At 33.0% G+C, this 59,860-nt stretch overlaps 2 protein-coding genes and 2 long non-coding RNA genes across 6 annotated transcripts; 2 read left to right on the forward strand and 2 right to left on the reverse strand.

The window, feature by feature from the left end:
* Positions 1–5,176: 5,176 nt before the first annotated feature.
* On the reverse strand, positions 5,177–6,602 carry LOC145324069 (uncharacterized). Its single transcript, XR_013881180.1, has 2 exons — positions 6,174–6,602; positions 5,177–5,980 (listed from the first exon to the last, which is right to left on the reverse strand). It is a non-coding gene; the product is annotated as an uncharacterized LOC145324069 (long non-coding RNA).
* Positions 6,603–17,491: 10,889 nt separating this feature from the next.
* LOC145324722 (uncharacterized) lies at positions 17,492–19,695 on the reverse strand. The gene is made up of 2 exons (XM_080167325.1): positions 19,322–19,695; positions 17,492–18,854 (listed from the first exon to the last, which is right to left on the reverse strand). The coding sequence occupies exons 1-2, from the start codon at positions 19,359–19,361 to the stop codon at positions 18,241–18,243; spliced, it is 654 nt and encodes a 217-aa protein (XP_080023451.1). The 5' UTR covers positions 19,362–19,695; the 3' UTR covers positions 17,492–18,240.
* Positions 19,696–23,350: 3,655 nt separating this feature from the next.
* On the forward strand, positions 23,351–26,134 carry LOC145324723 (uncharacterized). Of its 2 annotated transcripts, none has more exons than XR_013881316.1 (4): positions 23,351–23,986; positions 24,217–24,284; positions 24,713–24,829; positions 25,615–26,134. It is a non-coding gene; the product is annotated as an uncharacterized LOC145324723 (long non-coding RNA). The 2 variants fall into 2 exon arrangements; XR_013881314.1 differs by lacking the exon at positions 25,615–26,134 and having other exon boundaries at positions 23,351–23,515; positions 23,920–23,986; positions 24,713–25,107.
* Positions 26,135–30,302: 4,168 nt separating this feature from the next.
* LOC145324724 (uncharacterized) lies at positions 30,303–47,508 on the forward strand. 2 transcript variants are annotated; one of them, XM_080167326.1, is made up of 7 exons: positions 30,303–30,367; positions 33,797–33,893; positions 39,420–39,475; positions 41,095–41,148; positions 42,744–42,783; positions 44,414–44,484; positions 47,104–47,508. In XM_080167326.1, exons 1-7 carry the CDS (start codon positions 30,313–30,315, stop codon positions 47,118–47,120), a joined length of 390 nt encoding a protein of 129 aa, XP_080023452.1. In that variant the 5' UTR covers positions 30,303–30,312; the 3' UTR covers positions 47,121–47,508. The 2 variants fall into 2 exon arrangements, with proteins under 2 accessions (XP_080023452.1, XP_080023453.1); XM_080167327.1 differs by having other exon boundaries at positions 39,432–39,475.
* Positions 47,509–59,860: the final 12,352 nt, after the last annotated feature.

Below are 59,860 nucleotides of genomic sequence, written 5' to 3' on the forward strand. Positions count from 1 at the left end.
ATGTACAACTACCTGGCCCAAGTGGTGGAGACTCTTTCCGTCTGCTAGCAATTACTTTCTGTTCTTTTGTAGGGACACAGCTGTGTTTATATTTCTCACAATATTAACTAATTTCAAAGACCCAATACAAATCGGGAATGGGTTCCGCCCTGTGGGCAGAGTTACACAATGACTATCTATTCTTTTACTTCATATGTGCAGTATGATTAATAGTCCACTGTTCCATTCATACCTGCTTTAGTAAATACGTTCGTATATGATCAGAGATAGTTAGTTAATTACAGATATACAATAAACCCAAGCACGCCAAAGCTTTTTATTTTCAAAGTTAGAGGGGCAAACACCCCCCTTTACCCCCATACTTGAATGTCTATGTATAAACCTATTCTCACTTATTAGATAATTATATATATTAAGTAGATATCCATACCTAACATTTATCCAGCTAAATTTTAACCTTAAGTAAAACAGCAAAGCAGGCTAATTATAGCTTTGTTTGTTCTTTATGATTAAGAAAACAAACCAAAGAAAGACAACAACAGGATAAATGTACAATTTTCCCTAAAAAAACAATATCAAATCATATTTTTTTTTAAGCGCCAAGCTTTTCTATAATTAGGGTCGGTCCGTCCGTGCGTCCGTCCGTCCGTGCGTCTGTAACGGATATCATTTTTCGATAATTTAGGCATAATAGAATTGTCCTATCGATTTCAAACTTTGCATGGTGATTCCTGTAGTAGTTAGGTTTAGAAAGCGTAGCAACTCTATAATCGTTAACATAATGTCCGTACGTCCAGTTTAATCATTTGTTTTTAATTTTTTTAAACAAATTTGTTTGTGATAAAATTATCCGATTGATCTGATTTTTGGAATACTGGTTCCTAGGACAAAAAGAATAATGATATAAGTGAAGCATCTCTATAATTAAGTCCTAAAAACGTAAGTATGTCCTTAAACATCATCCTGTATTTAAGCATTTTTCAACAAATTTACTTACAATTTTGATTCGACATTTATACATTTAAGTTCTGATTTTTCAGCTCTGACACTCGACAAGTATTAATGTTCTTTGTCCTTCTGTTTCAGAGCTTCGCTTTTATGTATGTTGTCATCCTTGTTATAAGTAGAAAAAAATAATCAGAAATCACTCTAAAATCGCTAAGCAATTTTAACTTAATGGATTGCAAATTAAATTTGTCCCCAAACTTTTAAATACATGTTCTTTTATTATTTTTATATTAAAGTTTGATGTGTTTGACAATTTGAGTAAAACACTAGAGGGGGAAAGGGTTAAATAGCTGTATTTCCCTATTGCAATGATCTTGTGCCGACTTGTAATTGGGTCTTTGAAAATCAACCAATGCAGGTAACGGGAATATTAACAAAGCCAAGTAGCAGAAAACAATTTGATAGCAGACGAAATAGATCATTGAAAAAGGGGGTGAGGTAGTTATCTGCATATACATCTGTACTATAGATCTGTTGTTTGACTCACAGAAGGGTGCTTTTGTTTTTCGTATTTGGGTGTGTAATAAGTTTATTGTGTACTTTAATTTTAAAAAATTTGCCTACAAATTATTTTTTGAAAACAAACAGTCGCCACCTTTTATAGCCGCAGCCCTTTGTGGCTACAGGTGGAGGCAATGATCTTAAAAATGAGAAAGAGGCCTTTATTTTTTCTGTGCAACATAATATGTTTTTTTTTGTTGGTATAATTTGTATTCATTATGTAACATTAATATAATATAATATAATATAATATAGAAGGCAGATAATCAGCTGCATACATGGAGTTTGGGAACAGCAAATTTGAAAAAAACAATGAATTTTTTTTAGTAGCAAAGCTATTGAACAATTTGAAATGTAAATGTCCGTCTGTATGTTCGAGACTGTTGAGGAAGAAAGTCGTCTTGAATTTTTGTTGAAATTTTCCCATAGATTTAAAATCCTGTATACCCAGGACGGAATTAATACCATAAAAAAACCTAGTTTTTACCACTTTTATGGTAAAATTTTACCAGCCTATACGATTTAAAAGGTGGTAAAATTTTACCGTAACCGTGGTAAAAACACTTTTTGTGGTATAGCGAGACGCTTTTTACCATCGATTTTTACCACAATTATCGGTAAAATTTTACCAGATTTCCGGTAAAATATTACCATTTTAGGACGCAAATTTATACCAGATTTTGACCAATTTTTACCACTTTTTTGGTAAAATTTACCGCAAATTTCTGTAAGATTTTACCGAAAAAGTGGTAAAACTGTTCAACACCTGGTAATATTTTTGCCCTAAATTGGTAAAATTTTACCAGAAATAGGGTAAATATGGTAAAAATTTACCAAAAATTGTGGTAAAAACGGGTGGTAAAAATCACGAGAAAGTGGTAAAAAACGACCTTAATTATAGAAAAACATCGCTTGTACACAAATCGCAAAAATAAAAAAAAATTGTTTTCATTTTTATCTTTATTGATTGAAACACTTAAACATATTTTTTTACATAATGATTTACATAGGTACGATAGCGCGCTACTATATAGGTATATATTCACAGAAATTTTCTTAATTAGTCTAATTCTAGACGTGGTTTAAATGACCAAATATTACATAGTTTTATTCAGATACTATAACTGCATGTTTAATCGGTTTAAGCTGAGAAATTAACACAAATATACATAGGTTTTAAGCTGAGATCTGGATTCTAATTGTACTTTATACTAGAACATTTTTATACACAAGAAAAATATATTACGAAGTTACTTTCCATTATAAAATTTTCAAAAATTTGCTATATAGGAATAGCGGTTTCAAATATAATATTATATGAATATTCTCATCGTCAGAACAAAACTGTCAAAACTGTCATATAGATTAATGTAAGTACAAATTAAAGGTGGTTAAACATATTTTTGACTCAAGATATCTTGATATATATCACTTTTTTATCACAAATAGTTTATATATGATCTGACTGGAAGGACTATTATACATCAGCTTACTTTTGTCCTTCTTTTCTTTCCTTTTGCCTCTTGTGAAAGAAGACGCGGCAGTCTGCACACAAATAGGTGCATTCGATGAGTCTTGTGTTCGTTGACAGCTCGCTTCGGGGACTGCGTCCATGGGCGCAGGTCTTGATTTTCCCCGGTGTTGCAGTTCTTTTGCGCCTACTCAGTTTTGATGCTGGCGGGATTGTAGGAGGGGGTGGTTCAAACATCTCCTGCTCATCATCTGACACTCGATACACTGAAATTAAAATATTTTTTAAAATTATTTTTTTGTACAAAAAAATAGTTCAATTTTACAATAGTTTTTTTTTCTAGCCTAACCTAACCTAACCTAGTGTATTAATAGAAAGAGTAATATTTCTAGTTTTAGCCTAACCTAGCCTAGCCTAGCCTAGCCTAGCCTAACCTAACCTAACCTAACCTAACCTAACCTAACCTAACCTAACCTAACCTAACCTAACCTAACCTAACCTAACCTAACCTAGTGTAATAATACAATGTATTACGGCATTTTCTTAGTGCCTAGTACAGAAATGTTTCACTATATGCTTTGGGCACAGTCGCTAGTATAAATATTGTACTATACCTGGGCTTTTTGGTCCTGGATTCTTTATGTTCTCATAAATTATATCAAAATCCGGTTTGTTTTCCATCCTGAAATTAAACAATCTATACTACAAAGTAAAACGATTTTTGTTTGTATGTAGCGAAGGATCTTGCTAACCGCTGAACCGATCGGGTTCTTCTCATAGGTACCGGCAAGGGAAGGGAGTGGCAAAAGAAACTTTAAGGATATACTTCATATTAGAGGGTTTAGCGTACAGAAAAATCATTTACAACACAGTCGCCAGGATAAAGTAGTAAAAACAATTTTAAAAAAATCTTACTTTGCTGGTGTTTCCATAACAGTGACTTCCTTAACCTCGTTCTCATCCGAATTTTCTGGAGAGCCAGCTGTTTTGTTCCTGAATTAAACAATATATATATAATAATCTATTTAAATTAAGTAGTTAACTTTTTGGTTCCACATTTACCCCTTCCACCTTACCCAGCTAGAGGCGTACTTGCTAGTACTTGCTTTTAATAAATAAAGGAACACGTTGAATTTGTCTTTACAGAAAAATCATTTACAACACTGTCGCCAGGATAAAGTAGTAAAAACAATTTTAAAAAAATCTTACTTTGCTGGTGTTTCCATAACAGTGACTTCCTTAACCTCGTTCTCATCCGAATTTTCTGGAGAGCCAGCTGTTTTGTTCCTGAATTAAACAATATATATATAATAATCTATTTAAATTAAGTAGTTAACTTTTTGGTTCCACATTTACCCCTTCCACCTTACCCAGCTAGAGGCGTACTTGCTAGTACTTGCTTTTAATAAATAAAGGAACACGTTGAATTTGTCTTTACAGAAAAATCATTTACAACACTGTCGCCAGGATAAAGTAGTAAAAACAATTTTAAAAAAATCTTACTTTGCTGGTGTTTCCATAACAGTGACTTCCTTAACCTCGTTCTCATCCGAATTTTCTGGAGAGCCAGCTGTTTTGTTCCTGAATTAAACAATATATATATAATAATCTATTTAAATTAAGTAGTTAACTTTTTGGTTCCACATTTACCCCTTCCACCTTACCCAGCTAGAGGCGTACTTGCTAGTACTTGCTTTTAATAAATAAAGGAACACGTTGAATTTGTCTTTACAGAAAAATCATTTACAACACTGTCGCCAGGATAAAGTAGTAAAAACAATTTTAAAAAAATCTTACTTTGCTGGTGTTTCCATAACAGTGACTTCCTTAACCTCGTTCTCATCCGAATTTTCTGGAGAGCCAGCTGTTTTGTTCCTGAATTAAACAATATATATATAATAATCTATTTAAATTAAGTAGTTAACTTTTTGGTTCCACATTTACCCCTTCCACCTTACCCAGCTAGAGGCGTACTTGCTAGTACTTGCTTTTAATAAATAAAGGAACACGTTGAATTTGTCTTTACAGAAAAATCATTTACAACACTATCGCCAGGATAAAGTAGTAAAAACAATTTTAAAAAAATCTTACTTTGCTGGTGTTTCCATAACAGTGATTTCCTTAACCTCGTTGTCATCCGAATTTTCTGGAGAGCCAGCTGTTTTGTTCCTGAATTAAACAATATATATATAATAATCTATTTAAATTAAGTAGTTAACTTTTTGGTTCCACATTTACCCCTTCCACCTTACCCAGCTAGAGGCGTACTTGCTAGTACTCGCTTTTAATAAATAAAGGAACACGTTGAATTTGTCTTTACAGAAAAATCATTTACAACACTGTCGCCCGGATAAAGTATGAAAAAATAATATTAAAAGAAATATCTTACTTTGCTTCTCCTTCCATAACAGAGTCTTGTCCGACCTTCTGGTCATCCTTTTGTGCTGGACATCTCTCGGATTGCTCCCTGAATTAAGCAATCATATTATAATTAAATAGTAAACTTTTTATGGTCCACATTTACCACTCCCACCTTACCCCTAGAGGCATACTTGCTAGTTTTGTAATATATAAAGGTGAATTTGTCTGTACCGAAAAATCATTTACAACACAGTCGCCCGGATAAAGTATGAAAAAAGAATATTAAAAGAAACTAGTGGCTACGCCCCTAGAAACCTCTAGGGGCACTTAAGGTTGGAAGGGGAAAAATCAACATCTTCCCATTTTAAATTTGAGTTTCAGAAGAGTAAAAATATTTTTTGGGGGAGGGGGTGAAGACACCCTCCACAAAAATAGTTTAAAACCTTTCCAGGACCTATAAGAAGCTTCACTTTAAAGGAGAACAATATCGGTTTAGCGGTTAGCGAGATCCTTCGGGACAGACAAAAAACGCTTACTACTTTATATAATAGGATATCTTACTTTGCTTCTCCTTCCATAACAGAGGCTTGTCCGACCTTCTGGTCATCCTTTTGTGCCGGACATCTCTTGGATTGCTCCCTGAATTAAGCAATCATATTATAATTAAATAGTAAACTTTTTTTTGGTCCACATTTACCCCTCCCACCTTACCCCTAGAGGCATACTTGCTAGTTTTGTAATATATAAAGGTGAATTTGTCTGTACCGAAAAATCATTTACAACACAGTCGCCCGGATTAAATAGAAAAAAATAAGTGAAAAAAATTTCTTACTTTGTTTGTGTTTCCAAACAAGCGATCTCCTCTTCCAAAGAAGCAATTTTTTGCTTTGCTGCCCCAAGGTCTTGTTTTATTTTCTGCATTGTCTCCCATCCATCGTCGTCCCTGAAAAATAAAAAAAAATAATACTAAAGTAACAGGATGTCCGTGTTTATGTACCGAAGGATCTCGATAACCACTGAACAGATCGGGTTCTTCTCATAGGTACCGGCAAGGGAAGGGAGTGGCAAAAGAAACTTTAAGAGATATACTTCATATTAGAGGGTTTAGCGTAGCTGCTAATTTGAAATATCAGGGGTGTATATCCTATATGGGATCCCCTGTTCAGGTGGTGGGGGGAAAATAACTAAAATATGTGTGGTAGGACCAAAAATTTTAGTTCTTTCAATATTTCTCCATTTCCGTCCCTACTTGGTGAGATAAAAATAGGTGGGAAAAAAATACAAAATTTTGTACCACGGGAACAAAATAAATCTTGTGCGTAATGTACACCCCTGAATGAAACTATAATTATTCGCCATAACAATAATGTTTATCCTACTCTTTTCAATCCGGCTACTACCACCTTCCGAACAGAAATAGAATGGTAACAAAAATAAATAAACTTACGTAGTGCAATCCAAAGTTAGGTTCAAATCTTCTGTATCAGAAGATTTAGGAGGGCTATCAGGCAGGTCAGCCAGCTTAGCAGGCAGCTCAGGCTCAGACACACTCATTTCGTTCTTCTCTTTTTCGCTATCACTGAAATATATAAATATATATTATATATCCCAGGTAATCGGACCTTTGCCCAAAGAAGTAATTACCAAAAAATATGTAATATGTATTTATGTAATTATGTTGTGATGGATTGTCGAATCCGATTCGATGAATGGTTACCAAAATATAGCTAGGGACGGACGGACGGACAGACAGACAGACAGACATCATTCTACTTCGTTTTATACATATTAAAATATTACTCACCCACTTGTGGTTTCCGGCTTCTGTTCTTCGTGCTGTTCGTCTCTCTCTAAGTCGGCTGCTGCGGCTGACATGTCGGACATTCTATATTAAATTTGAAAAGAAACAAATTATCACTGGTAATTAAATTTTCATGAATAAATGTCCAAAAAACTGACGTAGGGAATTTTAATATAATAGGGTCCAGCAAGATCACATATTGGTATATCTTATATTGTAAACAAGTATATAGACAAATTTCATTTACAAAAAGTTAATACAAATTTGAAACGTTCTCTTTTTTAATTACAGCACATAAACCTTACGGATTTTACCATGGAAATCTACCACCCTATTAATTAAAACATTCCCTACGATAACTGTTATATATAATATTTATATACAAAATTAAACAAATATATAAAATTAACAAAAGCTAGTTGTGAATAGTTTTTTTCCTTAGTTTAGGGGGTAAACTACAACTGCTATATACTGAATTACAAAAAATGCGACAGATTATACAACAAAAAATTTTCAGTTTAAGCTCTTAACTTTAAGCTCATTAAACTTAATTGGTGGAAAGGGGTAGTTTCACAAAATGCATTTGAACTTAATTTTGTGAATTGCATATTTTTCTTTGTTAAGATGGTAAAAGTACGTGGTAGAAAATTTAACTTTCTTCAAATTTATGCCATATAAATAGAGTTTAAACACATTTAAACAGGTTCAAATATACGGTTCACTAAATTAACTTCAAATGCATTTTGGGAAACTACTCCTTTCTAGATATTATAAAAAAAAGTTGAAGATGAAACTTATGAAATATAAAAAAAATTACATATAAATATATATATACGTAAAGTCCTGGAATTATTGGGATTGACTGGGACCTATCAGGTCTTCGTCTTGTTCTTCGTCTTGTTCTTCGTCTTGTACTTCGTTTTCAGATGAAAGTTCCGACGAATAATACTTGTCTCCATTCTGCCAGGGATGTATGTTCTACATGGTTCGGATGTGTAATATTTTTTCCAATTCTGTGCAGGGATGTATATTATATTTCATTAAATATAAATAGATGGAGGAAAGAAAAAAAGGTAATAATTAAGAAAACTGAAAACATTTGTAAATTTTAAAAATTTTTAGCCGTGGACAAACAATATTTCTTGTGCAGAATATACACCCCTTTCCCGAATCAATGTAGCTGCCAAAGATACCGTAATTGCTTATGTTCTGAGCACATTGTTGAGAACTTGCTCTCTGTGGTGGTCTGGAGCTTGATCTTTTCTTCTTCTCTAACTCAGCATCTTCAGGCCTGATTCCCTGTTCCCACAATCTTTGCTTCTTCATGTTGGCCTTTACTCGTTTGTTGGCATCTCTTCTTGTCCGAGCCTCACCACGCTGGCCGAAATCGGGCAAATGTGTATTTGTTCTGTTCAACATTTGCTGCAACCTAATTTGGTTAGGTTGCTCACTGAGTTGACTATAACTACAACCTGGCTCTGGACTGAGTTGACTATAACTACAACCTGGTTCTGGGTTTACGTCTTCATCAGGATTTGATGTGCCTGCGCAACTTTCAGCATATTCCCGGCTTGAATTTTGTGCTCTGCTCGTGCTTGCTCTGCTCTGGTTTCTGTACAACACCGCTTCAATTTGATTCCCAGATGGAAATGTTGTTTGTTTTCTGGGACGTTTAGGAACTTCTTTGGTAGGCTTTGGCTTTTGGGCCACTTTTGCTTTTGGCCTGCGTTCAACTTCTTCTTCTTCACTACTACTACTACTGCCAGTTCCAGTGTCTGGGTCTGATTGATGACCTTGATCTGTATCATCACTTTCTGGTGCTTCTTCTTTGATGTCAGAAATTAATTCACCTTCTTCTCCATCTTTTTTCCACTTTGCTTTTTCTCCTACAAAGAAATAAAAAATGTTAAAGCAAATGTACATAATTGTAGCTTCAATATTATTTCCATACCTATATGAACATTAGTTACTATTAATCAGATTCAAATGAAAACAAGCAATATTTTTTACCCTATATTTATATGCCAATCAAAGATAAAAGGGGGAATTTTGCATTGGCAGTTGCTTTATAGGGGTACAATATGGAACTGTGAAGAAACGGCGTCGCCACCGCCGAGAACCGCCAATAAAAGCCCCAAAAAAATTCGGCTGGTTTTAGTTTTGGTTTCAAAAAGTGTCACTTTCGCCCACCCCCCCCCCCCCATTTATTACATTAAGACCTGTAACTTACCGTCAATGTTGATGAGTTCTAAAATTTCCCTTTGGTTGTGTATAGAAACATTTGAGCCTACTGCAACAACCTCATAATGACCCAGGTGGTTTTCAATTATAATGGCAAGTTTGGGTAATATTATTCCACATGGATGTATCCGAATTTCCTTACTTGCTTTGCCGTCATTCTTGCCCTCAATGTCCTCAACCTCCAAAATTTCGTCACTCTCGTTTCTGTCATCTTCGTTATCCACCTCGAATGATGGTTCATTTGAGTCCAGCTGTAAACTTCTCTTGGTTTTTGCTTCGGCTTCCAATGCGGTTTGCCTTCGCTCCTGGTTCTTCTTTGGAATGATCGGCACATCATCTAAATAATTATTATAGTCATTATTTCAAATAGTATAAATGTTACCCCCCCCCCCCCCCCCCCTCCAAGGAAATAGCTTAAAATCACCGCAGGACCAATACACAGAAGAGTAGAATCCGATCCCCAGGACACAATTAATACCATAAAAAACCTAGTTTTTACCACTTTTATGGTAAAATTTTACCAGCTTATACGATTTAAAAGGTGGTAAAATTTTACCGTAACCTCGATCGATTCAGTGGTTACTGAGATCTTAAGCTTCTGACGGCCGGACAGACATTAAGCTACTTAGTATTATAGATAGCGGCTGCGCCCATACAAATTTTAGCCTAAAACCCTGTCAGGGCCTGTACGAAGTTTCCCTTAAAACAAAATTAATGCACAGGGTTTTTATCTAAGACTACTTCTCAACTAAAATATTAATAAACTTAAATTTAGGTGATACAGTTCCTACGTTTTTCAAACTATAAATAACAATACCTTCGGCATCCTCATCATTCTCATCACTGCTGCTTTCCTCCACGACACTTGTTGCCTTTCCAGTCACCTGTCTCTCGTTACTGTTGCCTGTAAATAATTAATTTATACATTAATTTTATACGTTTCCAAACAAAAAGCAAGTACTGAAAACATTTTTTCCACCCCCCCACCCCCCCTACTTGGTGGAAAAAAATTTTTAAAAGGAAATGTGTTGTAGGAGGGATAGAATAAATAAATCATAGAGTTCTTTAAATATTTTTCCATTTTCCCCCTACTTGGTGAAAAAAAACTAGGGGGGGGGGAAGAAAAATTTAAAAAAAATTAGTAGCAGAGGAAAAAAATCTTGTGCAGTATATACACAATACGAGGAAAGATAAAACTTATAAATAATAATTAATGTTCAACAAATATGTACCTGTGATTGAATTATTTCGTCCATAAAATTCTTTCTGTCTTTGCAGTGGTGGAAAGTTTGGTGGTGGTTCATCATCTTGCATTGGCACTGTATCATCAAGATTTCCCACATTTTGGGCCTCATCGTCTGTTTCACAAATAATTATCTTCTTCGACTTTTTCGAGCCCTTTCCTTTTCCATGCTTCTTCCTTTTGGAGCTTGTGATGTTTTCAAATACATTTACTTTGGGTTTATTATTGGACTGGCTGTTGACAATTGGATCATCATATAACCTACGTGGCTTTACTGGTTGCTTTACTGGTTCTGGAGTTACTGCTGGATTCTCCGCGGGTGGTATGCGAAACTCATTCCCAATCTGATCATCATTTGAATTCATTTCAACGTCGTCGCCTCTGTCATCAATTACAAGCTCACCATTGTTGCTTTCTTCATCAGCAATGTTTTCCATACCATTTTCTTCAACAGCATTGCCTTCAGCATCATTGTCTTCAACAGCATTGCCTCCACCATGATTGCCTTCACCATCATTGTCTTCACCATCAGTGGATTCATCAGCAGTGGAATCATCAGCAGTGGAATCATCAGCAGTGGAATCATCAGCAGTGGATTCATCAGCAGTGGATTCATCAGCAGTGGTGTTCATTCTTCCGATCTTTCTATTTCTGGAAATTACTGTTGCTTTCTCACTGGCATTGTGAATCTTTGTCTGTTCTTCACTCATTTCTGGTTTCAAATTTATTGTGGCGTACGTATAATACATTACAGCTCTTGCTATAACCTTCTTATCACTATGGACTGTCTTGAAAAATTGCTTGGGGTTCTTTGCATTCCCAATGTCTGCATAATTTTTGATCTGAAATGCAGTACTCGACTTGTCATTGTTTCTTTTCAAGTAAATCTGGTTCTTTCCTTGAACTTCGTGGGGTAAGCAACCCATTGAGTGGCCACCTAACATGTAGTAAAATTTCTTGTCTTCGGCTGTAACACCTGGTGTTGAAGTTGTGATTGTCTTCGGTTTAATACGCCGCTTAATTCTTTGTATCTCTGCAGGGGCCAGATACAATCCACACATCTCTAAGGCTGATCGTTTCTGTGGCTTTTCCTTCTTGTCTTTCTTGTCTTTCTTGTCTTTCTTGCCTTTCTTATTGCTTGTCTCCTTGCTTGGCTTGAGTTCAAAAACCTGTTCGAAATTGTAGAGGGGGGTTGACAATGCACGTTCTTGTTTTCGCGTTGCCAGCGCTCGAAATAACCTCCAGATGACAGGATCATCATTATGAATCATATAATCTTCGGCTCTCTTCATATTTTCACAAAAACCATTCCCGTCCTTGGTAAAAGTGTGTTCGAAATTGCGCTTGAACCTAGATAAAAAAAGGGTTTATATCAAAACAGTCTCAATATATAACATATATCAAGAAAAGATGAACTAAAAGTCTTGCCACATAAAAAAATACATGGTACAAAATTGAAATTCTTTGAAACATATGCCATAGAAATGTAGTTTAACAATTTAACAAGAATACAATATGCAGTTAACATTTCGTGAAACTACTTTTTTAACTAAAGAACATTGAAATGCATTTTGTGAAACTACCACTTTCACATTTAATAGACGCGGAATAGATGCGATAAATAATTGAATTACCTACAAGCTTGTACGTGGTTCCTCACTAGAAAAAGGTCGCTTGAAGACACATAGGTTTGTGTTCTCCACAAATTTGGTGGGATAGCTTCATGTAGGTACGTCTGGTTAAGCACTAACTTACAATGATCCAAGAAACGTTCCACTGAAATAATAATGAAATTTTGAATTAACTATGCATAGGTACATGTTTATTATTGTACCAGGGGTGTATATTCTGCACAAGATTTATTTTCACAAATAAAATATATATATAAAAAGATTATTGTACATGGTCACCTGCTAGCAAGAATAGGAATGCCCCTTTTATTCGGTTTATTTCCCTTGCCCCCACCTCCCTTCTCCCTGTTTTAAACGTTTTCTCATCATGTCAAATTTACAAAATAATATTTACTTACCAGTTTCTTCATCAATAAGTTCCGGAGCAGTCCAAAAGGCAGCGGTGATGCGGGCGTCAAAGGTGAACTGCTCGAACACGACATATATGAAGGTGATGGTGTCTCTGCATAATTTCAGTAAGGTTTGCCAGTCTTTATCCACTTTCAGTGAGTCATCGAAATTTTGGATGAAAAAGACAATTTCTTCTCTTCGCATATAACCATCTTTTTTCAAGGGGTCATGGTTCTGTATTCTTTCTTTGTAAAATTCTGGTGAGAAAATACGGTCCACGACAACATCCTGATTCTCACTAGGCCCTTTATTCGCCTCCTCCTCAAGTTGCTCATCCACATTGGTCAGTCTTCTTAGATCAGTCACCAAGGTTTCCACTATTCTTCCGGTTTTCTTCATTTCTGTTGTCAGCGTTACAGTATTTTCAGCCATATCTCTTGATACACTGTCTTGCAGGTCTTTGATTTCATTCTTCAGTAATTCATGGTTTGTGGACGATTTGTTTGCCAAGTTTCTGATGGACGCATTAATGGGCTCTATTTGATTTTTCATGTGTGAGGTGAAGAAAGTACGTAGCTGCTGAAATTGGTTCTGAATTTGGTTCATAACGGCCCCGGTGAACAAATCCTTAAAATTAAACATATTAAACCACATATTTTCAAGTCTTGGTATTTTAAAAACTACGTGGTAGAAAAGAAGACTATCCACAAACAAGAGCAAGTGATCCTAAGCATCTTCCATCATTTTTGGACTTTGACAAACAAAAAAACTTGGTAAAATTTGACCAACTTTTTGGTAAAAATTGACAAGGTAAATTTTTAGGCTAAGTCCAGATTTTTGGACTTTGACCAAAAAATCAACTTGGTAAAATTTGACCAACTTCTTAAATTTTTATTGGTCAATGTTTACCAAAAATTTAGTCAAATCTTACAAGTTATTTTTTCCAGGCTAAGTCGATATATATCCTAAATAATTGTAATTTGTATCCTCTGGATGACAAAATGAAATAAAAATAATACCTCGCTTTCTTCCATCTCACCAGAAGGGGCAGATGATCCCTGGGGTCGTGATGACTGGGACTGGGGTCGTGATGATGTTGCAGGAGGAACTACAACTCTCGCGGTCCGTTGACTCGCGGAGGGGGGCCGTGGCCGTGGCCGTGGAGATGGAGGTGGGGTAATCCTTATTGGAGATGTTGTGGTTCTAGTTGTGTTCTAAAAATAATATAGATAATTATTGTAAAGCATTACTTACCGAGGATTATAGTTTTAAACAACACCGGCATTATCCTAATTTTTTTCTTCTATTTTTTAAAACTTTACCCTCCCCCCCCCCCTCTCCCGACAAAATGACTGTGTTAGGTTAGGCTAGGTTAAGTTATATGGTTAGAGGGACCCAATTTGTTCAACGGTTAACGAGATTTGTTGGTACAAACCCACAAACAGACATCATGTTAGTAAGTTTAGTTTAACAACAAAACACCAACAAACCAAAAACCGATAACAATAAAACTTAAAATCCTACCTTTGCTGTTGTACCTTTGCCACCTCCAGTAGATTTGTTGCTTCCAGGTTTGGCACTTGCAGCTTTGGCACTTCCACCTCTGGCACTTCCATTAGGTTTGGCACCTCCAGTAGGCTTGTTGTTCTAAAACAAGAAATAATTGTTGTATTTACAATGCATAATAAGATATTAGATAGCAGTGGCTACGCCCCTAGAATTTTAATTACTAATATCAAATGTTAAACACACTGTGGAAAATTAATAAATAATTATACTTGGTCAATAATCTTTTGTGGTCTGTTAAGCATGAACCGATAAGGTTTTCCTTTCGATCCGGTAACATGCGAATTTATAAGTTTTAAGAGCGAAGGGTAGCAGCAATTTGTACAATAGTAAATTAGGCCTTAAATATAATTTTTACCTTTACAGAACTAGCACTCTTTCCAGTCCTCGTCATTTTGGGATCTAGCTTGGTCAATTGCCAGTCGAAATTACGCTGTTCTATCCAGGTCGTTGGCATGGGCAATTTGCATAGTTTTAAATCTGAAATGTGTAGACAGAAATTAAAATTTTATGTAAAATTAAATTAAATTGCAAACATGTACTCTTTCAAATTACAGACTAGACTTATAACACTTTAACTTCATACCCATCGATGGCCAAAAAGGTAGGGTTTTGCTAAATTAAGTTGAAATGCCTTTTTTAAAATTAGCTATAAAAAATAATTTTAATGAAAAAAATATTTTAAAGTACATTTCACATAAATTCCAAATAAAGAGGGAAGGGCCTTCAGTTGAATTTTACAACATTTACGATGGAGACATCTTGATGCAACTGGTGTACGGAGATACATGCTACTCTGTACTTCAGTAGGTTGGAGGCTAGTTGTGTTGGAGGATGGCTATAGTCTTCGGGATCGTCAGTCTTGCCTACTCCTAATACCAGGGGTGTATATTTTCAGTGTTTAAAACCATAAAACTTAATTCATTTTTCCTAGACCCCCCCTTTACCACACTCTCCTCCTGGCATGATAAGAGAATTACAAATAAATTGTGGTAGGTTAAAAAGGAATTAGATGAAATGTATAGTTCATGAAATATTTCTATACAACAATTAATCATGTGCAAAATATACACCCCTACCTATTATTCTGGAATCTTCAGGAAAGGTGTATGCCGGAAAAAATGTCCTCACTTTGTGGACCAACCATACTGTTTTATCACGACGGCAGTCTGGGACAAAGTAGAGGTCTTGGCAGTCTGTATAGAATTGATTACTCTCGAACTTTCGTTTGTTGGCATTCCTTGTTCCCCTGACAGCCAGCTTTTCATTTATGTACGGTTTCACTGTGTGAAATATCAACAATCTAAATATGTCATTTATGTCATTAATGGCTGTTAAACGGAAAGGTATGTTGCTGGTGAAATCGTTATAGCTTAAGTGTTTGATCAGCAATACACGGAAAGAAAGTTATGTTACATTTTTAAAAATTACATTAAAATTTGTAAAGAGTGGGGGGGGGAGAAGTGACACTTCTTGAAACCAAAACTAAAAGTCAAAGGAACTCAACTAAAAAAAAATAGTATTACCTGTTTGAAACCTCTTTAAGGCCAAAATTATATCCTCGGATGTAAGTTGATATCACATGATTGGCACTTTCGAAAGCATAACAACTGAACGCCATGGATGGTCCAAATCGGCGGACATGTTCCGGCATATGGTAAAGCATGTGAGTATTGTAACTCAAGCACGATTCGCCGTACATCTCCGCCAATTTTGAGTTCAGGACCATTATCATGGTCTTGAGCTCAGCCACACGTTCAGTTGTTATATGCTCTTCGAGACTGCGCAATATGTGGAATAAAAACTTGCATATCAGACGTTGTTCATCTTTAAGATTTGCCAACTGGAAAAAAAAAACATTGTAATAATTTAAGGTAAAACTAGCTGTTTCGCCCCTAGCCTCTAGGGGCTTCGCCCTATATACTTATTGGAAGTCCACCCTCCTCAATAGAAATATATATATAATATAGCACACGTGCGCAAATTTAAAAAGAATGTTATTGCTATACAATATAATGAAACTGAAATAAGCTTTAAATTCTAAAAAGATTATAATATGGTAAAAACCTACCTCTGCATAAAATATCATATGGTAGAAGACCAGTACTTTGAATTCAGAACTTTTCAAATTGAGGGCTAGCTTCTTCTCTGTCAGGCGCATGATGGACGTACGGGGAACGCGATCAAAATCGCCAACAAGCTTCAATTGATCGTTGATTTCATCTATAATTGGAGTTACTGCAGTTCATGGTAAAATATGGGTGATAAGGAGAAAATTTTCAAAATTTAAGTTCTTTAAACTTTTCAAACTAACACTCTTTTAAGCGGCATAACAAGGCGTACAAATAATGTGTAATAGACATAAATCTAAAAATGCAGAATTTTATCGCAGTGCCGAGAAATGCGCGAAGAAAACACCTATTTTACGCGTCATTTCTTTAGTCAAATGCAGTACATCCCTGTAATTCTCTCCATTTGAACTAAGTCTTCTTCTTCCAATTCTGGATAACTATTACGTCCTTTCTTCAGGTACGTCATCACTTTCTTTACATAGCCCAGGTGCAACGCGTGCATCGGATCACTGGGGGTATCTTGTATTAAATCCAAGCTCGGGTCAAGGTCAGAAAAACTGGTTTTCATGTTCTGATTATTTTCCTCTAACTTGCGGAATTTCTCGTCAGACCTCGGCGTACCCATATCTTGACTGTCACTGGGGTAAAATACATTCATTGATTCGAACAATACCAAGTTCTTTTGACGGAGATAAGTCTGTGAAAAAGCCATCCCTGGAAGGTCACAGTGTGGGCATCCATTTTTTGATCCATGGCCAAGAATGCCGAATACATCGGCTCTGGCAACGGCATCGTGGATGATGGTTCTACATTGAAAGGTATGTCCAGGTAATCCTTCTTGAATTAGTTTGTTGATGAATCGGGTAACATTATCCAGAAAGTTGTAACTGTAGGGACGCTTCCTCGTCTTCTCAAATATGCTGACTGGCAATATAACACTGAAATCCTTGTTGAAGAATAACCTGAAATAATAAAGAAGAATTAATAATAATAGCATTTAATACCTTAGACTTAAAATTGTAGTCACTGATTTATAAAACGTAAAGGCTGGTAAAATTTTACCGTAAAAGTGGTAAAAACTAGGTTTACTTATGGTATTAATTAAGTCCTGGTATACAGTAAGACAGATTTTTATATATGTATGCAATAGAAAAAAGTATCAATTGTAAACTTAGTTTTCTTTCTTATTTGTTTATTGAATGGTTTCCTAATCTTTGGCTTTAAAAATCTGGGCTGTCAATTGATGTAAAACAAATATTTTGATATCCTTTGAAATATAGGCTGCCAATCCTAAAAAATACCTTTTCGAGGGTCATGCTGTATATGAAAAGAACTTTATCCCAACCCAACCCTTTCAAATCCACAATATATTAATTACTTACCTAATCCAGACAGTATAATAGGAGATATGAGATCCCTGAGCTGCTTTCACTCCGTCGCCCGAGATGTCAAAAGTTATATGATCATCAACGGCCTGTTGTCCATTCAACCGTTTAAAGTCTGTGATGGCGTCTTGGAGGATCTCATAGGTAGGGAATCTGGAAAAAGAAATATATTTTTAACTAAAACTTGCACAATTCAAAGAAATTTTGCACCATCGGGCTCCAAATAATATTACGATGAAAAGTAATGGAACAAGGATGACAACATCCATAAAAACCAAAGCACTGAAACGGTACGACAAACGGACATTAACAATTGTGAAGTATCTGAACTGAATTTAAAAATATTAAAGTCGAACCAAAATTGTATGTAAGTAAATTTGTTAAAAAAAAATGCTTCAAGAAGGATAAGGTTTATGCACATACTTAAATTTTAAGGAATTAATTATAGAGTGGCTTCGCTTATAATATTGTTCTCAAGTTGTCGCAGGAAGCAATATACCAAAGAATGATCAAACTGATAATTAGAACACTTGAAAGTTTGTTGTTAAAAAAGGAGAAAAATCGACATGTTTAAAATGGACGTACGGAAATTCTGGTAATGATTATAGAAATGCTACGCTTTCTAAATCGTATATAAACATACCTGCACTCAATCAGTGAACCAGGAGCATTTGTAGGATTATATTTGTTTTCTTTGATTTCAACTTTGTATTTGGGTTTGAATAATGTATTATATGACGGAAATTTGAAAATACACGAGCGTTTCAGAATCGCCAGGATGATTCTAACTTTGTTGTGAGAGATGGGGTTGTCTAGAACACAAACGCTTCTGAAATCATTAACAATTTCTTTCTCAAGTTCTGTAAGATGTTTGAAGGGATCCCCGTCATGATCGCCATCAGGTTCGTCATCAGGGTCATCGTCATCATCTGGGTCAAAATAATCTTCAGGTATATCAAACAATTCGACGTGTTCCCAGTCCTCGGCATCTTGAATGCTGTCATTGTCTGCATCATTATTATCGTTGGTATTATTGTTGTTAATATTGTCTACAACAATATTAATGTAGTCCGTTTCTTCAGGATTGTTATTTAATCGCTCCAAAACTTGGTTTGCGTAGCATTGATAACATATACTTTCGGTTTCCTTTGTGAAGTTGGTATTGCAGCCTGTACAAACTTTACCTAAAAAAATACGATGTTAAACATGATGTTTTATAGTTATAAACCTTCCCGGGACCTATGTGAAGGTACCCTGTAAAGGAGAACCCAATCGGTTCAGCGGTTAGCAAGATCCTTTTGAACAGACACACAGACATCCTGTTACTTTAGTATAAGGATAATGCCGTAAAGAAAAACTAGTCAAATTAGAAAGTTAAAAAATTAAAAATTCCAGAAAAAGTAGATAAATGTAGAGAGTGGGTGAAGGTGGGTTAGGTTAAGGGATCCCATGTAGAATATACACCCCTGGAACAAGGATATCTTGAGACAAACTTAACTAACGTTTGATCAAACCAATTGTTTGAAATTTAGATTGAAAGGAAAATAAAAAACAAAAATTGGGAGACAATGTTTGTGGGAATTTGGACAAACAAACAACAAACAGACAGACTGACATCGTTCTACTTTATATTACAGATATTGTAGGTTACCTTTTGACGATGCAGTTTCGTTCTCATATTCCACATCCATCAAATCCTCCTGCTGTTCTTCTTCTAGTAATGGCTGACTGTCTTCACTTTGTGGAGGTTTCTTGCGCCATTTTCTGTTTCTCGTTGCATTACAGAAGAGTTTTCTTATGGACCTCAGTTTATGCTGCAACTGGAAAAAGATTACATAATTAGTGAATTACTTATTTAAAATAATATAGGGGAGTTGTTATGGATCGTTATTTGGGCAAGCTACACGTGTCAATTGATTACAGTACATATGACTATACTGGTGTAAGAGCAAGCATGTTTATAGTGCGCTGACTGCAAGTGAAAAATAGAAATTAAAGTCGAGCATAGATTATACTTTAAGTACAGTAATGAAAAGTAAGGTCTCATCTTAAATATGTAGAAATAATTAGTTGTAAAAAGTCACCTGTACATTTTTCCTCTTATCTCCACTTCTTATACGCTTCAGTAGAGCTTTAGAGAGTGTACCAATCAAATTGTCTTCCATTTCAATAACGTCTAACAGGGGTGTATAGGTAACTCCTGAAATAAGAAGTATATGTTATAATCAGGGATGTATATTCTGCATGGGATCCCCTGCTCAGGGGGGGGGGGGAAATAAAAAATAAGTGGTTGGAGGAAAAAAAAATGTAAAAATTAAGAAAACTGAAAACATTTTTTCCATTTTGCCCCCCTCCTTGGTTAAAAAAACTAAAGAAATGTGTGGAAGGAGGGATAAAATAAATGAAATATAGAATTCTTTAAATATTTTTCTATTTCCCCCCCTACTTTTTCAGAAAAATCTAGGGGGGAAAAAAAATAAAAAAATTTGTAGCAGGGGAAAAAAAATAAATCTTGTGCAGAATATACACCCCTGGTTATAATAATAAGGTTATTACTTGTTTACATATAACGAAAGAAGGAGAAAGTAAAAAAGGGGGGGGGGGGGAGTGACACTTTTTGAAACCAAAATTAAATGTCAAAGGAACTCACAAAATAAAGAGTTAGAGTTACAAACATAAGAAAATACCCTTATTTATTCTTTGATTGTCTATAAAATTAATTAAACTTACCTATCAAAATTGTGATCCAATTATACATACGTCATCCAGCGTTGGTCTGACATTTTTTTACTTTGAAAAAAATAACTATATACAATATACATAAAATTTTGTTTGTTCCAGTCCTGACCTGGATAATACCTATATAAATTTCCTGCCTTCCCTGAAAAGCCGACGAACGCATATATAATCGAGCCCCACTGGTCGTGACTTTTGCAGAATTCTGCAGTTGCATGGAGTTTTATTATAACAACAATGTTGAACCCAGAAAATTTGTTAATTTGCTATAAAATAAATAATAATAAATAATATAAAACAACATAACAAAAATATCAAAAAACAAAAACAAAAAATAAAACATATCAATTAAGATCTCCTAGAGAGCTATAGCCAGAAGCTTAAAAAACTGTACACGTGCATACGTAATCGTCGGCTTTAGGGGTAAATAATGTTTATTAATGTTTATATGCAGGAAATTATATATCTGCATGACCAGTGGGGCTCGATCACTGTCACCATGGGTACTTAATTATAAAATATATGGGCGCTGCAATCAAAGAGAGGTTAACGTAAATGTTCTGAAAGAACAAATTGATGTTATCCTCTTAGGAAATACCCCCCCCCCCCCTAGAAAAACGGCCCCTGGCCTCTACCTAGCCGTATAACTTAACCTAGCCTAACCTAACCCAGCAATTTAGTTTGGGGGGGGGGGGGGATGGGGAGTTAAATAATACAAACAAAATTTTCTAAGAGGATAACGCCACAAATTACAATTAAAATTCGCTTTCAGCATGGATATCCGGAGGCTGGATGAAATCGCCGGCGGCGAGCTCGGCTTCTCCTAGCTTCTCCTTTCTCTTCCCTGAAAGGAAAGAACATTGAATTAAAAATGAGAAAACTAAAGCGTTTTTTAATGAAGAAACTCAAAGAATTCTGAAACATTTTTTGGTTAAAAACAATTTTTTCCCCTGCTACAAAAGACAACTAGCCATGAACAAGAGCAGGTGATTTGAAGCAACTTCCATCATTGATCCACTTATTTCTTTTTTCCCCCTCCCCCCCCCCCCCCGGAGCAGAATATACACCCCTGCAATAATTTCGTAGTTTTTACCTTTCCTTATTCTTTCCTGCTCGTCAGAATGTGAAGAACTCATGGTCTTGAATATTATCAGGGCTGAGCAGGTTAATCTAAATTAAGGAAAGAGATGTGTTACTCTGGGTTTTATTTAGAAAAAAGGGCTGACGTTGGTGAGGAAAGGTGCACAGTCGGCTTCATGGTCAATGACATATCTCTCGGTATCATCCAGGCGGGGTCTCTCGTTCTCGTAGAGATTCTCGGGCATAGGTTCATTCTTCTTTAAGTGTGTCTCTACCCAACCGTGATGGTATAACAGTTTTACTATTTCAACAGCGTCATCAATGCCACATGATTCTTCTTGAACTCGAATATTTAGCTTGGAGAAGAGTCTCAACATCCTTACCATGAGGGCGTCCCATCTGTCATGCAGCTCGTGGTATTGGTATGGATCCATCCTAATTTGAGGAATGATTATTTTGTTTGTCTTGTTTATTTTTGGGAGGGGTGTGATTAATGTTTTTTAACTTTCCGGTATTTTATTTGTCCTTAAACAAGGGGGGGGGGGGGAAGGCCTGGAGCTCCGGAACCTGGAGGCCTATCCAAAAAATCTTAAAACTTGGGAAAATTCATCATATAAGAATGATTTTATCCCTAATAACCTATACTCTCAGTCCAAAGATAAAGCCTATACTCCCTGTTTACGCAAATGTGTCAAAACTTCCCCCCCCCCCCCCCCTATTTATTTAAAACAAATTTTGTAGCAGGAGAAAAAAAATAAATCTTATACAGCTAATATACACCCATACCTGTTATTATGATGTACGCGTACCCAGGTGATTGACTTGAATAGCCTGTTATTCAGAACTATCTGAAAAGGTAGAATATTTAAGAAATAAAAAATTACAAAATAAAAATAGCTCGTATTCATTCGAATCCGGTGGATAGGAACAGGTGTTCTCATTCATACGCAAAAAAACTAGGTAACTAGCATATCGTATTATATGCATGGTTTTCTACGAATATAAAAATCTAAAAGCATAAGATTAAAAACAGTTATTTTTAGCCAGTGCCTCCGGCACCTCTGGGCAAAAAAAGTAGTTTCATTCTTATAATTGTACTCCTATATTTGCGAAAATCCGTTTATACTACGGTGCAAGAAATATATTTATTAATTTTACATTTAAAAAAGTCCTGTATATTACGTAAGCTAAAAAGAGTCCCAAAAATGGGAGAAAAAACGAATACGAAGAATATTTTACAAAGAATTTTCAATAATTAAAGATAAAATTTGAATTATAAAACAGAATGTTACATATTAACTTCAAAATTCACTGTAATTTCACTAAAAATGATTACTAAAATACAAAAATGCACCGTAGTCATATAGTCCAGTTGAATATTGCGCCGATGGAAAGTTACGGTTGCCAACATACAGATTGAATAGGTGGCAAAACACTTTGCAAGACAGTTATATTTTTAATCGTAAAATTGCAACGAATAATAACATTTCATGAATTATATAAGTTATGCAGTTTTAATTAATTAACCGGTAAAATATTAAAATGATATTATATACATAAGGTGTTTTTTAAAGTTTGGCAACTTTGTCGAGCACGCTGATTTGATCATCTGAAAACAGGGTTACGAAAGTTAAATTAATGTAAATTTTTTTTAATGTGAATGTAATATATTTTTGCAATGACTTAAATGAAATATCATCGATAAAATATAAAAAAATATATTGCAATGGATATAAAAGAAATATTTTTCAATATAAAGTTGTATACCTGTACAGAGCATGTGCATGAATGCCGCTATACCGATTGAAAACTATTGTAAACAATGAGTGTTATATTTCAAGTCTTAGAGAAAATACGTGTTATATCCAAGTATGATTGACAGGAGATGGTCCATGTCACAAGATTTATATGAATGTCAGTTAAGAACGCCTAGAGAGCTGATATTCAGAAGTTTAAAAAAGTACGTGTCCACCTTCAGTCTTGGCTGTTAGTATATGGACCCTGCAATCAAAGAGTGGTTTGCGTAAAAGTAAGTGTTTAAATAATTTTAATATAAAAACATTAATAATGTAGGACCTTGAGCGTACGGTTTTAGGCTGCCTTCGATTAACGGTTTAAGTTTTACTAGCGGCTATGCCCCTTAGAAGCCTCGAGGGGCACTTAAAGTAGGAAGAGAAAAGTCGAGGCCTCATCCTATTTTTAATTTGAGTTTCAGCTATAGATTAAAATAAATAAAAAGCTTCGTTGTAAAAGAGAACAATATTAATATATTTATATAATAGGATAATTGTTTTAAGCCTTTTTTAAGCCTTTTTGATTTGATCTAAGAAACACTTTTTATCCTATTCTTAATATTAAATAATCCGGGTTTAATATATATAAATGTAAAAGAAATATTAATAAATTATATTTAAATTGAATATTGTTTTTCAGGTTCAGCAACACTGATTCATCAGAAATAACTATTTGGGCGCTGCAATTAAAGATTGGCGAGATAGAAGTAAGTGTTTAAATAATGTAATAAAAAAATCAATATAATTTAGGACCTTACGCATGGTTTTAAGCTGCTACGATAAACTGTTTGTTTTATAATTTTTTAAACCTTTTTGATATATGATATAAGAACGACTTTTTATCCTATTCTTAATATTTAAAGTATTCTACTATTAATATATATAAATAATAATAGAAATATTAACAAATTATATTTCAATTAATATTGTTTTTCAGACTTAACCAGGAATCAGATTCGTGAGAAAATATATGGGCGCTGCAATTAATGAATGGTTTACATAGAAGTAAGTGTTAAAATAATTTTAATAAGAACATGGATATTTTAGGCCATGTTATTAAGACTATCCTTTAACGAAACCTTTTTAATTCAACCTTGCTACGAAGCCTTGTGTGATGGTAGAGTGTTTGAGTTCTTAGGGAACCACACTAATTACATAATATTATCTTGAGTTAGACAGGTTTTATAAGCTGTAAACAGACTAATACAATTAGATATGTCATTATCTTTAAATTATTTATTATAATCTATATAATAGCACCTTTGAAATAAGCTCATATTATATCCAACCTATATTCGCCCTTTAAGGTTTATGATTGTTTTAAGCGTAACGAATTTTTATACCCTTAATAGAAAGATATTATAAGATGTGTTTTATGTAAAATAATATTGAAAATATATATAAATTATATTTCAATTAATATTCTTTTTCAGGTTTAGCTTCGCACACAGCTGGGTGTATTCTCTGATTATAAGCTGACCGCAATTCGATCGTGGAACATTTCTTGCACCAACATGAAGCTGTTGCCATCAGAAATTCATCCGTTAAAAGTAAGTGTTTAATTATTTGTAATAAAAGATAGTTGGAATAATCCTACACGCAACTACGGCAACACCTCGGCCCCAAAAGGTAGTTTCCATGTATACAAGCATAACAAATATGAAGTTAATATACACAGACACACATCGAACTACCTTTATGAAACTGTATACTAAATTATATTAACAATTAAGCTATTATTAAATTTATTAGATAGATATTAAACTGGTTAGACAAAAGTTAATACATAAAAATAATGTACTAGATAGGTAGCTATTTAAAATTAGATTTTACTACTTTATATTATTGAAACAGTACATTCAGGATATTATTAAAATCTAAACAGCATTACATTCATCCTCGTGCATGTTTACTTCGTGAAGAACAGCTGCCAGTTCGGCAGCCTGGGCAGCGGCGGGCAGCAGAGGGGAAGGACGGCAGCGATTAAGATGTGTAGTAATCCATCCATGCTGATATAACCTCTTACAAACCTCCCTCTGGATCTCGACATTGTCAGTTCTGGCTCTAATCTCTAGACTCTCTCTTAAAACTAACATACGACTATTTAATTCATACCATAACTCCAAATTCCCGTTATAAGACATTCTTAGTTTCTCTCAGTCTGGTTATGTATTGATAACTGAATTAAACTTTCTCTAATAAGCAGGCACGTACACAAGCTGTATCTACTTTCTCCATGAAATTTTCCCAAAACAGTTAACTTTCCTTTTTGTAAGGCCTTTTTGATTTGTTAATCCTTTAATTGCTTAATTTAAAAATGAATATTCTTTTTCAGGATTTTGGAGTTGAACCAGTTTTGAAGTGTGGAGCTTTGCAGTTCCATGGAGAACAACTTGAGTTCCATCTCAACATGTAACAGTCACAGATTATACAAAAAATTTCATTATTTATTATGACGACAATGTTGAACCGAGAAAATATGTTAGTCAGTTAAAATTAACAAATAATTTACAGAACGATACTAATAAGTTTTATTATGACGATCAATGTTGAACCGAGAATATTCTGTTAGTCAGTTAAAATTAACTTAAATAAAGCGTATTGATTACAATCAGTGTTTATTATGACGACAATGTTGACACCTAACATTCCACAAGCTAAAATTCTAAAAAATATTGACTTTAACATATAAAGCGTATTGATTACAATCCGCCCAATCGGTGTTTATTATGACAACAATGTAGAACCGAGAAAATTTGTGTCAGTTAATTAAGTTCTACTCGAGAGCTCCAAACATTCCACAAGCTAAAATTCTAAAAAATATTGACTTCATTACACATTTGACAGGTGTATGGTATGTTATTTACAGAAATGATACTAGTAAGTTTTGTAGTTTCAGTATTGACCTGGATAATATCTATATGACCTGTTATGTTATAATATGAAATAAATTCTAAATAAAATCATTATCATCATTATATTTTATTTGCGATTTTTATCATTAAGTAGAAGGATGTTTGTTTGGAAAAATCTGGACTTAGCCTAAAAATTTACCTAAAAATATTGACAAGAATTTAATTAACAAGTAAGAATGGAAAAACCTACCTTAAATACTGGAGATCTTGAGGCAAGTATAAACTTGTGCACTTTTAATTTGGAGGTACTAGTTTCTATCAAACAATCAGTAAACTCTGGATCCTCAAAACAATTCTCCAGGTCACCAGAGAGACAGGATACTGCACTTTCAGGTCCAGGTTTTATAACTTCCAGCCAAATAGTCAGAGTACCTCCAGGTAGGAGACTTGCCTGATTGTTCTTCAGTACATTAATCTCCATAAAAGCAGCATTACAATTTCCCTCTCCAGGTGGCACTGTTATCAATCGACATTTAGGCATCAGTACTAGACTGTTGTTATCTTGGATGCCAATCTTTTGTAGTTTCAGTATTGACCTGGATAATATCTATATGACCTGTTATGTTATAATATGAAATAAATTCTAAATAAAATCATTATCATCATATTTTATTAATTTCATATTCCATATAACGAAAGCAAATAGTGCTGAGTAAAAGGATGTTTGTTTGGAAAGTATTAGGTCTGAATATTTCCTCATTATATTTTATTTGCGATTTTTATCATTAAGTAGAAGGATGTTTGTTTGGAAAAATCTGGACTTAGCCTAAAAATTTACCTTGTCAATTTTTACCAAAAAGTTGGTCAAATTTTACCAAGTTTTTTTTTTTGGCAGAGTCCAAAAATCTGGACTTAGCCTAAAAATTTACCTTGTCAATTTTTACCAAAAAGTTGGTCAAATTTTACCAAGTTTTTTTTTTTGGCAAAGTCCAAAAATTTGGACTTAGCCTAAAAATTTACCTTGTCAATTTTTACCAAAAACTTGGTCAAATTTTACCAAGTTTTTTTTTTTGGCAAAGTCCAAAAATCTGGACTTAGCCTAAAAATTTACCTTGTCAATTTTTACCAAAAAGTTGGTCAAATTTTACCAAGTTTTTTTTTTTGGCAAAGTCCAAAAATTTGGACTTAGCCTAAAAATTTACCTTGTCAATTTTTACCAAAAAGTTGGTCAAATTTTACCAAGTTCATTTTTTTTGGCAAAGTCCAAAAATCTGGACTTAGCCTAAAAAAATACCTTGTCAAATTTTACCAACTTTTTGGTAAAAATTGACCAAATTGCGTTTTTTTGTCTAAGTCCGAAAATTCGGACTTAACCTGAAAAATAGAGTTGTAAAATTGACCACATTTTTGGTAAAACTTCCAAAAGTGGTAAAATTAAAAAAAAAAAAAAAATTTAAATTTAGGCTTCATTGTATAGAAGTCATTATTTTAAAGTACTACAACTGATTATGAAGAGCTGTTTTTTATTTAAAACACAAAAAACGGGTTTTTTTGTTTCGTCAAATTTTACAAAAAAAATGGTAAAATTTGACTAATTTTTTGGCTAAAATTTTTGCTGGTAAAATTTACCACGAAACTGGTATATTTTACCAGGTTGACCAGCTTTACCACTTTTCTGGCAAAACGATTTTTTTTTCTGGTATTTCGTAGAACCTGGGTATAATTTACTTATTATTACATTGAAGTTATAAAAAGATTATATATTTTAAACAAAAAGATTTTATGATTTTTTACTATCTATGTGAATATTATTTTTAAAAACACTGAGTATCCGCTCAATAATTCACTTTATCTGTTGGTCCTTCAACAATTTGTTTTGCTTCGCTGTGCTGTGTTAATCATTATTTCTAAAAGCGAAGCTTTTCTATAATTAGGGTCGGTCCGTCCGTACGTCCGAACGTCCGTAACGGATAGCTTTTTTTGTTAATTTAGGCATGTTAGAATTGTCCTATCGATTTCAAACTTTGCATGTGATTCCTTTAGTAGTTAGGTACAATTTAGAAAGCGTAGCAACTCTATAATCATTATGAAAATGTCCGTACGTCCATTTTAAACATGTTTTTTTTAAAATTTATATGATATAATCATCCGATTGATCTGATTTTTGGTTTACTGATTCCTGGGACAACAAAGTATAATGTTATAAGCGAAGAAACTCTATAATCAAGTCCTAAAAATGTAAGTATGTCCATAAACATTATCCTTTATCAAGCAGTTTTTTAACAAATTTACTTTATGGATGTTGTCATCCTTGTTCTTTGCTACGTGATATTTCCTTTATGGATGGCAATACAAAAAAACTCAGGTAAATATAGATATTTAGACCATCAAGAATAGACACTTTAGTGAAAGCGAAGACAAGCTAATAAAGCTAATAATTTAATTTAGAAAGTTTAAGCTCAATAATAATAAGTAGTAGCTTTTTTGTATTAATGAAAAAGAAAACAAAATATTCTTTAAAAAATTGCATAAAAATTTATTAATTCCTAGACACTTTTTAATACTTTTGGAGTTGCTATGCTTTTCAAGAACTAAAGTCAAAATCATGATATTGGAAAATTCTAAATTTACAACCAGATCGCCCTACCGACGTATATAAATATAGAACATTTTGCTTTCATTAATCTGGTGCAAAAAAAAGGCAGATACATCTAACTGGGATGACGTCATAGTAACTACGTTTTAAATTATGATATATCTGGGGGGAGGGGGGGGGGGGCAGCAGTCAAATCATTATACATGCCCAATACAAGTGTCACAATAATACAGCCACAATTTATTTAAAACGAATGATAGTTATCTATCGCATCGTTTTTTTGACAGCTTTCCGCAGATAATAAAATGAAATACTGTAGTTTATTTAATTTTTAGCAAAAAGTCATAATAAATGTGTTAAGTACTTTTAAGGCTCTTTCAAAAATGTACCTAAATATATTTGGATTTTGGACACTCCTGTGGCCGTGAGTATGGATGAATCCAAACAAAATTTTCATCAAAACTTGCACATTTGTGCAATCTAAATGGTTGTAGATTTAAAAATGCACTTTCAATGTGTTATGAGCAAAAAAGGCCTTAAGAACGAATTTTAATGATGGATAAATCATAATAATATCTTTAAAGTCAGAAACTTTAAAATGTACCTTTCAAGCAATTAATTGAATGCCCCCGAAACTTTAAACAATTAAATTGGCCATTTCCTTGCCGCTCCGGTATCTATAGAGGCCCTCTCGGCTCTCGGAAGACCAAACAGATTAAAAACTCTGTGAACGGAGCAATATTTCTGCAGAGGATACCATATGTCGGACATGGTTCTCAACTCAATATTTTTTAGAATGATTTTTTTTATTCTATTGCTAATCTGAAGTTGTCACTTGGAATAAGACAATAAACAGTAAATTTATGTACATCCCCAATAATTATAAACAAATTACCCCTCATTTAGACTAAAGTTATTGGTTGAAAAATTAGGACACTAGTATATTGAACCATACCAAGATTTTATAAAAGTACCCAAAGTTTTTAAGCTAACCAAAATAAAAGTGCTATACAATTGCTTTGCTTTTATCTATTTGAAATATTTTTGAAAAGAAAAAAATGCATTAAGAATTTTTCCAAACTTGAGAACCATGATATAAAGAAGAGGTGTAAGAGGAGTTGGTTGGTTTGTCTGTTGTGCTTGCAAGTGTATGTGTGTGTGTGTGTGTGTTTGTGTGTATGTCTGTCTGTGTGCCTATATATATATATATTCCTAAACTTGAGAAATATACTCCATTTAGTCTTGAGTGTTTGATTACTCAGGTGTCCGACTTACAAAATTATCTTTCATCTTTTTCAAATTTAATACTAAAATATATTTCCAGTTAAAATTTTAATCATTTAGGGTCTCTTGTTCAGGATCCTTTTGTGGAGGGGGGGGGGGGGGGGGTTGAGATGGGAGTTGATGTTCATAGCGCCCAGAATTTTTTTATATCTAATATAAAACAATTAAGGGACGGGGGGGGGGGGTGGTTATAGGTATTTAAAGTAGTGTAAAAAAAATCATTCATCCTTTTTCTGAATTCTTCTGATATCGAAAGAAATACCAATTAATTATTTGCAATTTCAGAGAAAACAATAAAATGCTATTCAGGCTTTCTGTCCTATTAGTGGTTCTATACGTTGGACTTAGCTTTGGTTAGTTTTGTAAAAAACTTTAATAGTTATTTCTCGCATCGTATTATAAACGGCTTTCCGCGGATATAGAATGTACAATTATGAGATTAAAACTAGTTTTTTTAGCCCCGAGGTGACGAAGTCACCGGCTAAAAAAACTAGTTTTAATCCTATGATTAGACATTTCTATATTCGTAGAAAGCTGGATATAATACGATGCTAGACATAGTTTTTTTCGTATGGATGAGAACCGGTTCCTATCCACCGGATTCGAATGAATACGAGAAAATTAAGTTAAAATATTTATAGCGAAGCTACTTTATAAGTATGAGTTTCAACTAGGCTTTTCTTGCTAAAGTTCTATGCTAAAGTTTAAATTGTAAAATAATTATTTCTGCTGCTAGTAAAGAAATAGATTTATAGAATGCCATTTTGATGTTCAAATTGCTATTTATTTTCTTTTATTTTAACATACATTGTTTTTCTTTATGACCACATGGTTAGCATACATTAAAAATAAATCTTATCAATCTATTATTTACTAGATACTACTCTCTGGTGTACTTTGTACGTTCGATCTACTTGTTTAATTCCTTAGTTATTTGTTTAATAGATTTTTAATCTTTTTGTTGAAGTTTCAATTAGCATTCAATGTATGTTTTCTCCTCTCTAATATTTCTTTCTCTATTATATGTGAACATCGAACATCAGCTTCATAACTCACTCTACCAATTTGTTCATCTACATTTTTATATGCCTCTCCACTTATGCATGTTATCATCCTTGTTTGTTGTATTTAATAGTTATTTCTCGCATCGTATTATAAACAGCTTTCCGCGGATATAGAATGCACAATTATAAGATTAAAACCAGTATTTTTAGCCCTGAGGTGCCGAAGGCGCCGCCTAAAAAAAACTGGTTTTAATCTTATGATTGTACATTTCTATATTCGTAGAAAGCTGGATATAATACGATGCTGGACATAGTTTTTTCGTATTGATGAGAACCGGTTCCTGTCCACCGGATTCGAATAAATACGAGAAAAGACTTTTATGTCATCGGTCTATAATAGGTCTTGATTCTTAGACAAACTTCTAAATGTCACATTACTTTAAAACTTCAAATACATTCATATCATGGTGTGACATCACTTCCACACTATTCCATAACAATCATAACTGCAAATTGTAAAACAGCTTAAACATTTTTAGTAACCCAATTAAACTTTAAACTTCTTGATAAAGCAGGCCTAGAAAACGATCTCATATCCAATTTCTCAAAATTCCTAACTGCATAAGTAATAATATTATATTATTAAAATTACCATTTGTAAAACTATCTTGTTAACTTAACCCAAAATCTATAACCTTACTATTAATCCTTCTTGTATATTGTTTAAAAAATGAAATAGATATTTTAAATATAAAACAGCTTAAACTTCTAGGGATCTATAAAGGGATAAGACAATGGTTAATTACACTTTTCTAATGCTGATAAACAAAATTACTTCCTCTTTAGATTACAATTAGTAGTTAAAACGTTTGGACATTCAAAATAATGAACCAACCATTCAAAATTCAATAAATTTCCCCAAAGTGGGGACTAGTGTAAAAACAGCCCAATGTCCCCTCCCTCCTTAATAAACTGACTTCCTTAACTTTGAGTAACTTGCATCTGAAACACCACCATTGCATTGATTAATTGGCAATTGTGTATTATGGGTTCCAGGACAAACGCACGAGTGACAAAATGTTGGAGTGTCTAAAATATATGGTTAATTAAGTATTTCTATACATGTAGTGGTAGGTTAATATACAAATAAAAAACCCCGCAATGGTTATGCATTTAAAAAATCTATATGATGTTTTAAAATAGATGTGTCCACTCCGACGTTTGACACTCTAACAGATCTACAGTATAGATATATATACAGACAACTACCTCCCTTCCTTTTTCAAACACCTCTTTCGTCTGCCTCTAAATTATTTTCTGCTACTTGGCTGTGTTAATATAAGCGACACAAATGGTTGATTTTAAATGACCCAATAGAAAGGTTGCACAAGGTGGTTGCGATGGGGAGATACAGTTATATAACCCTTTCTCCCTCAAGTGTTTTACCTTTAATGACACTCCTGCGACCGCATGTTGCGATCATGAAAGACAATGCGGATGTTATAGCATGCGGAAGTGGATGTACAACTGACATTGCATTATACAATATACATATCAACTTTTACCAATTTAACTTTTAAATTGGATATTTTCTATCATATTTCCGCTGGACTATAGGAAAAAGTAAATGAACTAAATAAAAAATTCGGGTATAGTCCCTTTCGAAACATAGCACCTTATGGGGCGTTTCTTCGTATTTTTCACAGTAGCTTTTCTCCTATTTCTAGCCCTTGCGGGGGGCTTTAACCCTGCGGGGCCAATTACCTAACCCTGTGGGGCAATCACCTAACCCAATATAACCTAACCTAACCTAAAATAACCTATAAAAAGCTATTTTAAAAATACGACGAATCGCCCCTTATGGGGCGATGTTACGAAAGGGACTATTCCCAAAAATTCTACTTAATCCATTGAATTGAATTGACTTTAAAATCCCCAAAGTTGTTTAGCCAACAAATGACAAATCATACTTGCATATTGTATAATTTACACAGTCCAATATACCCCCCTTCCCTGATTTATTATCGAATACTATAATTAAAATAAAAAAATAAAAAATGCAAACGCAATTAAGTTGTATGTTAAATGGTTATTATGGTCATTAAAATTTAGTTCTGCAAACATAATAAAAAAGGATACATGCATTTTAATTGTATTTAAAAATTTATGAAATTACAAAGTGCAGACAATTTCATTTATTCTTTTAGCTCTTTTATCTTTGGAAAAGAACCTCCCTGAAAAGTAAAAATTCGATCGCCCCATGGTGCAGTGGGGTTCCCCCACCCTAATTACTGGTTTTTGTTTACAAAAATAAAAAATAATTTAAAAACTTGGAAATGGGGGTTCTTTTTTTTTTTGGGGGGGGGGGGGGTTGGGTGTCCCACCCCCCTAAAAATAGCTTAAAATCACCAGAGGACCAATAGGTATATTCCCAGAAGAGTAGAGCCCAATTTGTTCATCGGTTACTGAGATATTACAAAAATATATATATATATTTTTTTGGGGGGGGGGATGTGTGTATTTTTTAGTACTTGGGGGGGGGGTGTCCCACCCCCCAGGAAAATAGCTTAAAACCATCATAGGACCTATAGGTATATTCCCTAAAGAGTAGAGCCCAATCAGTTCAGCGGTTACTGAGATCTTAAGCTTCTGACGGACAGACATTAAGCTACTTTGTATTATAGATATAAAAATCTGGTGCAACATCCAAGTATTCATATGTCGAGTTTGATAGGTAAGTCTTTTGACTTTATTCTTTTCATTCTTGTTTTTGTTCAGGGGAGCCATATCGGCCGACCAGGTGGGTGCCCCGTGCTTTCTGGCACCCTCAGAAAAGGGGACTGTACAGTGCTGGCGTCAGGCAGTTTCATTCCAGGTATTATATCCATCTATCCTCATGAACAAAATAACAGGATGTATGTCTGATGAGTCTTTGAAAGTTTTGGTAATCACTGAACCAATATGGCTCTACTTTACAGCGAAGCTTTTTTAGAGTTAGGTAAAGTTATTAATCTAACTTTGGGAAAAATTAGTCCACATTCCTAATGCATCTTAGACGACCCTCCCCCAACCAACTGGGCCTTATCTTCTATGTGTTTATTGGAAGCGAATAAAACTAAAACAACTCTTTAACAGTCATAAGACAAGTAGAGTGGACTATCTATTACTTTTTTATAATAATAATAAGGGTCGTTCCGTCTTTCTACCCGTACGTCCGTAACGTTAATTTAAACAGGTTAGAATTGTCCTATCGATTTCAAATTTGGCATGGTGATTACCATAACAGTTAGGCACTACTTAGAAAGTGCAGTAACTCTATAATCGTTACCAGAAAGTCCGTACGTCCATTTGAAACATGCTGATTTTTTTACTTTTTTGACAATAAAACTATCCGATTCATCTGATCCCTATTACACCAAGGTACAATGGCATCCGCAAAGCATCTCTATAATCAAGTCTTAAAATGTAAGTATGTCCTGAAACAGTATAATTCTTTTAGCAGTGTTACAACAAACTTACTTACAATTTTATTAAGACTTATGCATATTCTACCCATTCTGTTCTGACACTCTATAAGTGTTAAAGTTCGTTCCATTTCAGAGCTTCGCTTTTATAGATATTGTCATCCTTGTTGGTTATAATATTAAAGTTCCGTCGCTCTCCAAAATGTGGAACTGTTACAGAAATTGTCATGCAAAGTTTGAAATCAATGGGACAAGACATACTGACATACCCTAAATATAGAAAATGTTGCAATTATGAAAGAATATTACATCCTTTATTCTGTAATATTCTGACTACAGTTCTGGAATATTAAGTATCAAAGAAGATATATTCATTCAGAGAAAAAACTTTTTTGATTTGCTCTTTTGCTAGACAATATATGAGATAAACGCGCTGCATCCGCTAGTTAATGGAGAGTAACTTGGGTGATGCTGAGGCTGAGACTTGTAGATTAGGTTAGGTTAAGCCAGTGTTAGGACTCTGTAGGGAAAACAAACCTCGCATTATATAAATGGTTAAAACGTTTAGACACTTCTAAGTTCGAAATTGTCAAATCAAATTAAAATAAATGTAACAAAGTTTTTAAAGAAACCAGATTTAGTATTTACCTAATTCAAATTCCAATATCAACCTACGACTAAGGGACACAATTTTCATTTTAATGCACCTTGGCTACATGAAATGTATGTAAGTTTACACATAAAAACTGTTCTGGTGCTGATCTACATCATGCACCATAAGCCTTTACAATATTTTGCACTTTTGGAAAGTTTATCTTGTCGCAAGTGGGGATATATATTTCCCCCCTAATTTTTTAAAGTTTAATAATAGCGATGCTTTTTAAAACAAATAAGCTTACTTTAATGCATGAATTAAAAGAGAAAGACAGAGAGATATTGCAGAAAGGTAAGTTTATGTGGCGTGCAAAGGGTTTTACCCAGGGAAAAGGGAATGTGATTCTGACAAACAATTCTAAAGGAAAATTTTCCCACAACCCCCTTCCTCTTTCCCCCCCCCCTTCTTACCCACCCCTCAACGGTTACATGAATAAAACAAAATATACCCCCACCTTACTTCCATAGGTTTCCTGAGCTGGATCTTTAAATTATTTCAATGAGGCGCCAAATTGGGGTGAGCCAACTTTCCACCAATGAGGGCACAGCATTTTACGAAATGCCGCGCTGTGATTGGCTGAAATTCGGCGCACCCCGATTTGGCGCACCATTGAAATGATTTAAAGGGACAGCTCTGATTATTTTTGTAGAATTGATTGTTTGAATAGCTAGGCCTAGGTTTTACTGGCTTGTACGAAACTTTTGACAATACAATAAGGCAGAGAGATTATGAGTTTTGCCTTTTGGTCAATTTAAAGGATTCTTACCAAGTTTTTTTTTTCTGCACTTGTGTTATTACTCTTGGCATTGACTTTATGCACTTTTGGTTGTGTAGCTACTATTTCATTTCTGCATTCAAGGACCCTTGGTTATCGAAATTTTCGCAAAAAATGTCAGGTCTTAAAAAAATTAAAAAGAGACAAACGGAGCTTTAAAGCATCAATCATCTTATTAGCCTTTTATCTTAAATAACAGCTGAGAAAATTAAGTTTCTAAAGGAATATAATATCCTTGACAGCATTACTGAAAGACTGGCAGATTATCCTTGTCATAAATAAAATTAGTTTCCATTGAAGTAAAGTGATGGGTAGATTAGCGACTGAAAATCTTGAAAATCTGCACAAAAAATTTCAGCAGTGTAAACAGTTGTAGTATCCTTATGCTAAAGTAACAGGATGTTTGTCTGTTTGTTTGTTTGTATGTCTATGTATCTGTGTGTCTGTACCGAAGGATCTCGCTAACCGCTGAACCGATCGGGTTCTCATTAACAGGGTAGATTATCATAGGTTCTGGAAAGGTTTATAACTATTTTGGGGAAGGGTACCACCATCCTCCCAAGAGAAATCACAATAAAATCGAAAAAAATTGAAATATTCCCGCCGCATAGTGTCGCTAGCGTAGTGGCGCTGCGTAGAGACATGAATTTAATAGCTGATTGAACATAGACAAATTATTTCTCAAATTAGATATTTAAAATAAAAATAAAACATTTAAAGGCCACTAGAGGCCTCTAGGGGCGTAGCCGCTAGTGGAGTTATAAAGTAGATGCTTATAGGTCATCATCTACAATTTTACCCTCAATCTTAGTTAGCAGCTGATTTTTTTCCTTTTCGACATAAATTTTATCTATAAAATTGCATTTCAAACAGATAAAATAATTCTTTTATATTAGAAGACGTTTCAAAGCACAGTGAAAAAAAAGTCTCACTGAAACTTTTGTTTCATGGTTGATTTTGTAAAGGGGAATAGGAAATTCACAAAGAAGTCAGAAAGAACGTGTCCTAACTTTTGTGATTAAAAAAAAATAGCTAGTGGATGTATTTAGTAAATAGTAGATGTAAAATGATCCATAGTTTCTTTTTGAAGACCTCTTATTTAAAAAAAAAATCTATTTTGTTGAAGCCCAGTGAATCAAAACTTTGAACTTTGTTTGCTCGTCACAAAATTACAAAAGTTAGGACATGTTCTTTATCAAGTTATCTTACATTATTAAGAGTTGGTCCTATTTTGTACGTACAATCTCCAGTCAAAGTGTAGCTGCGCTAATAAACATGGAGAAAATGATTTGGATGAATGGATAATATGAATACAGGACAAGGAATAATTCAACTTTTAAGGGTATCTAATTACCATTAATTTTCAAATTATTTTTGCCAGTCCTTATCATATCTTTTATATTGATGTGAAATAGTTTTTCATCTAATGCATTATCCCTTATCCATTCTTTCAATAGAAAGACACAATAAAATTTATCCATGAAACATAATTTAAATAAATATTTATTTTCAATATTCAATCTTTAGACTATTCACTTTTATGATAAGATTGAATAAAAATTAAAATAGATTTGATAAAAAAACGTATTCATGTTTCGTTTTAGGAATTCAAAACATAATATAGGAAAAAGTCAAAACAAAAAAATATTATCAGATACAAAACACCACTTTCATGTTTAAAAATAATTTAAGAAAAGTAGCAGACTTTTTGATTATCTAATAGTTTTAAATCATTTTGTTTCCAGAAATTCCATAAAGGATTTCAAATTAATAGTATGATTCTAACGATTAGTGCTACCCAAGACAGCCGAACATACTGACAAAAAATGTAGAAATTGCTTGCTTCAAAATAATGGAGAAAGTGGACATTGGACTGTTAAAAGTCCCTAAAGGTTTAAAATAACGTTTTCTTATTCCATGGCTTAAAAACTATATTTATTGAATTTTTGGTTGGTTAATTAAATTGAGTGTCTAAACGTTTCAACCACTAATAGAAATCTCAGAAGGGTTAATTTTGTGTATCATTACTGAGGATTTCATCAATTTATATGCTATTGTCTTATCTCTTAAAAATGTGCATATATTTCTGAATGGAAGTAGTAGATACAATATAGCCTAGAATAGCCTAGATAATCTTCATAATCCAAGTTATTTACCAAAATAAATACCTTATATTAGTATTAGAGCTAACAATTGTAGACTAATCATTTAAAGTGTTAACTACAATTTCTCTAAAGTCTCTTCAAAAGCTCATTTGTCCTAACCTAAACTCATATAAGTATCAAAATATTTTTATAAAATGTGATAAAAGATTGTATATTTAGAATAGGACATTGGAGAAAATCACAAAGGTCCCCAAAGTTTTATAAACACGTTCTTTCATTGTTTAGGCACAACAAAATTAAGGACTTTATTGCATTATGATTGGAATGTACAAATAATTCTAGAAAGGGTTAAATTTATTTATCATAATTCAGATACCCCACTAATCGCTTTCGTAAAAAATCCACCAAAATCACATTAAAAATCTACAAAAATTAAACAATGTGATTTTGGAGGATTTTTCACGAAAACAGTTTTGCCCCACTAAGCGATTAGTGGGGCAATTTTTTTTTAAGAATCCACCTCAAATATTCAATTATTCCTTAAGATAATTTATGATCTATCTATTTAACTCTAATATGTACTATATAACCCCTATTTAAAGAATACAGATGTTATATATTGTCTAAATAAGACATAATTTTGTATTAGATTCTACATGCAATTTATACAAATACTCAGCCTACATACATTTATTTGCAATAAGGAAAATTCTTTATCTATAATACAAAGTAGAACGATGTCTGTCTGTCTATCTGTTTGTCTGTTTGTTTGTAGCGAAGGATCTCGCTAACCGCTTAACCGATCGGGTTCTCCTTAACAGGGTAGCTTCTCATAGTTCCCGGGAAGGTTTATAACTATTTTCTTGTGGGGTGGGACACCCCCAACCCCCCCAAAAAATGAAAAATAACCCCCCCCAAAAAAAAATTCTTTTCAAAACTAAAATTAAAATATTGGGTCAACTAGCCCCCCTCAAAAAAAAAAAAAAAAAATTCCCCCCCCCCCTCAAAAGAAATTTAAAAAAATAAAATTTCTTTTATACTAAAATACGAAAAATTGGTTTGATCAAACCTCTTGGGGCAAAGCCCCTAGAGGCTAGAGGCGTAGCCGATAGTAATAAATATAATAAAATAATGTTGAATTTGTAAAAAGAATGTATTCTAAAATTAATGTTAATGTTATCTTTCTTTAATCAGATGCCACTTTTAGTTTAACAGTGTCAGATATCTTCAAATCAAATGAATCAAAATTAAAATATTTTTAAGTATTTGAGGGTCGGGGATTATTACCCCCATTCCCACCCTGCCCAGAACGTAATTTTTCAGAAGATATTTTTACCACCCTCCCCCCATCTTAGTCCAAATCGTGTGTACGCCCTTGGTCTGAAGTGAGAATTATATTTAGATATTATTCCAGGACCCACAGATCTGACCCCTCCTGGATGATGCAGGACTATCCAGGTACGAATTAGTAGCAAATCTATTCTAAAATTAGGCTTTGTCCGCATGTATAATCCGCAATGGCATGCATGTTACTACGTGAAAGTAGTATTCAAGTATTTCTTTTTACAGTTTTTTAAATTAAGCTTTTGATAATTTAAATACTGAGAATATGATAAGTTCATTTTAAAAGGGATCCATGGTTGAACGATATTTTACGGAACTATACAAACAGACATACATACTTACATATTTATAAAGACAACAAAGGAAATAAAATAGTTGAATCAAAATTTATTCAACGTTTTCTTTAACTCTATTATTTCATTTGAAGACAAATTTTGTTTTCAAAGTATAATAGCTTATTAATGATTTCTATTAAAGAAAAAAAAATTTTAAATGAATAATTTTTTTTATTTCAGCAATAAAAATTGCTAAAAACAGATTTTTCTTTTTTACAATTTTTCCTTTATTGCTTTTTTAATCAATAAATTTAGATGAATAAAATAGATTTATAAAACTCTTATAACAAAAATCAATAGTTTTAAATTTTGAAAATACAACCAAAACAGTAGATAGAAAGATTTGAAGAAAAAAAACAGTCGAACGGACAGACTGTTCTACTTTCCATAAGGCTTAAATATTTGTTGATTGTAAGAGAACTACTTTTATTCAGTGGCGTGCACCAACGATTTACAATTTACTGTGCCTTTATTTCATTTATAATTTAAGGAGTGTTGACATACCTCTACTCCCCATCCCCCCCTCGAACACGCTCATCTAAAGTTTAAAAGAATTTTAATCTTTTAGCATGTCATTGCCTATCAAAAGAAAAGTATGTCCGCATTCTTTAAGTCTTTATGAAAAATGTTCAAAAGACTTGAATTAAAATTTTATTTTTTTCTATAAATAGAGAAAGAAAATAAAAAGATGATTAAAGTCCCTCCACAGATTATGACGTCATACAATAGAATAGCCAATGAGAGGCCAATATACATTGTAATTGACCAATGGTAAAATTTATGCTGGCCTCTCTTTGGCTATTCTAGCGTATGACGTCATAATCTGTGGAGCTGAGGGACTTTTATTATTTTCAGAAAATATTATGAATATAAAACAAATTAAAAAACTCTAAGAACTGTTCAAAGATAATTATAAATAAGAAATAGGTGACGAAAAATGAAGCACCTTAATGACAAACAGAGTTGGAAATACAAAAGTAGCATTGAACATAATTTTGATTTGTGTATTTTAGACTTAAGGAGAGTGTTTGATGACATAATAACCAATAAGATTTTTAAAAAATAAAGATAATTAAAATTTAAATTGTTGACAACATCCATAAAAGCGAAGCTCTGAAATGGAAGGACAAAGGAATATAAGGATTTGTAGAGTGTCAGAACTGAATAAGCAGAATATTAATTAATGAATGAGACTGCATAAAATTGTACGTAAATTGGTTGCAAAACAACTTAAATACATGATACTTTTTTAGGACATACTCACATTTCTATGTCTATGAGACTTGAACGCAACATAGACATATTTGAAATAAGGAAACAAACATCAATGTGCCACTAGAGGCCTCTAGTACATATATAAAGGAATAATTCTAACATTTTTTTTGTTTTCTTTTATAGCAGGAGGATTGGAGGAGCCAGTTGCTTTCGACTATGATTATGAAGTTGAACCAGGTTACAATTTTTTTTATATTAATAATAATTATTTATTTTTATTCATGTCTGTCTTTTAAAACAACTGTGCTAATCTTTTTAATTTCTTATACTGTTCTTTTAATTATTTGTAAACTTTTAAATTATTTCCAAGGAGTCGAAACTGAAGGGGTATAAACAATTTTGTAGAACAAGTTAGTATTAAATAAGTATTATACCATTAAAAAAACTTTGAGCGATGATAAAAATATAATAGCTTTACTAATTGACTGTTAATTTTATAATAAGTTGGAATGGTTGGTATTTAACTAAGGTTCTTTATGATTTAGATAGGGGATAAGGCTATTCACAAGCGGGTATATCAAAAGAGGGCCATTTAACTTTAACCATTTCCGTCTATTCTATTATATAAAGTAATACTTTTTAATCTGAAACATAAGATTTCGATCACTATTGAATTATTTCATTTTTGTAAGCCTTAGGATGGATTTAAACTATTTTTTTGCAAGCTTTTATTTTTTTGAAGACCTGTATGCTAGTGGCGCAACCACTAGTTTTAAATAAAACTCTTTGAACATACAAGAATTTCCCAAATTTATATAAATCCACAATAAATTAGATATGTCATATGTAGCAAGATTTATTTCATAAAGTTCTGGTGTATAAAAACATAATAAATTCTTGAATTTCATAAAGAAAACCACATCCCCCCCTTTAGAATCTTTATAAAATATATAAATAGGGGGAAGGTGGTATTTTGAAACAAGTCAGCATATTATTTGTAAAGCAAAGGTTAGGTTATTAATAGCAAAGTTAGGATATCCTAGTAAGGTTATTGTCCTGCAGGGGCTAGTCTTACGAAACACGAGGTAACATTTAACAATAAAGTTAGAGCTTATGAGCTTTCTAGCAGCTAAGTAAGAAAGCAAAAATTTCTATGTAAAACAACCTTCTGCAAAGTGTTAGGTCTTTGCGATAGTTCTATATAGTAATATACCATTGACTCTATACTCTAACTTTATTCATTTAACGAACTTTAACCCTAATAACTTTTTAAAAATTAATAAAATTAAGACATGGAAAGGGGTTTAGGTGGTCCAGACTTGGTTTTAGGGAAATCATTTTCAATGTTGGTATTATTCTAAAGCCACCTGGCTTTTAAGAATTTATTATGTCATGTAATACAATGTACATAAAATAAAGTAATGCGCAATTATTTACATTCTGTTTTATTTTCTAGAAAAGAATATTTTCTTTTTGACTAGTTTTTCTTTAAATGTAAATTTTTCATTTAAAGAAGTATCTTATTTAAATACTTTTCATATATGGTTATATAATTTTTATTAAAAGTACTTTATTTAGGGCGGAATATTGACGTAACTATAAACAAGTTGCTAGGCTTTCTAAATTGTACCTAGCTCCTACAGGGATCACCATGCAAAGTTTAAAATCGATAGGACAATTCTAACATATATAATTAAACGAAAAAAGCTATCCGTTCCAGACGGACGTACGTACGTACGGACGAACGGACGGACCGACCCTAATTATAGAAAAGCTTCGCTTTTAACAACTACCCTGAAAATATATAATTCATATTTATATTTTTATTTTAGAAGGTGTAATGGAGAAACGAGGGAAATACGACGACAACAAGTAAGTTCCAATGACCAATGATGGGCCAGTCGATATTGTAATTGACCAATGGTAAAATGTATTCTGGCCTCTCATTGGTCATTGTTATTATATGACGTCATAGTGCGTAATAGTGCATATTTGATAGTGCCTAATAAAAAATGACGTCATACAATACCAATGACCAATTAGAGTGTAACTGTATAAATTCCAGTTTCATTAGATAGATAATTCATTAAGTTTTTCAAATTTATTTAACCTAATGAAAAACTTTAAACTGAATTACTTTAAACAAACATTTTTATGTAAAGTTATTCTAGCGACAAACAAGTTTCAAAACTTTCTTTAATTACAAAGTTTTAACACAGAATTTTCTAACCTTATAAGTATTTTTTTTGTGGAAATTTATATTAATTTTCAAAATTAATTTATCAAAACGACAGACAATCACAAATATTTGATACTTCAAAGCAAAGGTTGTAGGTAGATGTTGTCAGCTTTTAAAATAATGACTAAAGGGTTCCAGTACAAACGTAGGAGTCCCAAACGTAGGAGTGGACAAACGCAGGAGTGTTAAAACATTAATTTGATGAAGTATTTCTATACAGATTAGGTTAGGTTAAGATATGAATGTACAAATAAGCCCCCCGCAGGGGTTAGGCATTTTAAAAAGCTATAAGATGGTCTAAAATAGGTTAGATTAGGTTAAGTGTCCACTTCTGCGTTTGTCCACTCCGACGTTTGGGACTCCTGCGTTTGTCGTAGGACCGACCTAAGGGACAACTATTCTAAAAAAAAATATTAGAAACCAATATTGGTCTGTAAACTTAACCTTAAAAGATCGGCGAAGTGTTTATGAGGGAAGGGGGGGGGGGGGTTGAGTTTTCCATTCTATGGTTAAATCAATATCATGTGCTATTTTAAAAATAAGACTATAACTAAATGGAACTTTTTATGGGAAAAAAAAATCAAACATAAAAAGTTATGCATATATCTCCAATAGGAGCTGAGCTAGAAGAGGGACGCTCTATTAAGGTCTTTCTGAGGGCCCGATCTTAAATTTTAAACATACATTAATACTACTGAATCTTTGTCTTTGTAATTTCAATTTATAATCTGAATCTGAACATAATATTTAAATCTCAATTTCCCAATACCTTCTCAAGATTTTAAAATACTGCATATAATTTATATTTTCTAAACAAAGAGAAAATTAAAATAAATCTATCTTTAAACTATACATTATTTGGATGTATTTTTCTATGATATAATGTTGTAATTTTATAATGAAAGGTTGAAAAAGCCTCTATTGTTTGATTTTTTAGGCATAGATAATTAATATTTTTTTGGTTATAACACACTGTAAAGTTAAACTTATTTTTATATGTTTAATTAATTTACCCGTATGGCTTCAAAACCCACTAATAACCCCTGGATTAAAACCTGTTCTTAGCCACACAGAAAAAAAAACATGTATAGCATCGTATTACAGACAATTTTCAACGAACACTAAAATAAAAATCATAAAATTAATGCCCGTTTTGTTTGCCTGGGCCTTGGACCCCTCGGGGCTGACAGAACTGGTTTAATAGTTTTTCAATACAATACCCGCGGAAAGCTGTCTATGATACGATGCAAATAATTATTCTAGGGCCTACGGATTCTGGATTTCAGCACTGAACAAAGCGGGGAACAGTAAACGCTCCATGAGACAAAGACTTTGTAAGTTTTGAAATAATAACAAGGATGACAACATCCATAAAAGCGAAGCACTGAAACGGTAGGACAAACGGACATTAACTCTTGTGAAGTGTCAGAACAAATTATTAATACATATGTCTTGACAAAATTATACGTAAATTTGTTGCAAAACAACCGAATTCTGTTTAAGGACATACTGACATTTTAGGACTTGATTTTAGAGATGCTTCGCTTATAATATTGTACATAGGAATCAGTTCTCCAAAAATCAGACCAATCGGATGATTATATCCCATAAAAAATTGTTGTTAATAAAGTTAAAAAATGAACATGTTTAAAATTAAAGTTGCTACGCTTTCTAAATCGTACCTAACTATTAAAGGAATCACCATGCAAAATTTGAAATCGATAGGACAATTCTAACATGCCTAAATTAACGAAAATAGCTATATGTTACGGACGGACGTACGTACGGACATTTCGAATTATAGAAAAGCTTCGCTTTTAATAACAAGGATGATTATGTATATTAGTAGAGCAGCAATAACATGTTATCATTCTGCTGAACATTGGGCATTTAATCTATAACTTACTTGGTCCGTCAGTCTGTCTTTATGGTTATTTAAGACATTTAATTTCAATATAAATGCATTTTTCTTTGTTGTTATTAAATCAAGATGGCATTTTTATTTTTCTGAAGTATAACTGTAACACTTTATCTGACTGTCTGTCTTTTATTTACTAAGTATATTTGCGATAACTTATATTTAATAGATTCCTCCAATTCTTAACATTTACAAAACAGCATGCTTTATTGCTTCAAGATCCATGTCAGATCTTATATAGGAAATAAATGTCTATATATGAGCTCAAGTTTTCCAAGGAATAAATGTTTAAAACTCATAGTGCTCCAATAATCCATAATAAACTCCCATTGACCAGAACGATATGACCCATTATTTTACTGCTTGAAGAATAAATTGTTTTTTTTTATTTCATGTTGCTATTTAAATTATATTGAAGTATTAAATTTATATTCATAAAACAGAAAATTTAAATTTACAATATAGTAAATAAAAGAAAACTTAGTTTTAAAATAATTTGATACTAGCGATACGTGAGTAATGTGGTCAGATATTGAACTAAAATTTAACAGTTACATAAACATTTTAACCCTTTCAGGACAATAATTTGAAATAAAAAATATCCGGATCCTAAAATATTTTAAAGAAAGAGGAAATACTTTAATACTTTAAACAGGGATAGGACAATGGAAGAAAAAGATTAATATTAAATCTAGCTAATAGCGGAATAATTTTAAACGCCACCTCTAGTACTTTTATATATACAACTGATTTTTTAGAAGATAGATTTTCACGTTTTGATGTTAATTTATGCTTTTTTTTGTTTTTGCCAATTATGGCTGTTATAATCCTTGTTTTTATATTCTGTGTTGTCCCAGATGCAAAGAAATAAATTCAATTATGCCTTGTTTGTTTGTATAAAATTTATATATGTACATACATACACAAGTTTACATAAATTGAGTAGAAAATTTACCATTAGTATGCTGTCTCTTGCATACACACAGGCTTTGAGAAAACAAAATTAAATTATTCTATATTTACTTTACAAAAAGTTGGCTATACGCAAAAAGATTTGTTTATTTTAACATCACTAAACCTCTCTGACGACACTTCAAGACCTCTTGAATTGTTTTTAAGAAGAGGTAAAAATGTAAACGCGACTCTTCGAAGAGAAAGTCTTCGAGGAGAGTCTTCAAGTGTTTTAAAGGTTTTTAAGTATCCACCTTTGCATACACAAAGGCTTTGGGAAAACAAAATTAAATTATTCTAAATCTACTTTATAAAAAGTTGGCTAGAGAGAATACATTTTCTTAAAAGACGTAAAAGTTGGCTCAGGATAATATACTAGTGCAATTTTGTTTATTTTTCTTAATGCAATTAAGTAGCTCTTTTTTATTGACTTTATACAATTTAGAAATGTGCTGACGCTATTGTGTAGCTTGATGTCTGTCTGTCTGTCCCTTAAGATCTCGGTAACCACTGAACCGATCGGATTCTACTCTTCAGGGAATATACCTACTGGTCCTGTGGTGGTTTTAGGCTATTTTCTTGGGGGGTGGGACACCCCCAACCCCTCAAAAACAGAACATCCCCAAACCAATTTTTTTTTTATTTTTTTAATTATTTAAAATAGTGGTGGAGTGGGGGCATCTCCAGGTAATAAAAGATGTAATTATACCTCTTGGGGCAAAGCCCCTAGAGGTTAGGGGCGAACCCGCTAGTGGCTCATAAAATAACAGTCAATGTTAGATATATCCTGCCCAGGGGTGGGGGGGGGGGATCTCTAATACGGGGAGGAAGAAGGGGGGGGGGATCTTATATAGCTTCACTTTAAATGAATTAATCTTTGCTTTTACGGTTACCAACAAATGAAATCTCCCTCATTGCTTAGGTTTATAAACCTAACATAATAAAGATTAGCAACAAAACTATACTATTTAAAAAAGTAGTGTTGTTACTCCATAATCTTTTAAATATTCGCTTGTTTTGATTAGTAGAAATTCTCTTTTTTGAATAATGTTCTCCTTGTTTATAATTCAAATATATTTTTCAGTGTCAGAAAGAAACTGAGAGGCAAGATAGAAAATCAGGCTTTCTATACAAAAAATATCAAAACTTAAAAACAATCCATTTTTTATCATATATTCATCATAACAAACAAAAAATGTCAAAAAAAATCTCTTGGCTTTCAAAAAAGTCCAACTTTTTTCAAACATATCATAAACATGCACTAGATAGATTTTAAAAGTAATAGAAAAAAAGATTTTTAAACATATCTATAGAATTATATTAATATTATATTAAAAAAAAGATATAGTTATTTTAGATTAAAATTTGCTTGAAGATTTAATGTATATGAGAGATATATTGTAAAGAACGATTACTGACAAAACTATAACAAAAAATCTATTTATACTATGTAATAATTTTGTGAAATAAATATGACTGCTTTTTAAAATTGTTTGTATTTCTTCATTTTTTGGATAAGCTACTTCTAACTAACAATCATTTTTTATATAGCTTTTTTTTCCGACTTTTGTTACAGAGTTTAGTTCCTATCTGATAAAGGGAGGAGTAGGTTGCGCTAAAAATCCGTAAAGGTTGTGCGTTTTAAGATAACAACAGTAGTAAAACTATAAAAATTTATGTTAACTTTAAAAAAAATTGTTTTCTCTATAGTTCTTTTCAATAAGAAATACACATATTTCGTGAATATTATCGTTCTACTACTATTTTTAAGCCTAAAACTCACACCTTTACGGATTTTAAGCGCAACCCACGATCCTCCCTTTTTTATTACAGGCTTCTGAAATTTTTGTCTAATAAACTAATTTCTGAGAATCTGTTATTAGGTGTAAGAGACTGGGCGATAATTGATGTTCACCATGATAAACATACCTAACCCGGGTATAGTCCCTTTCGTGGCAACGCTCTTTAAGGGGCGATTTTTCGTTTTTTTCACAGTAGCTTTTCTCCTATTTCTAGCCCCTGCGGGGGGCTCTAACCCTGCGGGGCCAATTGTCTAACCCTATGGGCCAATCACCTTACCTAATATAAACTAAATTTACCTAAAATAACCTATCAAAAATCATTTTAAAGATACGACGAATCACCCCTTAAGGGGCGTTGCCACGAAACGGACTATTCCCCTTACCCCTACTGCAGATTGAAATTATTGGTTGAAAAGTATGGACCAATCAAGATTAAAAACCAAACTTTTTAAGCGAAAGAGAAAATGTATTTATGAACTTTTGGTACCAGCATAATATACAGTCCACTTCATACAAATATTTATATAAATTTTTTTAAAAATTTGTTTTTTTTTAAGAAAAATATACCTGATGATGGGACTTCGAAGGAGTAAGAAAAGTAGGAAAATATTCTAAAACCAAACTTAGATATAAAAATTAAATAGCCTAAAACCATCCATAGGCCTATAAGAAGCTTCCGTAAAATGGGGACCTTGATCAGTTTAGTGGTCACTGAGATTTTAAGCTTCAGACAAAAATATCCTTATCTATAATACAAAGTAGAACGATGTCTGTCCGTCTGAAGCTTAAAATCTCAGTAACCGCTGAACCGATTGGGCTCTACTTTTCAGGGATTATACCTACTGGTCCTGTGATGATTTTAAGCTATTTTCTTGGGGGGTGGGACACCCCCAACCCCCCAAAAACAAAAAATCCCCCATCATTTTTTTTTGTTTTAATGCAGAAGATTTCCTTGGTTCTTTTTTTTTTTTGATGGAGATTTCCTTCGTCCTTTTACGAATTAACCTTAATTTTTTTTGTTCACCTCTTGGGGCAAAGCCCCTAGAGGCTAGGGGCGAAGCCGCTAGTTACTTTATAAAATAGGATACCCCTTTTTATTAGCATCTATGGGCTTTATATTTGAAGAGATATGGAAGGGCAGAAAAAAGCTAAAACCATACTCAGAGTAGTTTATGAATAATGAAATAGCCTTAAGCCATCTCAGGACCTATATAAAGCTTCAATGTAAAGGAAAACCATATCGGTTAAGCGGTTAGCGAGGTTCTTCGCTACAGACAAGCCTCTTTGCCCCAAACCAATTTTTCGTATTTTAGATTTAAAAGATATTTTAACTTGGATGTTGTACCAGATCTTCATTTACTGTGTTAAGTGATACTCACAGTTGGCTGAAATAACGATACCCCCATCCACCTTGTTTACCTTATCCTCTCCCCTCCTTCTGACCAAAAACTGACCAATGAATGAGGTCTATATTATATAGAAAACCAAATTTTCCCCTGTCAACTTATCCACGTATATCCTAATCCATTATTTTTTTCTTTCTCTCAACAGTAGAAAAGATAATAGAATAATAGAAATAGAAAAAGAGAAAATCAGAAAAAAAGTGTTCGGGCATTTATGAGAATTTCTATATTCCAAAAAAATGTCGTAGACAAAACAAATACTATTAGAAGACAATGATTTCCAAGCCCTTTTCCAAGAATCAAATAATTCTTCTATTATTCTTGTTAAAAGCGAAGCTTTTCTATAATTAGGGTCGGTCCGTCCGTACGTCCGTCCGAGATAGTTAGCTTTTATTCGTTAATTTAGGCATGTTAGAATTGTCCTATTGATTTCATACTTTGCATGTTGATTCCTGTAGTAGTTAGGTACGATTTGGAAAGCTTAGCAAATCTATAATCGTTACCAGAATGTCCGTACGTCCATTTTAAACATGCTGATTTTTTTTACTTTTTTGATAAAAATTTTTTATGTGATAAAAACATCCGATTGATCTGATTTTTTAAATTGATTCCTATTACAATAAGGTGCAATAATATGAGTGAAGCATCTCTATACTCAAGTATTAAAAATGTCAGTATGTCCTTAAACAGAATTCTGTATTTAAGAAGTTTTGCAACAAATTTACGTATAATTTTGTCAAACCTTATTTACTAAGTATATTTGCGATAACTTTTATTTAGTAGATTCTTTCAATTTTTAACATTTACAAAACAGCCTGCTTTATTGCTTCAAGATCGGCCATGTCAGATCTATATAGGAAATAAATGTCTATAAATGAGCTCAAGTTTTCCAAGGAATAAATGTTTAAAACTCATAGTGCTCCAATAATCATCATTAAACTCTCATTGACCAAAGCGATAAGACCTTTATTCTATTTGTTTATGGAATGAATAAGGTTTTTCAATCCATGTTGATATTTGAATTACATTGAAGTATTTAATCTTGATTTTATAAACAAAAAATATATGTTCATAATATAGAAAATCTAAGAAAACACTGTTTTAAAAGAATTCGATTGTGGCGACACTTCCGTAGTGTTCAAATATTAAACTAAAATTTAATCATATTAACCCTTTGGTGATGGTAATGTAAATAAAAAATATAATTGAAGAAATCTTTTCAAAATCATTTAAAATATTAAATATTTACTTCTTTCTTTTAGAAAGTAATTGCGAGGGAGGAAAATTGAAATAGATAAATAGTTATGTACTTATAGAAAACTAGCCAATAGTGAGATAGTTATATCGCGCCAACTCTAGTACTTAATATTCTGATTATTCAGTTCAGACACTATACAAGTGTTTTTATGGATGTTGTCATCCTTGTTTTTTACTCTACTTCGGGATAGGTTATGATATATGAGTACAGGGTAGCAAAGCAGGGTTAGGTCACCGCAAGACAGGCCTCGTATTTTCATATTTTGTATATACTGATACTCAACAAAACTTAATGTTCGTCTGTCATATCGTTTCAGAGCTTCACTTTTATGGATGATACTCAACAAAACTTAATGTTCGTCTGTCATATTGTTTCAGAGCTTCGCTTTTATGGATGATACTCAACAAAACTTAATGTTTGTCTGTCATATCGTTTCAGAGCTTTGCTTTGGAGATGCGACCTCCAAATTTCAAAATTCTTTGAACGTACGAACAAGACTCTTACAGAAATGCTTTGCATCTAGTCCACTTACTTATATTCTCTATAAATTTTACACCATATAAAACTCTGATCTAAATAATGATTGACAAGCCATGGTAATTATCGCGCGTAACTCAGGCACAAGATACAATTACTCTGGCTAGCCCTTAGGCACTTTTTATATGTTTTTATGTATTTATTAGTCTATTCTTACCAATATAATACCTTATATGGGTAATATTAGCCTTATCATGGTAATCTGTATGTTATTGAATAATGTTATATGCTTATAAAAAACATTATATCTATTGTTAAAGTAACCATGTAACCATTTTGTACTACTAAGTATGCCTACAGCCATAGCTTCATTTACGTCACAAGTTTAACACACAAACACTTTATTAAACAGACAAGGGCTTAGATCCTGGTAAATAGTTGTTGTTATAGCTTGCACCTCTTAAAATATCTCAGTTATTCATTGACTCCCGAACTATCAAGTTCTCCTGGCTTAAAGGAAATGACTTAGTTGTTTTAGCATGCATTGTAGTTTAAATTTAGGTCCCTTAGTACTTAGCATTAATTGTGCCTAGGTCTTATGCTAGAGATCTAACACTATGCACAATTAAATGCTTTGGACTTAGGGCATTTTCTGTCCAACACTACTTATGTTTATTATATCCTATCCTGTAAATATTTTCATACTTAACTGATTCACTTGTAATGTAAATACACTTTATAAAACCATCTTCCTTCTTAAGTGCTTAATATACTTATATGATATAGATCGAACATCTTAACCAGCCATTTATTCTTAGATTAAAGCAATATAATACTTCGCGTGGGTATTTGTTGAGCTACCACGGGTTCAACCAAATTTGTATTATACTTGTGGGAATAAAAGGAAAAGCATTCTACACTGACGAGCCGACGATGAGAATGTCTATGTGTATTGCAGTAAAAGTAGGATTTTAAGTAGTACTCATAGAAGAGCGATCTCCATGCCATAATATTGGACAAGCGCCCCATTCGCACTACCAGCTTTTATGGATGTTGTCATCTTTGTTTTTAATACATCTTTAAAAAATTATAGAAAATACATGAAGCACCTAATATGTCCAACGAATATGGCATTTTCTACGATTTATTTACACTACCTTTTTTTAACCTTAACATTTTTAAATTGGGTTGGGGGTGTCCAATTCCCCAACAAAATAGTTATAAACCTTTACGGGACCTATGAGAAGCTACCCTGGTAAGGAGAACCCGATCGGCTAACTGGTTAGCGAGATCCTTCGGTACAGACACACAGACAAACATCCTGTTACTTTAGTATAAGGACATATTTTATCTGAGGGATTGTATGAACTCTCTGAAGCCCACACATAATCAAATCTTTCTTCATATATTCTCAATTATTCCAATAAAGGAACAAAAAAAAGAGTTGGTTCTACTGCAGTTCACAGTAAAATATTGCTGGTAACAAATATTGCCAAAAATCTATGAATTTTAAAGGCTGCTAGCTGCCAAACGGCTGAACGTACAGATTATGCCCGCACACTGTTTTAAGCGGCATAAGAAGGCCTACAAATAATCTGGAATAGCCATAAATAAATAATGCATAATTATCTCGCAGTGCAGATAAATGCGCGAAAAAGACCTACTTTACGCGTTTTTTCTTCTGTGAAGCTTTCCCTGTGCATCATTGAATCTTGGCTATTCAAGATTATTTGTAGGCCTTCTTATACCGCTTAAAATGGTGTGTGGGTATAATCTGTACGTTCAGCCGTTTGGCAGTCTTTTTGATTTTATTGATTGTTATTGATTTGATCAGCAACTGCTTGTAAGCCATCATTTCAGAATCTCTACAAACCTGTCCATATCATTTCTTAATTTAAGTATCGAGATCGCTATAAGGTTATTTTTCTGCGGCTTTTCCCCCCTCTAAAAACATACGTTGAAAATAACAAACATCAAAAAATCCCACCCCTCTTATTTTTGAATAATGCACAACCCTTGCAGGAACTCAGAAACCTTTATTACGAGACCTATAAATGCGGAGCCCTAACCTTGTGGGTTTACCCTATAGTCAAAATATCCTAACCTGGCCTAAGATAAACCAAAAACAAGGATGACAACATTCATGAAAGCGAAGCTCTGAAACGGTCGTACAAACAGACATTAACACTTGTATAGTGTCAGAACTGAATAATCAGAATATAAATGAATAAGAGTCAAAGCAAAATTGTGAGTAAATTTGTTGAAAAACTTCTTGATACAGGATAATGTTTATTGCCATACTTACATTTTTATAACTTGATTATAGAGTTGCTTTACTTATAATATTGTACTTTGTTGTCCCAGGAATCAGTATTTTAAAAATCAGAACATTCGGATAATTAGATCACATGAAAATTTGTTGTTACGCTTTCTAAATTGTACCTAACTTCTATAGAAATCACCATGCAACGTTTGAAATTGATAGGCCAATTCTAATATGCCTAAATTAACGAAAAAAGCTAACCATCTCAGACGTACAAACGGACCGACCCTAATTATAGAAAAGCTTCCCCTTAATTTCGATGTATCCTTATGAAAAAGTAACAAGAAAATGTTCTCTATGGAATTAAACCTTCTACAAAAAAAATAAAATATTAAGAGTAGCTTCGCATAGCAAATTTTTTAATGACGTCACTGCAAAATAGTTACCAAATATTTGCAATCTAAATTGATTCATCTTTAAAGTTTATTAATTTCAGCATCTTTTGATTAAACTTCTAAATTATTATTTGTTCTTGGAAAAATTTTATTAATATTTCTAAAGCTAACATTTATATAAAAAAATTATTATAAAATACATAAATTTAAAAAGTTTACATATTAAATTTATTTATAAAATTATACATAAACAATACAAATGTAACTTTATTTAACTTAACATCCATTGCATTTTTTAAAAACTAGCGGCTTCGCCCCTAGTCTCTATGGGCTTTGCCCCAATAGATGATAATAAAAAAAAATTTTAAACTGGAGCTGCAACCACTAATTTGAAACTGTTTTTAAAAAAAATTGAGGGGGATTTTTTTTTTTTTTTTTTTTTTTTTGGGGGGGGGTTGGGGGGTGTCCCACATAACATAGCTTAAAACCACCACAGGACCAGTATGTATATTCCCTAAAGTGTATAATCCAATCTGTTCAGTGATTACCGAGATCTTAAGGGACAGCCGGACAGACATCATTCTACTTTGTATTATAGATAACTGAATAATCAAACTTAATTTGAAAATGGAGGCAAATGTAAATAATATTTATCCTATTATTTATTGGGGTCACTTAATGAGACAAAATTGTTTTCTTGTAAAAAATCCTCCAAAATCAAATAAAAATATACAAAAATTAAACAAAATTTTATGTTAATAACGCTTATATGATTTATTTAATTTTTGTAGATTTTTTATACTATTTTCTAGGATTTTTTACAAATATAATTTAGCCTCACTAAGTGCCCTTATTTTTTTATAAGGTTTTATAACTATTTTGGGGGAGGGTAACACCACCCTCCCAATAGAAATCACAAAAAATCTATTTTTTTACTAGATAGTATCGTAGAGACTTGAACGCAACATAGATAGATATCGTAGAAATTTACGTATTATTTAAAAAAAAAAAATTTAAAGTGCCACTAGAGGCCTCTAGGAGCGTAGCCGCTAGTAGTTTTCATATTGTATAGTTCCAATCAATACAAGATAAATTCCTAAATGTTTATAGACCAATTCTTATCTATAATACAAAGTTAGAATGATGTATGTCCGTCAGTCTGTCTGTCTGTCCGTCAGTCTGTCTGTCTGTCCGTCTGTCTGTCCGTCCATCTGTCCGTCCCTTAAGATCTCGGTAACCACTGAACCGATCGGATTCTACTCTTTAGGGAATATACCTACTGGTCCTGTGGTGGTTTTGGGCTATTTTCTTTGGGGGATGGAACACATCCAACCCCCCCCCCAAAAAAAAACAAAAAAAATTCCCCCCATTTTTAAAATTTTTTATTTTGCTGAAGATTTCCTTGGTCCTTTTACGAATTTCGCCAAAAACAATTTTTGATCACCTCTTGGAGCAAAGCCCCTAGAGGCTACGGGCAAAGCCGCTAATGATATTTATAAATCTACACAATAATACTATACAGCTTCGCTACTGTTTTACATTGTATTGATTGTTTAAAATCTGTGGAATATTGGTTTTCTGTACACTCTAACTTCATCAAACAAATCTCCTCTAGCGCGAGGCCTGAAATTGAATATTTTGTAAAAAAAACACTGAAATCCTTATAATGAAGTAACATGATGTATGTTTGTACTGAAGGATCTCGCTAACTGCTGAACTGCCTCAGTCGTGTTTTAGCCATCTGTATCCACCGAATTTTAATTAGCTACAGTCTTAGCTGCGCGGCATTCTGCAAGTAGCAAAACATTGTTCTGTGAGGTAGCCGTAATTATAGAAAAAAATCGGATCATGAAAAAAAACGAAGTATCGGGTTTCGTCTCATTTTCACAGTAGTTTTTGATGGGTTATTTTAGGTTAGGTTAGGTAAATATTAATGATTAGCTTTCTTTCCATGATCCAAAATTCAAATAAATCAAAATATGTTACCTTACAATTTCAAGAGGCGGAGTTGGTTCCGGATCAAAATTCAAAGGAGGCGGGGACATTCTAAATTTTGTATAATATTTTTTATCAATGAAATATATCAATTCGGTCTCTATTGATATACATTTATACATTATGGAAGGTTGTTCATTAAGTGCAGTCAATAATTTTTTTTGGGTGGAAAATGGTTGCAGCTACTTTAAAAAAGGTAGTTAAATAATAATTAGTTTATGAAAAAGTAATTTTATGGTAAAAGGTCCATCTAAATCACATTTGTTACTTGTTTGTAGTTCAAAAATTTTCTTAGAGTGACATTTTCATTTCGAAGACGACATTATTATATTTATAATATACGCAGCATTTATAACAACTTTAAAATCATCGTTACGTGACAACCAGTGGACGGATTTTAGATTGGTCAACGTATTTGAATTTATTACGACCAGGACTATTTTTTTGCCACCTTGGCCGACTAAATCGGCCAAGGAATAACCGGCTACGGTATTTTTAAATTTTACTTCTATTTTATGCAATTATTATCATGTCTACAACTTTAAAAACATCGTTACGCGACAACCAGTGGACGGATTTTAGATTGGTCAACGGATTTGAATTTATTACGACCAGGACTATTTTTTTGCCACCTTGGCCGACTAAATCGGCCAAGGAATAACCGGCTACGGTACTTTTAAACTTTACTTCTATTTTATGCAATTATTATCATGTCTACAACTTTAAAATCACCGTTACGCGACAACCAGTGGACGGATTTTAGATTGGTCAACGGATTTGAATTTATTACGACCAGGACTATTTTTTTGCCACCTTGGCCGACTAAATCGGCCAAAGAATAACCGGCTACGGTATTTTTAAATTTTACTTCTATTTTATGCAATTATTATCATGTCTACAACTTTAAAATCACCGTTACGCGACAACCAGTGGACGGATTTTAGATTGGTCAACGGATTTGAATTTATTACGACCAGGACTATTTTTTTGCCACCTTGGCCGACTAAATCGGCCAAGGAATAACCGGCTACGGTATTTTTAAATTTTACTTCTATTTTATGCAATTATTATCATGTCTACAACTTTAAAAACATCGTTACGCGACAACCAGTGGACGGATTTTAGATTGGTCAACGGATTTGAATTTATTACGACCAGGACTATTTTTTTGCCACCTTAGACGACTAAATCGGCTGAGAAATAGCCGAATACGATATTTTTAAACTTAACATGAAGAAAATTTGGGCCGATTATGTTCATCGGCCGAATCCGGCCGAAGTCGGCCGATTTCCGGCCGGCCGATAACGAAAACAGCTTGCTAATAATGTTCCAATTTGGTTACACTTTTAAGGGAAGGTTTATAAATGTCTTAGGGTTGGTTTTAGGCTTTGTTCCTGACCTCCATCAGACTCCCCAATAGGATAAGGATCAAACAACTAATATTCTAATATTATAGCTTCTAAAATCCTTATTTCTGAACCGATTTTTAAAAAATAAAGGTCTAGCAGCACAGTTATGGGACCTGGAAAACGATTAAAGCAATCGTTATATGCGTGGATTGAATCATAACAAAGATATTAAAAACCGCATGAAGATTTAGGGTTAGCAGAGTTATAAAATTAAAAAAAAAATTTAGCTCAAAGATATAAACTTTTCAGATAATTGGCAATTAAAATCCTTATTTGTATCATAAAAGGTAATAGCTGCACAATCATTCCAAATGTTATAGCCATTTTAGAGAATATTGACTGCACTTATTGTTCATATAACTCTAAAATAGATTTAAAAAACAAAAGAACGACCTACAAGAAGCTGATACCTAAACAAGATTCATTTGAAAAATAAATAGTTCAGCAGTTTAAGAGATCTTATTTGTTATACACACATCTATATAGTTTAATTTAGACTACCAGATTCGGAATTAGAATATGGGGGCTCAATAATAAAAATGAAAAAGACTATCCCTGGACCTAAATGAGGCTTCTCTAAAATAAGTGATCAGTAGACAGCGAGATCATAACAGACAAAAAACAAACAAGAAATATTGATACTTGTTTAGCCTTTAGCCTCTAGGGGCTTTGCCCCAAGAGGTTTTATCAAACTAATATTTCGTGTTTTAGATTTTAAAGAAAATTAAAAAAAAAATTGGGGGGGGAATTTTTTTGGGGGGTTAGGGGTGTCCCACCCCCCAAGAAAATAGTTATAAACCTTTCCGGGACCTATCAGAAGCTACCCTGTAAATGAGAACCCGATCGGTTCAGCAGTTAGCGACAAACAAACAGACAGACAGATAGACAAAAAAACATCGTTCTACTTTGTATTATAGATATTGAAGCATTATTTTTTTTACCTAAATATCTTTTCAATAAGAACTTTATTGTACATCTTATTGGAGTTTGATTTTTGATTTATCTGTTGGCAAAACAGAGATTTATCATACAATTCAAGATAATTGCACTTTTGACTGTGATAACTATAAATACCCAAATCTTCGGCTAATGAAATTTATTGTTTAATTTAACCCACATATCCCTAACATAAATTAATCATTAATATCTCATTTTTCTAATTGGCTTGCGAAAATAAATTTCACGATTTACAACAAATTATGCCCTTGAAAGATTTTTTAAGGAGTTGACTTTTAATAGTTATTTCTCGCATCGTATTTTAAACGGCTTTCCGCGGATATAGAATGTACAATTATAAGATTAAAACCAGTTTTTTAGCCCCTAGGTGCCGTATGCACGAGCTAAAAAACTGGTTTTAATCTTATGATTGTACATTTTTATATTCGTAGAAAGCTGGATATAATACAATGCTAGACATAGTTTTTTCTTATGGACGAGAACCGGTTCCTATCAACCGGATTCGAATGAATACGAGAAAAATTATTACTTGATCAAGAACAATTTACAAGGTTATTGTTTCCACTAAATAACATTAAAAATGCAGCTAGGTTCCAAACGGCTGGCAGAACAGTCTTTTTCCGCACTTTTAACGGTTATAAATCTATCTCAACAATAACATTTATAAATTAGTAACTACTGCTGCTTCATAACGAAATATATTTCAAAGAAAAAAATCTTCATTATCAATCGCATCTTTTAGTGAAGTGAATCAAGCAAATATAGCTTGGTCAGTTTAGTCTTTTTCCGGATACCTATGGCACTGGAATTGAAAGCTCCCCAATGAAATGTAAAAAATTAGATATTAATGATTAATTTCTGTTAGGGGTAAGTGGATCCAATTAAGTCATAACTTTTTCACTAAAAAATCTGAAGTCATTGGCCGATAAATTGATGTAAATCCCCAATATTGATAAATGACTCCTTCTGTAGATTACAATTAATGGTTGAAACGTTTGGACACTCAACTTAATGACCCAACCAATCAAAGTTTAAAAAAATTCCAGCATTTTGTAAGCCAACGAATAAGAAAACAACCACCTGAAAAAAAATCTCAAATCCTAATATCTTTATTTCCTGAGTTTGGTTGGTAAATGAATGATTATTGAAGGAGGTTTCCAATCCTTGAGTACAAGTGTAGAGTATTGGCTCTTCCTGATTGATAATTTTATGGTTGTTCAACAAAGATTTTGAAAAAATATTTTGTTCTATGACTACAATTAAATATCTATGAAGGAACCTATCCCTAGCTTCTAGTAGATGGTTAGTTTTTGTGAAAAATGTCTGTGCATTTGCATATCTACCTTTTAATGCATTTAGGCTTATCTCGTATGTTATGGTGTATATTATACTATTAAGCATTTTAATATCTGCTTTTTTCAGCCCTTTTGCATTTTAATTGGAGAAATAAAATTTACTTTTAACATCCAACTAAACCTAAGACTAAAGAGGGTGCAATGTCAACGAAATATATTTCAATAAATAACTAAGAAGTATCAAAGACTTTTTCACTCAGTGAATTTATCAAATAAAATTTAATATTGTTATGTAAGAAATAAGCCTATAAAATATTTCTTTAATTATACTTTTGCCTGTTCGACTTTTTGATAATTTTTCAATGAGCTACTTAGGAAAGTTATAATCACTGTTTCTATTTTCTCAAATGACAAATGGACTTTTTAAAATTTGTTGATGACCCTGCCTGTTTGAAATCTGGATTCAGAGCACGTTCCTTCCCTGCCAGATTCACCTACCCAACATCAAAACAAATTGATATCATCTTTTTAAAACACATCTATTACAAAGATTAATACATGTAGAAAGTAAGGTAAGGTTTGTATTA

Source organism: Acartia tonsa, chromosome 7, assembly GCF_053477335.1.
Source record: "Acartia tonsa isolate MP-2025a chromosome 7, ASM5347733v1, whole genome shotgun sequence".
Classification (NCBI taxonomy): domain Eukaryota; kingdom Metazoa; phylum Arthropoda; class Copepoda; order Calanoida; family Acartiidae; genus Acartia; species Acartia tonsa.

Bases quoted from the DNA above. Each gene is read 5' to 3' on its own strand.
- LOC145324722 (XM_080167325.1), bottom strand. From the start codon at position 19,361: ATGGATGTGGAATATGAGAACGAAACTGCATCGTCAAAAG. The intron at 18,855-19,321 runs GTAACCTACAAT...GTATTTTTTTAG, and splicing joins CGAAACTGCATCGTCAAAAG to GTAAAGTTTGTACAGGCTGC.
- LOC145324724 (XM_080167326.1), top strand. From the start codon at position 30,313: ATGCTATTCAGGCTTTCTGTCCTATTAGTGGTTCTATACGTTGGACTT. The intron at 39,476-41,094 runs GTACGAATTAGT...TTTCTTTTATAG, and splicing joins GATGATGCAGGACTATCCAG to CAGGAGGATTGGAGGAGCCA. The intron at 41,149-42,743 runs GTTACAATTTTT...TTTTTATTTTAG, and splicing joins TGATTATGAAGTTGAACCAG to AAGGTGTAATGGAGAAACGA.